The sequence below is a fragment of the Uranotaenia lowii genome, chromosome 1 (assembly GCF_029784155.1).
Source record: "Uranotaenia lowii strain MFRU-FL chromosome 1, ASM2978415v1, whole genome shotgun sequence".
NCBI lineage: Eukaryota > Metazoa > Arthropoda > Insecta > Diptera > Culicidae > Uranotaenia > Uranotaenia lowii.
In genome coordinates, this window is record NC_073691.1 from 105209045 (window position 1) to 105281133 (window position 72089).

At 38.5% G+C, this 72089-nt stretch overlaps 2 protein-coding genes across 2 annotated transcripts; both read left to right on the forward strand.

The window, feature by feature from the left end:
- The first annotated feature begins 11130 nt into the window (after positions 1 to 11130).
- Positions 11131 to 13450, forward strand: LOC129737746 (uncharacterized). Its single transcript, XM_055728906.1, has 2 exons — positions 11131 to 11402; positions 13189 to 13450. Exons 1-2 carry the CDS (start codon positions 11131 to 11133, stop codon positions 13448 to 13450), a joined length of 534 nt encoding a protein of 177 aa, XP_055584881.1.
- A 5470-nt stretch (positions 13451 to 18920) lies between these two features.
- Positions 18921 to 21737, forward strand: LOC129737747 (uncharacterized). The gene has a single exon (XM_055728908.1). The coding sequence runs from the start codon at positions 18921 to 18923 to the stop codon at positions 21735 to 21737; it is 2817 nt and encodes a 938-aa protein (XP_055584883.1).
- The last annotated feature ends 50352 nt before the right edge of the window (positions 21738 to 72089 follow it).

Here is a 72089-nt window from a genome sequence, read left to right on the forward strand (position 1 = left end):
CATTTTTATTTATCAGCTTCAAAACTTTGACGAAATTTGAGCGACTCAATACGCCTGATCATGAAAGAATTTGCCAGAGCAAAACAAAACCTAATTAAATTATTGTTTTATTCAAAACAAGTGCTTTACAGCATCAAGCAAGCTCTTATGGCTTCTTGAATCAGCTAACCTACAATTGCAATGGCGGAGATTTTCGCACTTTTGAACCAATAAATAGCCTAGAGTTCTTTGAAATAGTGAACAATATGAAACCAACGGCGGGTATCGAAAATGTTTCTCTAAGAGTTTTTAAAGATTCTTTATCTGTACTAGCGAGTCCGTTACGAGATGCTATAAACACAAGTCTTCAAACAGGGATAGTACCTGATACGTGGAAGTGTTCAACTGTAGTGCCTATAGAAAAACTGAAAAATGCACGAGAGGAAACGTTATTCCGTCCAATAAATATGTTGGAAATCCAAGAAAAAGTGCTAGAATTAGCAGTAAAAAAACAGTTTTTAAACTTCATTGAGTCCCAAGAAATACTTATTGCAGAGCAGTCTGGATTTAGGAAACAACATTCAACAGAAGCTGCTGTAAATTTGATACTTCGAAACTGGAAGATCAATATTAAAATCGGTAGCTACACAATTGCTGTGTTTTTGGATTTTAAGAGAGCATTTGAAACGATTGATCGGTTATTGCTGATAGATGTACTAGTGAGAGTTGGTATCAATGATACGGTTCTTAACTGGTTTAAGAATTATTTAGATAACAGAATGCAAAGAACAAAATTTGGTTCATCTTACTTGCGATACAGAGAAAATAACTAAGGTGTCCCACAAGGAAGTGTCTTGGGTCCATTGTTATTTATACTGTACATCAACGGCATGAAACAATGCCTACAGTACGGTCGTCTTAAGCTATTTGCGGATGATTCAGTCTCCTACTGGAGTGGAAATGACTTAGAGCTCGTTATTCAAAAAGCAAATGCTGATTTGAAAAATATTGCAGATTTCCTAAAACAGAGAAAGTTGTGTCTGAATCTCAATAAAACCAACTGGATGATCATTGGCAACCGCAAAATTGGAGAGAGTTCAAACTTGTTGATTGATGGTTGTGCAATCGAAAGAGTACATCAAGTTAAATACTTAGGAGTACAGATAGATGAAAAGTTAAATTTTATAGCCCACATTGACTACACTATTAAGAAGATTGCCATGAAATATGGAATACTTTGTCGGATAAGCAGATATATGACTTTCTGGTCAAAAATTATCTACGTGAAATCTGTTATTATGCCACACTTTGATAGCTTCATGCATCGGACACGCAGAAAAAGCGGCTGCAAAGATACAAAACAAGATCATGCGAGTGGTAATACGATGCAACCGATATACTCCTAGTGCTCTTATGCTTGATATGTTGCAATGGATGTCAGTAAAGCAGAGGATTGCTTACAACAGTATGATTTTTATCTACAAAATGAAAAAAGCCCAAGCAACCAAAAGTCGCGTTTTTACTTAACTCCGAACTCCGAAGTTCACATTTGGCTGAAAAAATGTTTTACGGGAACTTCAGGTGACTCTTGTCGCGTAAAAGTTACTCAGGAACTTCTATCGCCCTTTGAAAGGATAAACTATCGATAAAGGAACTTTTAAGCGCATTTAATGGAACTTCTTTCAAGAAGGTCGATAACGTTCGCGTAACATCCTAAAACGCACCATTAAGATACTTGAAGGTGTTTTAAAGAACCTATATGGGAATTCTAAGTGACATGTCAAAAATGTCTGTCAATTTCTTGTCATGGTATTTGTTTTGTTTATATCTGTACTGATATTTACAAATGGAGTTAAAGATTTTTTTGAATTTTCTTTTAAATGTTAAGATATTTGAATAAATTTTTGATGATGCGAATTTTTGTTATCATTTATATTGTGTACTGAAAGTCCTTTGAACGAAATTAAGGTACAATCTATTGACCAACCCACTCAATCATCTCAAATGACATTAAGTTTAAATACTAATCATTACAGTGGCAATTCACTATTGCTGGATTGGTCGAGAGGCTGGTGAGTTTCATTGGAACCGAGAGAGCAGCGGTTCAATTCTCTATATAGGCGTAAGCAGCTTTTGTAATCAAAACAATAAAATTAAAATCAATGAGATAGACCATGATAGACCGGCAACCTAGCAACCTGACATCTGAATGTCAGAGCAATCCGTCAATCGGATTTTTTTTTCGGCGCGTAGAAGTTTCTTGACATTCTCTTAGAAGCTGAAAAGCGTTCTCTACAGCCACCTAAACGAAAATAGCTCTAAGAACTTAAATTTTGGGCTGATTAGCATTCCCTTCAGGCACAAACGAGAGCTGATTAAGCTTCTATGGAACCTTTTTAAGGGAATTCTGGTTGCTTGGGAGGAATGTTACCATCCTATTTATTGGATGGTCTGCAGTACGGAGTTGACATACACGGATACAATACAAGGAGAGCCCGAGATTACAGACTACCAAATACAAAAAAAGAGATGACCAAACGATCTGTGTTCTACAATGGACTGAAACTGTATAACAGCCTACCACGGAGCATCAAAGACAATTCAAACTTAAATATTTTCAAGAAGCTGACAATAAATTACATAAAACATACAATTTGAAACAAGGACTAATCCTAAAAAGGATCATACAATAGTGATGAAGATCTGACGGAACATCAGATAGAAATTTGTACGGTGATGGACATACGCGGGAGTAAGACGAACAAGTCGTACAGAAATTGATAACATGAGTAAACAATACATATTATCCTAAGGATAAACTGTCCCCCCTTCTTCAAAAGATGCGTATGGGGTGGAGGAAGGACCCAAATGGGCCTGTGGGACCATCACAAAAAAAAACAAGTTTTAATAAAAATCACTAAATATGAAAGTACAATTTTGAACCTTCGCACTGGTCGGTAGATTGATGAGAGAAATTTGTCGTTTGAAAGATTTTTTTCTTTTTTTATTCAGTCTTCCTCCCCCAGGTTTGAACCGGGCCAATTACGCATACAATCCTCCTTCTCGCTGTGCTGCACCATTGCAAAAGGTTCCGACTAACTGAAGCGGCGGAAGTCTTAGACCAGCGGCGGAAAACCTCCTGTTTGATCGTGGAACTCCACAGCAGCTGGCATATTTCGCGCAAGATCCGCTGAATTTCAGATGATTTCGGCTGCAACTGCACAGAAGTTCTTGCTGCATCCACAACTTGACCCGGTTGCTGGTCGGTCGAAACTGCGTGGCCCTGTTGCTGCTGTATGGCATCTTCAACCAGCATGTCGACTTTGGCGTCACATAACGGATAGCAGTTAAGTAAACCCGTTGAATAACCTCCAACAATCGCTATGCATTATAATAATTAATTATTGATAAAAATTGTAATAACCGAAATTGAAGCGAAAAAACTATCGACTCGGAAAATTTATTCGATCAGTAAATTTAATTTAATATTTTCTGTTAAAGTTTTCTCAGCGCAATGCACAATTTAAAAATAATATGCTTCCACCCGGTGCGCGAAAGAGTGTGTATACCAAAATCGGTCCGCTGAAATGAGCAAAATCGGGCCGCGTATACTCCCGTATTGGTGCGTTTGCTCTTAGGACTCGGCTCCCAACCAAAATGATGACCACTACTACATTCAAGCGAAACAAGAAAAACATTTTATGGGATGAATAATTCATCCCAGAAACAAGAAAATAAAAATTAAAACCACAGCGCCGTAGTGAGAATTGAACTCAAGGCACCAATTATATCGTCTCGCCAGTCCGACATCTTAACATGTGTACTATTCGAGCTTCATGCAGGATGAGGGATATTTGTTATAGGCTTTCTGTTACCGATCAATCACAAAAAAAAGCACAACGGCGGCTTCCCGGCATTTGGCCTCCTTTCAATGCATTCCTTTGTCTTGCGATGAAAACGGGAAAGGGAACGGGAGAGAAGAAACGGGAAACCCATTGAATGAGAACTGTGCTTTGCTTACTGTCTGCTATTACATACACACGCTACATATACACAGCTGCCAAAGCCGGGCAGCTTGGCCGGTGGAAGAAATATTTTTGTTGTTGCTTTTGCTACACATGCACAGCTTAGCCGGTGGTTGTTTGCCGGCGGATTGAATTGAAGGAATATTTTTGTTGTTGCTTTTGCTACTCACGCGTTTGCCGGCAGATTGAGTTGAAGGAATATTTTTGTTGTTGCTTTTGCTACACTCGCACAGTGCTCGGTTTGCTGGCTGCCTGGTGTGGCCCGGTATTTATTTCCATCCTTCTTCGTCTTGTGATCAAGGTTGCCGAAATCACAGAAAAATCTGTATTATCACAGAATTTTGAGCAAAACTTCGTCACAGAATCTGTGTCACAGAACACAGAATTTTTAAAATTTTCACAGAATTCACAGATTTTCTAAATTTTGTTCAGATTTCCAAAATCCGATATTTTAAAGTCACTTTTGACTTTTTATTTTTGACTATAATTCAAGAAAATATGAAAACAAGGTAATGTAAAATGATATTTTTCTATCAAAACTGTAAGTATTTTTTTAATTTGTTGATGTTTCACATGATTTCTGCAATGAATTTCGAAGAACTAGCGTCACAGAAAACCGTCACAGAATTTTAGGTTCAAATCACAGAATTCGAGAATTTTTTTTGTCGAAAACACAGAATTGTTTTCGGCAACCTTGCTTGTGATGCGATAGGGAGGGACGTGAATTCGTTTTCATTTTGTTCCTTTCAGACATACGCAATTCGGTTAACTTGGGAGGTTAATGTCGGTGGGAGCAAATCGAATCAGCACCGGTCGCGTTATCTTCTTGTACCAATGATGCCTTGTACCAATGATGCCGCCATTGGCACAGAGGCTGAATTGTGGGTGCATTTCAAGGCAGGTTAATGCCTATATCAAAAAATAGATTAGTCTTCTAATTTTTTTTACTTTTTATCATTTAATAGATTAAATCTACACAGTAAACGAAAATTACCGAGTTCGGTAATTTTTTTACCGAAATCCTAACATGTGTAAATCGTTAAACTGTTCGGTAATTTTTTCGGTAAAAAATAAACGAACATCGGTAAATCGATTCTTCATTTACCGATGTTCGTTTATTTTTTACCGAAAAAATTACCGAACAGTTTAACGATTTACACATGTTAGGATTTCGGTAAAAAAATTACCGAACTCGGTAATTTTCGTTTACTGTGTACGCTCAAATCACGATCTTATATTGAAAAAAAGGAGAACTTCATACTGATCCGATAAAATACACAGTAAACGAAAATTACCGAGTTCGGTAATTTTTTCACCGAAATCCTAACATGTGTAAATCGGTAAACTGTTCGGTAATTTTTTCGGTAAAAAATAAACGAACATCGGTAAATCGATTCTTCATTTACCGATGTTCGTTTATTTTTTACCGAAAAAATTACCGAACAGTTTACCGATTTACACATGTTAGGATTTCGGTAAAAAAATTACCGAACTCGGTAATTTTCGTTTACTGTGTACGGTATGAACAAAATATTATCATGAAATACTGCCATATGGCATACCTAACTATGTTTCATGCAAAAGAACTAGTGATATAAAAAATTTCACCTAAATTTCAGCCTTGACGTATGCTTAACATCCGTTTCTACCATTTTCAATTAAATGGTATCAAGATATTGCAAGTGTAAATGAAATACAGCTAAAAACCATAAATATGCGCATTTAGCCCGCCAGTTTCGAAAATCGGCTATTTTGACTTCTTTTATTATAAAATTATTTTCACAAAAACTGTAAGAGATTTTAACAGAAAAATTGCTCTAACATATATAAAACAGATGTCCGCCCATGTGTTTATAGTTTTCAGACTCATATCTATGGGAATATGGGAGAAAACGAGTGCTTTCCTTAATATGCGCATATAGCCCGCCCTATAGTGTTCCCTAGATTCAAGAACTTGCGCCGAGGAAGCTCGTTAAGGCGAGGGTAGGAGGACGTTAAAAGTTCTCTACCGTTAGCAGGAAATATTTTCGATCTTATAAAAATTTAAAATTATCTTTGAATACATATGGAAAACTCTCTTATCAACAAAGCATTAACTCCCATGTGGAAAATTATTTCTGTTCTGACAGTTCAACAATCTTTCGTACTACCTATATGGATCATGCGCTCAACATCGCTACTTTCGGTTGCTTTTTGTTACTTATACAGATACTGATAATAAATTTGGCTCGATTTAATTTAATTAGTAGAAAATGTGTTGTTGTTGTTTGTTACGTGTTTAATGTCGGCTTGTTCTTCATTCATCACAGCCATGGCTTCGATTAAAGTTGTACAGATTAACCTTCAACATAAACGAACAGCAGCAATAAATTTATGTCGGCTCATCCAAAATGGGATTGGATCAATTGCATTGGTTCAAGAACCTTATTTTAGAAAGGAAAATTTTTACATCGGGAACATGGTCAAGCCTAGCTTTACTGTTTTCAGTAAAGAAGGAATGACAAGCGCTCGAGAAATGCCACGTGCATGCATCCTTGTCAATGGATATCTGTGTTATAGAAGTTACACAGTAAACGAAAATTAACGAGTTCGGTAATTTTTTACCCGAAATCCTAACATGTGTAAATCGTTAAACTGTTCGGTAATTTTTTCGGTAAAAAATAAACGAACATCGGTAAATCGATACTTCATTTACCGATGTTCGTTTATTTTTCACCGAAAAAATTACCGAACAGTTTAACGATTTACACATGTTAGGATTTCGGTAAAAAAATTAACGAACTCGGTAATTTCGTTTACTGTGTACTTTGATGAGCGACACTGCCGTTCTAAGCAAGAATGTCCCATGTGACTTTTTTGTCATTTTCACTTTTTTGCTGGAAACGGTCTCTTTTAGTGTTAACTTTCGAATAAAAGCACAAACAAGTATACACAGTAAACGAAAATTACCGAGTTCGGTAATTTTTTTACCGAAATCCTAACATGTGTAAATCGGTAAACTGTTCGGTAATTTTTTCGGTAAAAAATAAACGAACATCGGTAAATGAAGAATCGATTTACCGATGTTCGTTTATTTTTTACCGAAAAAATTACCGAACAGTTTACCGATTTACACATGTTAGCATTTCGGTGAAAAAATTACCGAACTCGGTAATTTTCGTTTACTGTGTACTTTGTTCTGAACTTTGTAACCTCCTACTCGGTTACAACTGGCATTTTGGGTACTTCGGTGGCAGTTTTGCCCTGAATATTAAATGTCCTTAAATGTAAATTTACATGCAGTAAATACTTTATATTATATAAAATAAAATTAATATTTAAATAAATTGGGCATTTGAAGTTAAATTGTCAAATAGGAGGTTAGCAGATTTTTCTCAGTGCAGCAGAGTAGGTTGACTCAACTGCTAGAAACTGCATGTAGCCGAGACACAAACCGCGCCAGAAGTAATCCGCGCCACATGCGGAAACACTAGATTACGTGGCCCAATCACAAGCGTCGACATCACCGATTGGTCCTACCGGAGGAGGTGATAAAAGACCGACGCACCAATGGGCCGGCCTCTTATCCCCTGGGGAACGCGTCCGAGTGTCGTTCGGTAGTTGTGCGCGCCTTTTTACTCGCCAACACAGTTCTGCCAACCAAGTGTCGTTTCTTATTTTGGACCTTGGTTGTAGCAACCAGTGCATGTAGTGTAAGGCACCGAAGCCAAAACAAGTGCCCGCGTCCCAGGAAGACCGAACAGCCGTCCGTCAACATACGGCTTTAAGGACACGCCGTCCGTCACCATACGGCTAAGGACATTTCCTGACCGTACGACATCCCACGGTTCAGGAAAGATTAGAGAACTGCGGTTCTTCATACCAAACCTTCCCAGAGCCGTCGGTAAGAATCCGAGGCTAAACCCGAGTTCACCACATAGCCTGAGGCAGGCAAGGTTCAGCGTGACGCACCAGGGCGTCCGCCATCCCGGTCGAAACCCGGCCGACAACGTGGTACCACGGCAGCGAGATCCAGCACCGAAGTGTCCGGCAGCATCGACGGGTACCCGCAGCAGCAAGCAGAAAAGCAGTGAGTCATAACTGGGGTTTTTTGTAAATAAATTAGAATTTTCTTCCTTATTTAGTTTCTCTTAAATTTCTTAAGTATAACAATTTAAATTGCCCTTTAATTTTGTGTGTTAGACTTTTACTTGCGTGCACCGAAATACCTAAAATACGGGTAGAAACTGGGGTGGGAGGAATCAAAGTCGAACAGGTGAGTGAGTGATTTTCTAGCTACGACGAGCCGACCCTGAGATTGGCTGGAGTCCTGAGTTTCAATTGGCGCCTACTCAAAAAAAAAAAAAAAATGCGAACTAGCTTCATATTTTCTTCGTAGCTAGGGGAGACTCACTGATCTCCTTCCGTTACAGTGATTAACCATTTATTTGAGAAAAATTCGCTAACGTTCACTGCTAATAGTTTGTTCTGCGAATTAGTGATCAAAGAATCGGATGTGATATTTATCTCTATTTGATTTCTTAATTCGAAGTTAAATTCTTTTATTTTGTTTTTATTGTTTGAAGTGATTGATTTTCGAAAAAAAAATTAAATAATTTAAACGCTCATTTATTTTCATGGTGTATACTTTTTCATTCATAATACGTATGGGAGAGTGAGGAATCATGGGCCACTTTTTTTCGTTGTTCCATAACTTCTTTATTATAAATGATAAAATAAAAATGAAAAATGGTATGCTTTTCTACATTTTCAAGGTATCATAAGGCTTTTTTTTTTATTTTTAACAAGTTATTTTCCTCAAATTTTGACTGTTTGAAAAAAAGCAATATTTTTTGCATTTTGAAAAACGGTGGGGAATCGTGGGCCACCAAATCCAAATTGACCAAATAACATGCAAAGTTTATGAGTTGACCCAAAACTGTGATTTCCTAACTCATTTCGTTATTTTAAAGAAATTTCAGATGATGAAATAAAAATGAGAGCTGCGTATGATCGAATAGATTCCAAAACCTGGCTCGCAAACGTTTTGGCAAAATTTCTTATACAGGATGGAAAAAAAAATTTCATAACTCTTCATTTGGCATAAGAAAACTTTACAGATAGGAAAAACGTATTTTAAGTTCTGAATGTGTATATAAACATAAAAATATAGGTGATTCAAGATGTGTGGCCCACGATTCACCACAAGCTATGATTTGCAAATTGGTTGCGTTTGTGTGACTTTTTGATGTTTCATCAAAAATTCCTTTTCCACGTGAAAGATCATGAAAAAGCTAAGATCATATGCGTATGAGCATATTTTTGTTATGCACTTTAGGTTCCCCATCGATGAAATTAGCGGGTGTTTTTTTAATTATGTAAGTAAATTTTTCTAACTTTTTTCAGCTTGATAAATAAAAGGAGCATATGATGCGTATTTAAGTCAACAACATATAGGAATATATGCTCACGCAAAGTGACGACGATGACAGTTGGTTTGAGATTTTTATCTCAACACACATCAGAGATATTGAAAGTGGCCCACGTTTCCCCATGGCCCACGATACCCCACTCTCCCCTATATATATTAAATCAAACCCATTTCATTCATAAAACACTCATATATCGCTCTCACAATGAGCACCACTGATAGCACACAGGCTATAACCAGGATGGACACACTCCACCAACGATTTTTCGATCTTCGTGTTTGTTCAGGGGAAAAACTGGCACCACTTAGTGAGTTACCACCCAACATAAATTCTCCTCTCGCGATCTACTACGTTTCCCAATAGCTCTGTAGAAACAATACGATAGGTTTTCGATTGTTCTTATACTCACCACTAACCCTCAGTATCGTGCTTTATACTGGGGAAGCAATAGTATACAACCATTGTCGATCGCGCGCGCATGTTTCTTACACTCGATACTCCGTCGATCAATAAACGTTTCTCGAGTTAGAAAGTTTTTTAATAAAGTGATTGTTTTGCTTCTAAGTCACGAGTTTGATTAATTAGTGTCCGAAGTGTTCGTCCCCACTTTCCGGTCAAATCCGGGAACATAATTTGGTCCTTCGAGCCGGATGACTGACCGGTGGACATTCCGAAGTGTGGGACCAAGTCGGACAAGATTGAACAAAGTTCAGTGACCTCGTGTTGTGTGAACAAAGGGCATTGACCCTTTTGTGAAAAGCGCGGCTACTAAAGTACATTGGCCTTTTGTGCGATCGAAGACGCCCTATTGTTCACTTTGCGGGCAATCACCAGCATCTGTGCTCCATCACCATCGCCATCGCGAATTCTGATTCGCAAAACGTGATTTCTTTCGGAATATTGATTCCGTATTATTCCGGTACGTGTTGGCCAACATTAGATCCCGACCCGATCAGGTTTCTGGGAGCCAGGAATTGCTTTTTCTGAAGACGGTACCAGTCGCTGATTATCGCTCATTTCAACGGGCGGTTGAACGGCTAACGATAACTTCAACGGTTGGCCCAAAGGTCATCGGTCCTGGTGGTAAACGTTCCGGATATATCGGTGCATGCGGAGAAACAATGAAGTCGTAAGAAACAGATTCAGGTTTGATTTTGCATGTTGGTCTGTGGTGTCGTCATGCATGAGACGTGCACCGAATGAATAAAAGTGGGTTCTGATGAAAATATTAAAATATCGAGCTTCAATAAATTTTAGATTCGATTATTAAATTCTCGCCAATTAATTGGTAAATTTACAATCATCCCTGGGTTTTTTTCGCTGATTGACGATTGGTCTTTGGTTCTGCGGGCTTTGTTGGTTTTTTTGTTGTTTTCCTTGGTCGATTCCCCCTCGCTGCAGTCAATCATTTTTGCACTTGTCGTACGTGGAACAGCGCGTAAATTTGTGGATTTCGGAGTCAAAGTGAAAAAAACGGTGATGAATCAAAGAGTGAACTTGAAAGTTTATAGTGTTTCTATTACAATACTTTGCTACAGTGCCCAATTTCAATGAACGTTTTAAAAAAGTGCTACAAACTTTCGCATTGTAATAAAGTATTGCAAGTGTAAATTGAAATCAAAAAACACTTCTTGAAATATAAACTATCTAAGTGCTGAAATATTATTTGATAAATCTTTTTTGTGATTCTGTGTCGGAGAGTGCAACAATTTAAAATGACCAGCGAGCTGAAGGATCTAAAAAAGCAGGAGAGGCAGATCAAGTCTACTTTCGACGGTGTGAGGAAGTTTTTGGACCAGTTTAAGACAGAAAAACATGCAGCTCAAACTGCCACCCGACTGGAAATGCTTGAAACAGCCATGAAAAAATTCTACACTGTGCAACAAAAATTGGAAATCGTGCAAGAAGAGGAAGATGAGGAAACCAAAGAATCCCCCGAGCAGCACTGCGAACGTCAACAGAAACGTGACGATGCCAGTGCACACTGGTACAGAACATCAATCTAGCGGAACTAAATTAATAGCGCCCAGGGATGAAAAGATAGACTTTTGGTGTCTTCGACAACATTGCATAGTTTTACAAGGCGCATACTTTGAAATAAAATACAAAGTCGAGGGGTCCACCAATAGCAAGATAAAAATGCTAACTTTTTTGTTAAGCATTTTAGAGCTTTGGTTTCTTCTACAAAGTTGTTTATCTTAACAAAATACATAACTTTGCTGAACAAGTTAAAGTTCTACAATTTCATTCTAAGGAGTTACAATGAAATTAAAAAAATACCTTGAAAAAACAGTTTTTTAAATCTGAAACGTTGTAGGTAAGACAAAACAATTTTCAGTCTTCGAAACAAAGTTGTAAAATGTTAAGTTCTACAATCGCTTAGTACATTATGATGTGTTTTGAAATTGCTGAAGCGCTGCAGAAAGCATTTAGTGTAATATATTAACGATTTTCAAAGCAAAGTGGTTCGAATTGCGCAAATTTTCGCACCATCAGCCAATGTGGAATTTATTTTTGGTATTAAGAGGAATCATTTCCATATAAAACTAGCGTGGAACTCGGTGGAACTCGAAGCAATTCTAAGATTGAAAATCTAGTATTTTGTTCACAAATATCACTTTTTCAGACACTTGTTTTTACAACATTTGCTTCGGTCAGGAATAAATGGTGTATATCAACGTGTTGTCAGCTCTGGTTTCAAAATGGTCATAAATCCTTTACTCAAATTGAGTTTGTAATCCAACGAAAACTTATTATCTCAAAAGTATTTTTATCGCTAAATAGAGCCAAAATTGGCCTGCCACCAGCTACTGAAAGCTGAAAGCTAGTTCACTTTTGGAATTAAATCACTATCACGTGTTGGTACAGATATCATTTATATAATGATGTACTAGAACAGATTCTATTGATAAATTTGAAACGGAAAACCGGTTAAATCATCTAATTATTTCTTTTTCTCAAATTATGCAAGTAAATTGCATCAAAGAAACTAAGAAACTAATAAAGTGTCTAAAAAAAGTGATATTTGTGAACAAAATACTAGATTTTCAATCTTAAAATTGCTTCGAGTTTCACCGAGTTCCACGCTAGTTTTATATGGAAATGATTCCTCTTAATACCAAAAATAAAATCCACATTGGCTGATGGTGCGAAAATTTGCGCAATTCGAACCACTTTGCTTTGAAAATCGTTAATATATTACACTAAATGCTTTCTGCAGCGCTTCAGCAATTTCAAAACACATCATAATGTACTAAGCGATTGTAGAACTTAACATTTTACAACTTTGTTTCGAAGACTGAAAATTGTTTTGTCTTACCTACAACGTTTCAGATTTAAAAAACTGTTTTTTCAAGGTATTTTTTTAATTTCATTGTAACTCCTTAGAATGAAATTGTAGAACTTTAACTTGTTCAGCAAAGTTATATATTTTGTTAAGATAAACAACTTTGTAGAAGAAACCAAAGCTCTAAAATGCTTAACAAAAAAGTTAGCATTTTTATCTTGCTATTGGTGGACCCCTCGACTTTGTATTTTATTTCAAAGTATGCGCCTTGTAAAACTATGCAATGTTGTCGAAGACACCAAAAGTCTATCTTTTCATCCCTGGGCGCTATTAATTTAGTTCCGCTAGATTGATGTTCTGTACCAGTGTGCAGTGCAGTGTTGACCAGCTATTTCGAAGACACCTACTGTGAACTCAAGGCAAGTTTAAAAGCACTTCTTCCTCTGGAAACTGATTTACCACCACCTCAACCCACAACCCTTCCCAGCAGCCTTCCGGGAACCAATTCTCGTGTGAAGCTGCCTGAGATCCGACTTCCTAGCTTCGGATGCCTCACTCGTGAGTGGGTTACCTTTCGGGATACTTTTCGGAGCTTGATCCATTTGAACGATCAACTATCTACTATGGACAAGTTCACGTATCTCCGATCTTCGCTAACTGGGGACGCCTTTCAGGAAATTGCTTCGGTGGATGTGACAGCAGCATTATTCCGTAGCATGGGATCTTCTCCAAAAACGCTACGAGAATAAAAAACTAATAGTTGAGGCCCATCTAGATGCCTTGTTCAGTATTGAACCCATAAAACGAGAGAGCTTTGAGGCTTTGAGTCATCTGATCAGCGAATATGATCGCAACCTGCTACAGCTTGCGAAGATTGGTGAGGAACCGAAAGTTGGAGTACCGTTTTGGCCTACATGGTATGTTCACGTCTCGATTCCAGTACTTTGCGACTTTGGGAGGCTCATCATGCGTCGAAAGAGGTTCCAATTTATGACGATTTGATAGATTTTCTGCGACAACAATGCGCCGTCTTGCAATCTATTGCACCTGCCAAACCATTTTTTTTTTTAGTATATTAACTTTGCTACTTTTATGAGCAGGGAAAAGCCCGCGGGAGTTGAGCTCTTTTCGAGTCCATGCTCCCGTAGGCATAAAACCTCCTCATCATTCTTTATTTATTTATTTTTTTTTTTATTTCATTTTTTTCAGAATATTGGTTTTACAAAGGTGTATCACTTTTTTGTGCACTTGTATGACATTATGATAAGCATATAAATGATTTAGCGATTCTTGGTGAAATAGTAGTGATGTTCTTGTTAGCGGTGGTGGCGGCGACGGTGGTGGTGGTGGCATTTGCTAGGTGGTGGCGGCGGTGGGTGGCGGTGGGTGGCGGTGGGTGGCGGTGGGTGGCGGTGGGTGGCGGAAATTAGAGTAATAAGATGTTTTCAGCGTATTAGAGTTATTGCAACAATCATGTATGGGCTTTATGGTTGATTAAGGTGCATTGGTATGGGGGGTTGATTTTGGTGACGGATATAAAGAATGAAGAGGATGAATGGGGCGGGTTGCACTCCCAGTGAGAATCATCTCTTTGAAGGGAGTACAAGGTCAGCTGTCATAAATTGGAATAAAATTGATCATCTCAATGCTGACAGTTGCGGAGTTTTAATTGAAATATGTTTCAATTTTCGCTTTTAAGTGACTTTTCAAGGGATTTTTGAACTTGACTTTTGATTTTTCCGATTTGATGTGCGGTGGAAGTGAATTATAACGAGTAATTCCATAATAGGTGAATGCATTTTTGGCTAACTCGGTCGTTGGACGTTTCGTTCTAAACGTTGTTTCGTTTCTAAGTCCATATCTATGATTTGGTCGGTTATACGATTCATTGTGGTGGGCCTGAGGATTGTTCAGATGGTTGTGGATAATTGTCAATGCCTGCTGTTCTCTCATACCTTTGATCGGTAGGATCGATTTATCAGCCTCTCTGTACAACTGTATCGTGGGATACAACCTTGGTCGTTTGTAGACTATCTTTAGACAGCGATTTTGGGCGATTTATAGTTTTTTGATATTGGCTTCGGATGCCGCTTCCCATATAAACATCAGGTATTGCATCTTTGACTGGATAAAAGCATGATACAATAACAGCAGTTGCTTCGAGGGAACAAAACTTTTAATTTTCCACAGAAGACCACATGCGGCGTTGATATCTTTCAGCAGCGTTTCAATATGGTTGGTCAATTTGAGTGTGGAGTCGATAATTAGTCCCAGATATCGAAAATGGGTGACTTTCTCTATTTTTGAGTTATCTATCACTAGGTCATCATGAGGCAGACTATTTGTCCTAGCAGAATGTAAAATCATATATTTCGATTTTGTGAGGTTCATTAAAATACTGTTTAAGTATTCGCATGTCATCAGTCATCTTTCGAACAATTGTATTTGGGTTAACATCTTCATAGCACAATGATGTATCATCTGCGAACAGTCGAGGTTTCCCGTACAGCGGTAGTTTTGGAAGATCGTTGATATACACGAGAAATAACAAAGGTCCTAGATTACTCCCTTGGGGGACACCTACTCTCAAAGGACAACGAGTACTGTTTACACCGTTTGCCGATACGTACTGATCTCTTTCATCTAAGAAACTTTCGATGAGCTGAAGAATCCGACCACGTATTCCATAAAAAATCAATTTCTGGATCAGAATATCGTGGTTTATCGTGTCGAAAGCTTTCTTCAAGTCTAAGAATAGTAGGCCGACCTGCTTTTTTGAGTCTATCGCCTCGTACACATTTTTGAACAGCTCTCCCGTAGCCGTTGCTGTACTGGATCCTGAACGAAAACCAAACTGACTCTCGTACAATATTTTCTTCGAATGAAAAAAGCTGGCGATTCGACCAACTAACATTTGCTCCAATATCTTGCTGATAACAGACAAAACAGAAATAGGTCTGTAGTTGTTTACCTCCGTTTTTGCTCCTCCTTTGTGGATTGGTATCACTCTTGCAGTTTTCAAACAAGCAGGATATTTTCCATTTTCTAAACTTTCATTAAAGACGTCTCGAATAAGTTCAGAGAAGACTTGATGGTGGTATTTAATGAAGTTTGCTTGAAGACCGTCTGGACCAGCACTTTTGTTTTGGTCGAGGTTTTTGATTTTGAGAACCACTTCTTCCTTAGTTGCAGGCTCCATGTACATAGACTCAGGTATTGACGTTAGTGTTCTAAACCGATTCGCATCACGGTTACTCGGGATGGTGGAAGCAAGCTGAGGCCCGATGTCACTGAAGAAATGGTTGAATTTATTCGAAACTGCTGCTCCTTCGCTTACAACATTTCCATCGATTTCAAGCTTAATAACTGTTTCCAACTGATTATTTCTACCGGCAAGAGTATTTAACGTTCTCCACATATTTTTACTGTCAGATCTTTGGAAAAGTTTACCGTAGTATTCCTGCTTCGTTTGCTGTTTCAATTGGTGAAGTTTTTTGGACACATAAGAAAGCATGTCTCGAGCTTGACTATCAGCAGGATATCTTTTGCATTTGGCAAGTGCATGGTCTTTTATCTTGATCCATTTCCAGATGTCCAAGGTCATCCAAGGGCATTGGCCTTTAATTTTTGCAGTAATTTGGACTGTTTTTGAGCATTCAATTTTTAGTTTCTTATAGATATCAATGGCGCTACACAGGCGAACTTCGGCAGAAGATGAAGGTAGTTCTGTAAACGCGTTGTTAAACCGCTCGTTCAGTAGGGTGTAATTAGTTATAATCTTTTCTAATTTCCTTTCGCATAGAACCTCTTTAAGACTTAAAGCGGATACTATGATACAGTGATCACTGATATCGGAAAATATTGTATGGTTGATAGTTTTCGAATGCAAAGTATCAGAGGCAATAACGTGGTCAAGAATGTTGCCACTTGCCGGTCTCGTTATGTGAGAATTAGTTGCTCGGGAGTTATAGCTATTGAGAAGTTCTAAGTATTCTATCGTTTGAGGATTGCTGGATTTGTTCAAAGGTATGTTGATGTCGCCTACTATGTATGAAGACGAACCAGGAGTCGTACTGGCAAGCATAGCTTCTATATTAGAATAAAAATCCGCAAACGTATAATTGGGAGGTCTATATATTGCGTGGATATTGAAAACATGTCCTCTAGACTTTAAACGTACATGAATGTGATGATAGCCATTCATATGACTGTTCGCCAGCTCATCACAATCTAAAGTAGCTTTTACAAATACCGCAAGACCTCCTCCGTTGCTGTTACTTCTGCACGAAAACATCCCTCTGTAACCAGGAAATTGTACCAAATCGATGTGGGTTTCTTTCAACCATGTTTCACCCAAGACTATGACATCGAGTTTCATAGAAATACGTTCAATGGCAAGTTTAATATCATCCATTTTATCTCCATTATTAAGTCCCCGTGCATTTAATTGTAGAATATTAAGATTAAAACAGTTGCCTTTGATTCTTTTTATATTTTTATTAAAATCTTCTATACTGTTGAAAAGATAATTGTTTTCACTATCCATGATAAATTAATTTAAATGGTTGACCGTTTGGCCTAAGATTAGTTGCTTGAATGGAGACGTTTTGGAGATGACATGACGAAAGACGAGTTGTTCAGGAAACTTAAGGTTCGTTTATTTTTCGATTCGATGTAAGACTGCAGATCCGGTTTAGAGCTCACTTTTTCAATTCTGGCACCATCGCTTCTTTTAATCAAGATTTTCCCATCACGCCCGGGCCAGACATATTTAAAATTCAATGCTTCCTGCACCTTTCTTGCTTCTTTCAGCAAGTCTCTTCCGAAATTGGTCATTTCGTCTCGTATGGATATAGTTTGGGTTGATCCTTTGAACAAATCTCCAACTTCCGAAGCTTTTAGTACCCCGTATGCTCGCTTTTTTTCAAACAGATCTTCCTTGCGTGATTCAGCTTGAAAAACAACTAATATTGGAGCAGACCTGTTAGAAGATTTTGCGCCAATAAGTCGTTTTGCGCTGACAATTTCTTCTTCAGTTAGTTTGCAACCCACTGTGTCTGCTACCCGGTAAAAGATCTGCAACACACTCTCGGTATCATTCATAGGTACACCTAAGAATACAGCGTTTTTAGATAACGATTTCCGTTGTATAGTATCTAATTCCAGCTCAAGACCATCAAGTCGACCTGCAAGTGCAACATTTTGTTGTTTGTAGTTGAACATTTCTTGTTTAAGTTCCTGATTTTCATTTTTTAAGGAAGCCAATTCAGTTTGAAACTCCTTAAGACCGCTATTAAGCATCTCAAACTTCTCGGCTAAAAATTCCTGTGAAGCTTCAATTTGTTTATTGGACTCAATCAGTTGACCTATCTGCATTTGCATTTGTAGCTGTGTTTTCTCGAACGCTATACGCATGGTTGCTGATTCCTGGCGCGACTCACGCACGGCTTGCCCTAAGTCACGCATTTCTTTCAGCAGCTGCTCATTGTCAGTGACTTTCTGGTTTACACGCGAATGTCGATCGAAACAATCGTTAGAACAAAAAAACGGTTGTTTTTTTGCTCTTTGAATTGCGTTTCCACGAAGCTTTTTACACTTAAAGTGAACCGCCCTACTGCAAATGGTGCATTCAATCGTGTTTTTTTGTGGGTTTGGTTCCACTTTATCACACATGAAACATATGGTAGTATTTTCGTCGTCTTCGTTGGCACTCATTTCGAGATCGTTGGCACTCAGCTAGTTCAAAACATAAATGAACACCGTATACTGGAGCACTCACGAGATATGTGTGAAGAAGCTGTCAGTTATACTCCGATCGCCGCGAAACAATGGTCTACGATGTGCGGTGTAATTTTATTTTCCCGATTGTTAAATAAAATAATGTGGTCAAATACCTGGTTCCGTCGGGCGAAATACTTAGCGGTTATAGATCCTGGGCCAGCTGTCAGCTATACTTCCACCGATCCAAGGACTTCCAATAATATCGTAAGTTTTCCATCTCTATTTTGCTCTATTTGTGGGAGCTTATGCAAGATCAACCAATTCCAATTGCTTCTTCTTCTTCCATGACCTAATGCGAACGAGCCCAAAAATCCTAGGTTTTCTGTCAGCCACACAACAGTCAGATCTTCGAATCGTTGTCCATTCTGCGGTGGTGAACCACACTCAGCGTTTAAATGCCAGAAATTCCTGAAGCTGAAACTTCCTGAGCGGCATGAGATGGTGAAACGACATGGACTCTGCTTCAACTGCCTTTCATCGTCGCACATGCTTCGTGCCTGCACCCGTGGGAACTGCCGTCAGTGTCAACACAAGCATCACACCCTGCTGCATCCAGTGAGAGTGAACAGTGCGCCAGTTCCGTACAATCCACAAGTGCCGAATCGACCATCAAATCCCATCAATCAACAACAACAAAAACCACAACCACATGCCCAGAACACGACCACACCTACCCACCAGCGAAGTTCACATTCAAGCTCGTACCCAGTAACACTGCAATGCAACCCACTACACACCACAGACCCTTCCATCGATACACATGCTTTACCTGTTAACACCTACACCTCACTTCATCAAGTTTTTCTTTCCACCGCCTTGGTGCGCGTTACTAATCGCCATGGGAATTTCCTTTTGGCTAGAGCACTTCTAGACTCGTGCTCGGAATATTGTTTTATTACCACGAATCTTTATCAAAAATTGAATCTTGTTGAAGCTTCTAGCTTCCTGACTGTTGCTGGCATTAGTGGTTCGGTGGTTCAGTCCAAAAAACTAGTCAAAGCTACTATTCTTCCGAGAGATCATTGTATTTCGTCCTACGTGGAGATGATTGATCTTCATGTTCTTCCGAAGCTCACTTCTACGCTTCCCACTCAAGCAGTTAGCCTGAATCAGCTGAAAATTCCGGCAGATCTTACTTTGGCAGATCCAGAATTCCACCAGCCAGGACCGATAGACCTCATCATTGGAGCTGAGCACTACTACGATTTGCTTGAGGATGGCCGTAGAAAACTGAACGAGAACGGCCCGACGATGCAGAAAACTGTCTTCGGTTGGGTTATTTCTGGCCGAGTACCCGATATCACCTCAGTTAGTCCACAGTCTGCTGCCTATCCATGCGCAAATGTTGAGCTACGAGATATGGTAACAAGATTTTGGGAGTTGGAATCCTGCTTTTCCAAAAGCTTATTGTCTGTGGAGGAATCTGCTTGCGAGGAGTTGTACGACAAAACGACTTACCGAGATGCAGATCAACGCTACGTAGTTTCATTGCCCAAGAAAGGCTACCTCATCGAAAAACTCGGAGACTCCAGAGCCACTGCACTTCGAAGGCTTGAAGGTCTTGAACGACGTTTAGCGAGGAATTCAGCGTTGAAGCAGCAGTATTTTGAGTTCATCCAAGAATACATCGACATGGGCCACATGATCGAGGTCAAGGAGAAGTCGAATCAGCAGGCATACTATATGCCCCATCATCCTGTTCAGAAACCCGACAGCACCACCACCAAGTTGAGGGTAGTCTTCGATGCTTCTTGTCGAACAACTTCGGGGGTTTCGCTCAACGAGGCACTTATGGTTGGCCCGGTAGTGCAGGACGATCTGCTATCTATCGTTCTTCGGTTCCGGTTTCGCAAAATCGCAATTGTGGCAGATGTTGCGAAAATGTATCGCATGGTGCGCATGAATCCAGCTGATCAACCGCTTCAGCACATCCTGTGGAGATTCTCACCAGAAGAACCTGAGAAGTCGTACCAGATGACAACGGTCACTTACGGAACTGCGTCAGGGCCATACTTGGCGACCAAATCCCTCCAACGTTTGGCCCAGGACGGTGAGAGCAGCTATCCAGCAGCAGCAGTGATCAAGAAGGATGTTTATGTCGATGATCTGATGACAGGAACTGATGACCCAGAAGTAGGTGCCCAGCTGGTATCAGCTGTCAATACTTTGACCAACTCTGCAGGATTCGTTCTTCGGAAATACTGTTCGAATAGTCCTGAAATATTATCGAAAATCTCTCCAGAGCTGCAAGACGAAAGGACAACACTTGAGCTTGATTCGTCGACAGCGACAGTGAAGACGTTAGGATTACTCTGGGAACCATCATCGGACAGCTTCAAATTCGCAGTGCCAGTCTGGAATTCTGATGCTTGCGTCACGAAAAGATCCGTTTTATCCGACATCGCTCGTGTTTTTGACCCTTTGGGATTAATTGGACCAGTAGTTGTTCAGGCAAAAATATTTTTGCAACAAATTTGGAAGCACAAGTCTGATTGGGATGATCCGCTTCCAGACGAAATGAAGATTTTCTGGGAGGAGTACCGCCGCAATTTGATTGCTTTAGAATCGTTTTCTGTGTCCAGGTGGACGGGCTATCTCAACAACTTGACCAGTGTAGAGCTCCACGGTTTCTGCGACGCTTCAGAAGCCGCATATGGAGCATGTATCTACCTTCGCTGTACATCAGATAAAGGGTCAATCACAATCCGGCTTGTCACAGCAAAATCTAAGGTAGCACCCTTAGAAGATTTGGCTCGCAGGAAGAAGAAGCAATCGATTCCCAGATTAGAACTATCATCTGCCCTTCTATTGGCCCACCTGTATGACAAGCTGAGGCCAAGTATTCCATTAACGATCTCTGCGTATTTCTGGACCGACTTCATGATTGTCAAGTACTGGCTCGCTTCACTTCCATCCAGATGGCAATCATTCGTGGGCAACAGAGTGTTGGAAATACAACACATCACCAAAGGCGGAATTTGGAATCACATCTCAGGGACAGAGAACCCAGCAGACATCATCTCCAGAGGCATGAGTCCGGCGCAGCTGCAATACCAGTCACTGTGGCTGGAGGGCCCCAGCTGGTTGAAATTCGATAGATCCGCCTGGCCAACAATCGTTGAACACCCATCAGAAATCGACAACTCCATGCTCGAAGAAAAACCAGCAGCAGCCTTGCCAGTTCAAGCTCATCCACCAAGTTTTATATTCGAATTGCATTCCTTGTTGCGACGAAGCCCTGCAAGCACTAGTTAAATTGTCCCAACGTGAGACGTTTCCCGAGGAGCTGAAAGCTTTGCGTACGAACCACGACATTAGAACATCATCCCCCCTTTCTTCGTTGAATCCTGTACTCGTGGATGGAACAATGCGCGTCGGTGGCCGGCTACGCCACGCTGCTATTTCGAAAGACAGGCGACATCCGTTTATTTTACACCCGAAACATCTGACCAAAACCATCATGCGTCACTATCACCTGAAGAACTTTCATGCGGGACAGCAGCTGTTAGTATCGACAGTTCGCGAGCGATTTTGGCCAATTCACATCGACAGTTTGGCTCGCAAGGTGATATTTGAATACGTGTCATGCTTCCGGAACAAACCCAAGGTGCAGCAACAACTGATAGCAGATCTTCCTCCAGAACGGGTGAATCCGGACTTTGTTTTCAACAAGGTCGGCGTTGATTTGTGTGGTCCCTTCTACATCAAATGTCCAGTTCGGAAAACAGCTCCAATTAAATGCTTCATAGCCATTTACGTTTGCCTGGTGACCAAGGCGGTCCACATGGAAATTGTCGCTGATCTGTCCACCCAATCCTTTCTTGCATCATTCAAGCGGTTCAGCGCTATTCGGAGCACTCCCAAGTTAGTAATGTGCGACAACGCCAAGAACTTCGTCGGCGCTGATCGCGAGCTTCGAGAGTTGAAGCAACTCTTCGTTGACCAACAATTCCAACGCACCATAATCAACGAAGCCGAGGTAGATGGCGTTGACTTCAAATTCATCCCTCCCCGTTCTCCCAACTTCGGAGGCCTATGGGAGGCGGCCGTCAAGTCATTTAAGCGGCATTTTCGTAGAACCATCGGCAACAATCCTCTTACGTACGATGAGCTTCACACCGTAGTCCACCAAATCTCTGCCATCTTGAACTCTCGGCCTCTAACTCCACTTAGCAACGATCCCGACGACTACCAAGCGCTTACTCCGGGACATTTCCTAGTCGGCCGACCCATGACTGCATTTCCGGAGCCTGACCTTCAAGACCTTCCACTAAACAGACTGTCTCTGTGGCAAGAGAAGGAAATGTTCGTGCAGCGGATCTGGCAAAGGTGGTCTACAGAATATCTGTCGAATCTACACAACCGTACTAAGTGGACCAAGAAGCGCAACAACATACACGTCGGAACAATGGTGCTGATTATGGAGGAAAACATGCCGAAACAAAGTTGGTGCCTAGGCCGTGTTATCAACTGCATTCCGGGCCCAGATGGACACGTCCGGGTAGTGCTGGTGAAGACCAAGGAGACCACTCTCAAACGGGGAATTTCGAAGATCTGCGTCCTTCCAATACGGGACAACTTCGACGAACTACCATCGCAGGAGCACTAAGTGCTTTCATCGAGGCGCTGCGGTGTCGCAGAGGTTCCCACATGGGGCCTCCGCTCCCAGTTACGTATTTTTTTATATTATATTTCAAAAAACTTAAGAAATGTTCATCCCCCAGAGTCCCCCCTCCTCGTTCCGGGTCCCGGAACGATCATCGCACGGTCTTCATCGCAGTCACAATCGCCTTTTCGTCAATCGCAGTTGGTTCAGGTCTCAGCATGTAGCTCCCGGTGTTTGGTCCATGTCAACGATACTTTTGTGCCGACTCGGAGCATCCGCTCACCCCAAGAACATACTTCGTCCGTTTATACATCTTTCACAGCAACATGGGAACGACACTATGCTGCATCAACGGCTCGTCCATGCGTCGGATCCACCGCTCGGCATCTGCACCAAGATCGACAGGTCATCGATGGTCTGATCAACCTTTTCGGAGGCCAACGTCGTCGCAGTTGCAGCACGTAGTTGCTAGAGGTAGTCAGGTTCCATTTTTCCGCTCCACCACGATTCCAGTGGTCGTCATCGGTGATGGAGGCACCCAACGGAGGCCAGGAGGCCTCCGTTCCAGGCAAGTTGTGTTTGTGTTCAAAAATTCAAGTGAAAAAGCACCCTCTCATATGTTTCAGCGCGCATCACATCCATTGGGCCACGTGGGCACACGTGGCAGAGGGCGATTCCGAGATGTACCCATCCAGGTCCAGGCAAACAGGTCGAGGTCCGCCAGCAGGTCATCTTTGTCATCCAACATCACACCTTCTTGAAGGCATTTCGAACCAGAACCAGGCATCCAATCATCAACCAACAAGCAAACCCACATCGGTAACTTCAAGTGCACCATAGGGAGGTGGCGGAAGAGCAATCATTCATCAACATCATCACCGAAGAGGTCATCGCAGAAGGCTTCAGCAACAGAATCGAAGAAGAACCATTCTGATCAAGCAAAACGATCAACCATGAAAATTAATCCACCAGTGTATACAGCAGACTCGCGAAATTTATGTATTTTTTAAGCAATTAGAAGTTAGATATGTATAGAGAAAGGTCAGTTTGAACAGAACCGTCAATTAGTTTGCGCAAATTTTAAATTGAAATCCTTATGATTTCAATGGTGGCCGGCATGTTCAGGGGAAAAACTGGCACCACTTAGTGAGTTACCACCCAACATAAATTCTCCTCTCGCGATCTACTACGTTTCCCAGTAGCTCTGTAGAAACATTTTGATTGTTCTTATACTCACCACTAACCCTCAGTATCGTGCTATATACTGGGGAAGCAATAGTATACAACCATTGTCGATCGCGCGCGCATGTTTCTTACACTCGATACTCCGTCGATCAATAAACGTTTCTCGAGTTAGAAAGTTTTTTAATAAAGTGATTGTTTTGCTTCTAAGTCGCGAGTTTGATTAATTAGTGTCCGAAGTTTTCGTCCCCACTTTCCGGTCAAATCCGGGAACAGTGTTGACTTCCTCAACGAAGAAGAGCTCGACTACGAGCTTGACGTCAGGGAAATTCAAATCGAAGAAGGCGCCCAAACCTCTCGGATGAAATCGATCTTACGAGAAACCCTAAAAAGAGAAAAAGGACAAAATGCACTTAGTTCGATCAAATATAATTATGATCCCGCGATTGATTATCAAATATGCTTAGATAAACTTACCTTTTTGAAAAACAGCTTAGAGAAGAACTCGCAACCGGCACAACTAGTTCGAAGCCAGACAACTTTGCTTCATCTTGCCGTCAGATTATCACGATTGCTTGATGTACCCGAAGAACGAATCCAAATAGAATCAAAGAAACTTTTCACTAATGTAATTGATCTACTAAACACTTATTTTTATAGGGATAGCGATGAAAAACTTCAGCCTGGCAAAATAACGTTACATTCACTTTTCGCTACCCCTACAACTTCACTTGATAATATCACATCAAAAATAAACACTGAACAAGAACAAACCAAAGTAGAAGAAGATGATGAGATCGAGAACGATATTACCCAGTGTTTGTCGAGATTAGGTTGCGACACTAGTGCTTATTTCGAAAATCCCAAACAGGAACTTCGCGAAACCATGTTAACTCTTGAACATGAACTTTACGCTCTCAGGCAATTTAAGAGTTCTGTCGAGAATAATCCTCAGAAATTGGTTCCCAGAGTTCCCATACCCCAATCAACACCAGCAAGCATGCCGTGTTTTGGTATCTCAAGCGAAAGTTTTCATCCACCTACCTCGGTTACGAACTCAGTATCAGTTCCCCGAGTGGTGACCACTGTTAGTTCTATTTTGTCTATCCCCACATCTAGTGCGTATTTGCCCACACGACAAACCACTCTCCCAGATAACTATTCAGCAAGTTTTAGTGCGTGTACTCGCAATTCAATTGGAGCATGGCCCTCATCAACGTATTCGAACCCGACATATCTAATACCTCATTTTAGTAATCCAGGTGCATTACCAGCACATAGTCTACCGCATGGTCAAATCTATCCTAGCAGATCTGTTCAGAACATTTTTCCTCCTAATGATCCGGTTGCACCTGCTCACTCAGCTTACCAGCAAATCTCATCTCCCACCGGGTATCCATCGTTTTTTCCATCCACTGCTCTGAACCCGAATAATTTTCAGGAGCAATCGCAGGCACCGAGGCCAGTTTATAGCCACAAATCTCTCCCTGTATCTAAATGGAAGATCAACAAGTACTCAGGAAACGATCAGGGTAGCAACTTGAATGAGTTCTTGGTGCTAGTTCAGCAACTTTCGCTTGCGGAGAGGATCTCCGAGCAGGAATTATTTGACTCTGCTTTTCACCTTTTTACAGGCCCAGCATTAAATTGGTTCATGTCATTAAGCTCAAAAGGGCAGCTCAGAGATTTGTCACATTTAGTGAATGAATTACGAAGAGCATTTGTCCACCCCGAACTGGATTCTCTTGTCCGTTCTAGGGTGTATCTAAGACGTCAACAGCGAAACGAAACGTTTCAAGATTATTTTTTTGATATGGAAAAACTTTTTAGGTCTATGACTTTTCAAATGAGCGAACCAGAAAAATTGAACGTAATTAAACATAATATGCGAGGGGATTATAAAAAGCAAATTTTATGGCAAGTTATCGATACAATTGAAGATTTAGTTGAAGCAGGTAGAAAAATGGATGCTTCAAATTTCTCTCTTTACAATAAAATGTTTGGTTCCGAAAAATTCACCAATGCGATTTCGGAAAGTCCACCCTCATCGAACCCCAAAATTAATATTCCTAGTAACAATAATCAGAATCAACGGCAACAAAAGGACAACAATTTTGTGAATAGATCTGCAAACAACAACCCAAATCGAATTAATCCTTTTAAACCTAAAACAGAAACTTCCGGTAATCTAAAACAATCCAAGACCGTCCCTGGTTCGGAAAACCTGCGCGATGGTTCTTCTAAGAAACCACGATCTTTCGCCGACCTTATTTCCGCACACAAACCCCCAGATTCTGATGAATGTCTTTATTGTCGAAGCAAAAATCATTCTCTAGAAGAATGTCGTTCGAGTCGCGGTTTAATTTGTCGCGTTTGCGGATTTAAAGGATTCGACACACAAAACTGTCCCTTCTGTCGAAAAAACGGGTTGCAGACGATTTAAAACCGCAGATCGTCGACGCGCGCGTAAATTCATCCGAAATATTAACCACCCCATTCGAATTTTGGGAACCCACTCGCGATCAAATGTATAAAAATGAAAACGTTTCAGAAATCTCGTTATCCGAACCCGAAGATAATCTTCCCTACGGTTACGTGAAACTCTATGACCTTCCGGTCAAAGGTTTACTTGATTCAGGGAGTAATTTGTCCCTGATCAATCGGAAAATCTACGAGAAATTGAATCACCCTAAACTTCAACCTTTGAGTACTCCCATTCAATTAAAGACCGCCGGTGGAACCCCTTTAACTATTTTAGGAAAAGTTTATATACCGTATTTGTTCGACGGGAAAATGAAAATTTTGCCCACGCTCGTTGTAGAAGATTTATTTTTAGATTGTATTTTAGGAATGGACTTTTAGAAAAAGTTCAATATTATCCCTACCGTGATCAATGCGCTGCTCTCGAATCCAACTTCGCGTCGTTGAATGAAATACCGTGTACATTATCGGAAACCGAATTAAACGAATTAGAATCGGTAAAAACTTATCTCAAAATTGCAGTCCCGGACGAAATTACGCATACACACGTACTCGAGCATAAAATCGAGATTCAGGAAAATTGGAAAGATAAGCCCGCGATCCGACAATATCCGTACCCCCTATCACCGAAAGTTCAGCAAAAAGTGCACGACGAAGTTAATCGGTTACTTCAAATCGGAATAATTGAGAGATGTCACTCAGATTGGTCTCTAAATATTGTCCCCGTCATCAAGCCGAGCGATAAGGTCCGCCTACACAGTAAACGAAAATTACCGAGTTCGGTAATTTTTTTTACCGAAATCCTAACATGTGTAAATCGTTAAACTGTTCGGTAATTTTTTCGGTAAAAAATAAACGAACATCGGTAAATGAAGAGTCGATTTACCGATGTTCGTTTATTTTTTACCGAAAAAATTACCGAACAGTTTAACGATTTACACATGTTAGGATTTCGGTAAAAAAATTACCGAACTCGGTAATTTTCGTTTACTGTGTACACAGTAAATGAAAATTACCGAATTCGGTAATTTTTTTACCGAAATCCTAACATGTGTAAATCGTTAAACTGTTCGGTAATTTTTTCGGTAAAAAATAAACGAACATCGGTAAATCGACTCTTCATTTACCGATGTTCGTTTATTTTTTACCGAAAAAATTACCGAACAGTTTAACGATTTACACAGTAAACGAAAATTACCGAGTTCGGTAATTTTTTTACCGAAATCCTAACATGTGTAAATCGTTAAACTGTTCGGTAATTTTTTCGGTAAAAAATAAACGAACATCGGTAAATGAAGAATCGATTTACCGATGTTCGTTTATTTTTTACCGAAAAAATTACCGAACAGTTTAACGATTTACACATGTTAGGATTTCGGTAAAAAAATTACCGAACTCGGTAATTTTCGTTTACTGTGTACACACAGTAAATGAAAATTACCGAGTTCGGTAATTTTTTTACCGAAATCCTAACATGTGTAAATCGTTAAACTGTTCGGTAATTTTTTCGGTAAAAAATAAACGAACATCGGTAAATGAAGAGTCGATTTACCGATGTTCGTTTATTTTTTACCGAAAAAATTACCGAACAGTTTAACGATTTACACATGTTAGGATTTCGGTAAAAAAATTACCGAATTCGGTAATTTTCATTTACTGTGCACATGTTAGGATTTCGGTAAAAAAATTACCGAACTCGGTAATTTTCATTTACTGTGTACACAGTAAACGAAAATTACCGAGTTCGGTAATTTTTTTACCGAAATCCTAACATGTGTAAATCGTTAAACTGTTCGGTAATTTTTTCGGTAAAATATAAACGAACATCGGTAAATCGATTCTTCATTTACCGATACTCGTTTATTTTTTACCGAAAAAATTACCGAACAGTTTAACGATTTACACATGTTAGGATTTCGGTAAAAAAATTACCGAACTCGGTAATTTTCGTTTACTGTGTATGTCTTGACGCGCGAAAATTGAACGAGCGCATAGTTCGCGACGCGTATCCGTTACCGCATCCCGGTCGAATATTAGGGCAGTTGCCGCGAGCGCAATTCCTGAGTACCATCGACCTCTCAGAAGCTTTCCTCCAAATACCACTACACCCCGAGTCTCGACGATATACCACTGACCATACTGACTGGACACTCGATTTCGTTTTCTGGATAATTTTTCCAACAGTACGCAATGTCGATTCCAGAGTGCGCATCGATCGATTTGAAGAAATACTATCCCAGTTAGGAAATGTCACCCAACTTTAAACATAAAACACGCAATTTCTACGATAAAATCGGACTTAACAGGACCGTTTTTCCTACAGGGAATTTTTTGTCAAATTTTTCAGGTTCGCCACCTGCCGTCGGTATTGCGAACCTGCAAAATTTGACGACAAAAAATTAGACAGAAAATGGTTGAATTTTTGTTCTAAGTGTCATGTCAGTGTGGTCATTGGATATACCGCGTTTTGCGTTCAGGGTCTTGGAATGTTTAGGTTTACACGACTTATTTACGGTTTAGTAAATTCACCCATGGTTTTATCGAACCTTATGGACACCATTCTAGGACACGGCGAGCTAGAACCTCACGTGTTCGTCTACTTAGATGATATAGTCATCGTAAGTGAGACATTCGACGAGCACGTGAGGCTACTCAAGGAAGTAGCGCGCAGATTATCAGCAGCAAATTTAGCCATCAACATTCAAAAATCCAAGTTCGGAGTGCAAGAATTGCCTTTTCTTGGTTATCTATTGTCGACTCATGGTCTGCGTCCCAACCCCGAAAAGGTTAGAGCGATCGTAGAATATGAACGACCGACCACACTTACCAAATTGCGCCGTTTTCTTGGCATGTGTAATTATTATCGTCGTTTTATAGACGATTTTAGTGGTATTACTTCATCCCTCACAGATTTGCTAAAAACAAAAAGTAAAATACTAGCGTGGAACGAAAGCGCAGAAGAAGCTTTCAGTTCAATTAAAGAGAAACTCATTTCCGCTCCAATTCTTGTCAGCCCTGACTTTTCTCGAGAATTTTGCATACAGACCGACGCCAGCGACGTCGCTGTTGCAGGGATACTCACCCAAGAGCACGACGGTACAGAACGCGTCGTGGCTTACTTTTCCCATAAATTGACTACGCCTCAACGTAACTATCACGCGTGCGAGAAAGAGACGTTAGCGGCTCTTCTTGCAATAGATGCATTTAGATGCTATTTCGAGGGAAGTCATTTCACATTAATAACTGACTCGTCAGCCCTTTCACACATAATGACCACTAAGTGGAAAACTGCGTCGCGTTGTAGTCGTTGGTGTTTGACGCTACAACAATACGACGTTACCATACGCCATCGAAAGGGAAAGGAGATCGTTGTGGCCGACGCTCTGTCGAGAAGCGTCGCAGTAGTGTCTACTCGAAAGACTACTCAGTGGTACACGGACATGTTGCAGAAGGTTGCAGAGTCACCTGATGACTACGTGGACTTTCGCGTAGAAAACGGCCAGCTTCTCAAATTTGTATCCACCCCTAAATTACCCTTCGATCATCGATTCGAGTGGAAACTTGTTCCATCCCCTGATGATCGTGAGCAAATTATTCGTCAGAATCATGACGAAGCGATGCACTTAGGCGTAGATAAAACTACGGAACGCATCAAACAACGGTTTTTCTGGCCACGATTAGCAATCGAAGTCAAAGACTATGTCAGTCGCTGCACCACTTGTAAAGAGGTTAAGGCAGCATGTGTACCGGTAGTTCCGCTGATGGGTGAGCAAAGGATCACTACGCATCCTTGGCAGATTGATTTTATAGGACCCCTCCCCCGTAGTAAAAAGGGTTACCAATATATATTGGTAGTGTTGGATCTTTTCAGCAAAGGGATTATGTTAAGCCCCATGCGTAGAACCGACGGTAGCTCACTTTGTGAGATCATTCGAAATCAATGGTTCTTCCGCAATTCTACTCCCGAGGTTATCATCACAGATAACGGCTCATGCTTTTTATCTAAAGAATTCAAATCGTTATTGTGCAAGTCCAATTTGTAGCCAGTCGGTCGAACAGGGGAAATACTGTGCGCATCTTATTCCGGTGACGATTATACGTCGACTCGGGGAAGCACGTCTCGCTTGAGAACGTGTGTGTGAGAAGTGAGGTGGAATGAGAGAGAGTAAGACGAGATCGATTAGACAATACCGATGTGCCGAGAGAGCCGCGAATGCCGACGTTTATTCTAAAAGACGACATTAGCAATCATCGGCCACACATCTCCCCCCTACACAATAAATTTTTTTTTAAAAAATCACTGTTTTTTTCATCTGAAGTTAAACTCTGATCACATTCCAGTTGATGAACGAGTTGTCAACAAAAATGTATCATTTTTTTGTCCACGTTTTTTACTTATTTCAGCTTTCGGCTTTTCTCTATGCCTTTCACATTGTTCATTTTGATAGTCATTCTATTGGTATTGAAACTCTGTGTTTCTAATTTAAACAACAGATGCATCCACCCCTTGCATAAGGATTGAATAAATTTTTAAATAACAGACCACCGCATTATTCTGACCTTTTTGTTAAACTAACATTATTTTGCTTTTATTTCAAATGCACTTTGGTACACACTAAGATTACTTTTCTTCCGCTCGTGATAACCACTCTTCGAAAGTTGGAAAGTTGATCTATTTTCCTAAAGTTCGAATGGTAACCCTCCTGTAATTTATTGATGCTTAACAGTCCTGAATTGTGGCATGACATATCTACGAGTGCAGAAGAGCTTGTTTCAAACAATCGTTCAAAACCCGGGTCACCAGCGCACTGCATGATTTATGCATGGCTAACTGTTATCGCAAGTGTTTTTTTAGTGCTTCGTATCAATTTTTATTTCTATCTTTATTCCATTTTCAACAGTTTGTTCTGAAAGTAAACAAGGTCTATTGGAAGCTCTATTTATATTCCATTAGTAAATATTACCTCGGATCTACCTTCCCAACGCTTTCAAAGTGGGGAGCCAACTGTCTCAACCCTTTCTGTAAGGCTTCTTGTTCCAACGCTTCCGAAGCTAAAGACCTTCCGTTATAACTTTTTCATTTGGATCTGCTGTTCCAACGGTTTCAAAAATAAAGACCTTCCGTTTCAACTTTTTTAGACCTTTTGTTTGAATCAAAAAATTGTTTAAGTCTTCATTTTATCCTTCTGTGAAAACCGAACATTCCCTTCTTCGCGAGGAAGGGCCAACTCAAGCCCACATGTATGTTGGTCCTCCCGATCCAACGTAACTTCGTTAAGTGAACCTTCAGGACACTCTTCATGTTGGTATTCTCGATCCAACGTTATTTCATAAAGTGAACCTTCAGAACACTCTTCATGTTGGTCCTCCCGATCCAACGTAACTCCATAAAGTGAACCTCCAAAACACTCTTCGTGTTGGTCCTCCCGATCCAACGTAATTTCGTAAAGTGAACTTTCAGAACACTCCTCATGTTGGTCCTCCTGATCCAACGTAATTTCATAAAGTGAACCTTCAAAACACTCTTCGTGTTGGTCCTCCCGATCCAACGTAATTTCGTAAAGTGAACCTCCAGAACACTCTTCATGTTGGTCCTCCTGATCCAACGTAATTTCATAGAGTGAACCTTCAGAACACTCTTCATGTTGGTCCTCCCGATCCAACGTAATTTCATAATGTGAACCTTCGAACACTCTTCATGTTGGTCCTCACGATCCAACGTTGCTCCGTAAAGTGAATCTCAGAACACTTTTCATGTTGGTCCTCCCGATCCAACGTTATTTCATAAAGTGAACCTTCAGAACACTCCTCATGTTGGTTCTTCTGATCCAACGTAATTTCATAATGTCCCGATCCAACGTTATTTTGTAAAGTGAACCTTCAGAACACTCTTCATGTTGGTCCTCCCGATCCAACGTAACTCCGTAAAGTGAACCTTCAGAACACTCGTCATGTTGGTCCTCCCGATCCAACGTAACTTCGTAAAGTGAACCTTCAAAACACTCTTCATGTTGGTCCTCCCGATCCAACGTGATTTCATAAAGTGAACCTTCAGAACACTCTTCATGTTGGTCCTCCCGATCCAACGTTGCTCCGTAAAGTGAATCTTCAGAACACTTTTCATGTTGGTCCCCCCGATCCAACGTTATTTCATAAAGTGAACCTTCAGAACACTCCTCATGTTGGTCCTCCCGATCCAAAGTAACTTCGAAAAGTGAACCATCTATTCTGTACTTGACATTCTGCTGCAGTATTTCGAATTGATCAAATGTTTGAAAAAAGTAAGGCGCTTTAATAAATTTCAGTTTATTTTTTTAATTGACATTCCATTTCATTTAAATTACCTAAATCTTTAAACGCCAATGATTATTTCCTAAGATAGATTTTACTGAACTCGTCAAATTGATCACCCAAATGTTCAATTAATTCAAAGCTGTCAAACCAAAGAAAACTTTAACTAGTGAATTCAACGTATTCGATCTTGTCTGAATTTCTTAGAAACTCTAAGCATATACATCCTTTTTTTAAATCTTTTTATCAGGCAATAGTAATCGGAAAGTCATGGTCTCCAATTTTTCTAGAACAATTGTATGCCTTGTCAATCCGAGCAGAATTTCCTCAACTCCTTTTATTTGTGTATGTTACTCACAAGCTTGTTCAAATTTAAAAAAGAAAGTCAAATTCCAATATCTTCGGCATAATGCCGGATTTTTATTTTTGTTCTAAAAAATAACAAGTTTTCAAACAATATCACCATATTTTCTAAATCCGAAGAAAATGTTGTTGATAAATAATTCAATTAACCCCAACAAAATTATTTTTCGTGCTCTCCTTTGTGTAAAGTTATCCGCTTTGCACAAGAACTTGTATTTCTATTGACGTTACGGTTTCCTAACATCCTACTATTGCGACCCATCTATTTGAGAATGTGAGTGAGTTTGCTGTCTTTCATATTATACCGTTGCATTGGCCCGGTGTTGCGTAGAATGTTTGTTCAGTCAAAAATGAACAACGCGAATTATTACTTGTGTGTGTGACTGAAAGAGAAAGAGTTAAATACGTACAGTGAGGGGCAAAATAAAGTGTCCAAATTATTTTTTTTCAATTTCTTTTATTTTTATGGTTAAAATTCAACGAAAACGCATCGTAATCATTTTTAAAATATTGTTTATTATGTTCTTTTCAATTTTTGTTAATGTTGCGCTGTTAAAAAAAAAAGTTTTTCTGATAGAAAAAAAAAACAGTTAATATTCCAAAAAAAACAGGGGCAAAATAAAGTGTCCAGATCGGTAAAGCTTCAAATTGATTCAAACTGAAGGCAAACAAGAACTATTTAATAATGGGTATGGCCTCCTTCGGCCTTCAACACCTCCTACAAGTGCTTCGGTATACTTTCAACAAGGTTGTGCAAGTGTTGTGGGTCGATTTCCTCCCACGCATGCTCCATGGCATCAAAATAAGTATTTTTAATTTGTCACACCAGTCTTATCAATCAGAGCATCTAGGATGGCCCACAGATTTTCGATGGGGTTCAGATCAGGACTTTGTGGGGACCATTCAAGGGCTTTTATGCGGCAGGAACGGGAAAATGACTTCATCAGATTGGCCGTATGCTTCGGATCGTTATTCTGCTGTAAAAAGAAGCGCTCTTCGAGGCCCGTTTTGATGAGGGATACCTCGAGGTTTTCCCGCAGGATATTGAAATATGACTCAGCTGTCATGATTCCGTCAATTTTTACCAAATTGCCCACCCCACCCCAAGAAAAGCACCCCCACACCATCACGTTACCTCCTCCGTGCTTGACTGTTCTTTGGATATGGCGATCTTGGAGCTCCTCACCCGACTTGCGCCACATATGATTCCGCTTCTTCCGGTTGAATAGCTCGAATTTGAATTCGTTGGCCCACAACAATGTTTTCCAGTACTCGAGCCGTTTATCGGCGTGTTCCTAGACGAACTTGAGCCGCTTAGCCTTGTTCACCTGGCTGATGAAAGGCCTTCTCACTGCGATCTTTCTATGGTACTCCTTTGCATGGATGCGGCGACGGATAGTACAACGCAATACCGAAAATTGGAGCTCTTCCTGTATCTGCCGGATCGTTATTATTGCTTTTTTCTTCACTTCAAGAATGATTTTCTTGTCCGTTCTGGCATCTGTCTTGGGCTTCAGTTCACTTCCTGAGCGATCCATCTCCGATCCGAACGTTTTCATCTTCTTCATGATTTTTGATACCGCTGTCTTGCTGATTTCGTAGTGCTTGGCCAATTCCCGGTGCGTTTGACCGTTATTCACATCACGAACAACCAGTTTCCGGATGGACAACGGAATGGAACCAGAAATTTATGCGTTCTCCATATTTTACAACTTATTCAAATGTAGACACCTGTTTGAATACTCCAGAGCCAAGCCAGTTGTTTATGAAACGTCAAAATACACAAAACAAACAAATTCGAGGGGCCTCGCGATGGAAACTTATCGAAATTATATACATTTTTGAGTTGGACACTTTATTTTGCCCATTTTTTTTTTGGAATATTATTTGTTTTTTTTTCTATCAGAAAAACTTTCTTTTTTTACCAGCGCAACATTAACAAAAATTGAAAAGAACATAATAAACAATATTTTAAAAATCATTACGATGTGTTTTCGGTGAATTTCAACCAGAAAAATAAAAGAAATGATAAAAAAATAATTTGGACACTTTATTTTGCCCCTCACTGTATATGCGCGATGCGGTTAAACTTTCCATCGCAATGAAAAAAACGATTTCATCACAGCATCATATTGATATTCAACAAATAATACGGAATCATTGAAAATTTATCACTTTTCACACAACCCTCCCCCATCTCGGTCAGTGCCTCCCGTGCGACCATTTGAAAGGAAAACATACAAATTCCAAACTGAACAGAATCAACACAATTTGCATAACTTTTGTATTATTCTTCTTTCAGACTCTTCATAATATTTTTCACTTACTTACCAACAAAACAAATCGAAGGACGAAGATTCCTGAACGCACTCACATCTACTACACTTGAAACACAAAACAAACATCACAAAACAAAACAAGTCCCCGCGTTCGGCTCGAATAAAAATCTGGCAGGATACGCCATTGTGCAAGTCCAATTCGTAGCCAGTCGGTCGAACAGGGGAAATACTGTGCGCATCTTATTCCGGTGACGATTATACGTCGACTCGGGGAAGTACGTCTCGCTTGAGAACGTGTGTGCACTCAGAGGAAATCTTATTATAAATTTCATAAGATACATCTTATGAACCACTTTTTTGCTTCCAAACTAATTTTTCATAAGAGTCTTATGAAATTCTTTCAATTTTCATACGATGTTCTTATGAAAAATAGAAGAAACGGCATTGTGAAAAAATGATGAACACATTCATTCATAGCATTAGTTTTTTTTTTCATCATCTAACAGTACGAGGCAATCGCCAGTTCATAGTTATTATAGTTTTCCTTCAATGTTCAATGTTATTGTTATCTCCGGAATGGTAAGTTCGATTTGATGTTTTTGGTGTGAACGTTGAATATATTAGTAAACCAAAATACATTATTTGTTTACTTTTCAGCAAGCTGATCGGCAAATAACGAAAGGTCGAAGATTAAGATGCGGCAAAAAAAAACTTTGATGGAGCCGTCTGTTGATGCGCTGCTGATGGTGACCATGAACGATTTAATTTTAAACAAATTTGGCAAACAATAAAGTAAATGTTTTCAGCATGAAATATCGAGAATTTTTCTTATTAGAAAGTGATTTACTGTTTCCATACGAATCTCTTATGAAAAGCAACAACCTCTCATTGAAGTAGGCGTTCATCTTCAGAATTCATTCGCGTCATAAGACAATCTTATGAATTTCATTAATTTTTCTTATGGCGCCACTTCATGAGAGAATCTTATGGCATACATAATAGTATTTTTCTGAGTGTGTGAGAAGTGAGGTAGAATGAGAGAGAGTAAGACGAGATCGATTAGACAATACCGATGTGCCGAGCAGCCTTGCCAGATCTACGGATTTTCAGCATTTCTACGGAGCTACGGATCGATGCTCGAAATCTACGGATTTTCAGCATTTCCTACGGATTTTCACGGATATTCGCATAAATTCATAAATTCGCCGAGAGAGCCGCGAATGCCGACGTTTATTCTAAGAGACGACATTAGCAATCATCGGCCACACAGTTATTAGGTCGCTTCAAAATACGACACTGGTTAAATGCCAAGTACCACTCGCAGGCAAATCCTGTCGAGCGAGTGAACCGCACGGTGAATGCGGCTATTAGGACTTATGTCAAAGACGACCAGAAACTCTGGGACACCAGATTAGTAGAGATAGAAACTATCATTAATACTTCCGTTCACACAGTTACCAAATTCACTCCCTTTTTCGTCACGCACGGTCACGAAATGTTCGTTACGGGGTCAGATCACAAGGTAGGGTTAGAAGAATCCGAAAAAGTACAGGAGGTTCGTTCAAACAAGCAAAAAGAAATGTTCGATCGTATCTTCGAACTCGTTCAGAAAAACCTTAAGGCAGCACATGAAGTTCGGAAAAATCAATACAACCTTCGTCATCGCGTACACGCAAATGCGTTTCAAGTAGGACAAGCGATCTATTATCGAAATATGAGACAGTCGAATGCAGCTCAGAACTACAACGCGAAATACGGAGCCATGTATCTTCCCGCTAAAATCCTTTCCAAAGTCGGATCATCGTCTTACGGCATTGAAGACCCTCAGGGAAAGTCTTTAGGGGTGTGGCCAGCAGCTCACCTCAAGCCAGGTTGAGCTTAGAGAATTAAATTGAGTTAAAATATTTTTGTACATATCTTTGTAAATAAATCCATTTTCTTTTTTTATTTCGTTTAAAGCTGGATTGAATTTGAAGCTTTAATTCATTTTGTTTATTTTTTTTTTTTGATTATTTTTTTATATTTTTTCACTTACTTATTTTAAGCTGTAAATAGTTCCTTTCTTTTTCATATTTTTTTTAAATTAAAATCTAAGAATTTTGTTGCTGAATTTATTGGATTCTGCAACCCCTTTTGTAAATACTGATAGGATAAGGAAAACAAATAGTCGTAGGATAGGATAAGGATAACTTTGTAGATTTAAGGGTTACTCGAGTAATTATTAGGGAGTAAACTATCCGCCTTCCACATCACACATATCCTGGTTATAACTGTTTTTCCTCTTTTAAAATTGCCGCTAGTTCATTTTGACTCATATATTTATTCCAGTTCTAGACAAATGAAGTTGACTTGACTGATGTGTTCGCTGGAGACCGGAGGCCAAGTGCTGCTGATGGTCAGTAAAGGTATCAAACATAGTTTTGACCCTCTAAATAGATATGGAGTCAGAAATGACGATGAACATATATGACCCCGAATTACTGAAGTCTTGCCTAACTCTTGTTTGTTCTAGAGCAACAAAAAAAAACAACGAAAAAAATTATAATTACACCAATGAAATGTAATGAGCGTATTTGAAAAGTTAATAAAAGAGGGCAAAGATGAAGCCACATCATGAGCTTCAAATTTTAAAATCAGGATGAGTGAAAAACTACGTTTCGCAATTCCAGACATCTATGGCTTTGGAAACAAACGAATTATTTTTGAGTTCTGGCGTAATCACTGATGAACAGAAAAAGGGTTGATAATAATTTATGCCCCTTTTTCTTCCGGAGAGGTGGATATTGTAACCTCCTACTCGGTTACAACTGGCATTTTGGGTACTTCGGTGGCAGTTTTGCCCTGAATATTAAATGTCCTTAAATGTACATTTACACGCAGCAAATACTTTATATTATATAAAATAAAATTAATATTTAAATAAATTGGGCATTTGAAGTTAAATTGTCAAATAGGAGGTTAGCAGATTTTTCTCAGTGCAGCAGAGTAGGTTGACTCAACTGCTAGAAACTGCATGTAGCCGAGACACAAACCGCGCCAGAAGTAATCCACGCCACATGCAGAAACACTAGATTACGTGGCCCAATCACAAGCGCCGACATCACCGATTGGTCCTACCGGAGGAGATGATAAAAGACCGACGCACCAATGGGCCGGCCTCTTACCCCCTGGGGAACGCGTCCGAGTGTCGTTCGGTAGTTGTGCGCGCCTTTTTACTCGCCAACACAGTTCTGCCAACCAAGTGTCGGTTCTTATTTTGGACCTTGGTTGTAGCAACCACACAGTAAACGAAAATTACCGAGTTCGGTAATTTTTTTTTACCGAAATCCTAATATGTGTAAATCGTTAAATTGTTCGGTAATTTTTTCGGTAAAAAATACCGAACAGTTTAACGATTTACACATGTAAGGATTTCGGTAAAAAAAATTACCGAACTCGGTAATTTTCGTTTACTGTGCAGTGCATGTAGTGTAAGGCACCGAAGCCAAAACAAGTGCCCGCGTCCCAGGAAGACCGAACAGCCGTCCGTCAACATACGGCTTTAAGGACACGCCGTCCGTCACCATACGGCTAAGGACATTTCCTGGCCGTACGACATCCCACGGTTCAGGAAAGATTAGAGAACTGCGGTTCTTCATACCAAACCTTCCCAGAGCCGTCGGTAAGAATCCGAGGCTAAACCCGAGTTCACCACATAGCCTGAGGCAGGCAAGGTTCAGCGTGACGCACCAGGGCGTCCGCCATCCCGGTCGAAACCCGGCCGACCACGTGGTACCACGGCAGCGAGATCCAGCACCGAAGTGTCCGGCAGCATCGACGGGTACCCGCAGCAGCAAGCAGAAAAGCAGTGAGTCATAACTGGAGTTTTTTGTAAATAAATTAGAATTTTCTTCCTTATTTAGTTTCTCTTAAATTTCCTAAATATAACAATTTAAATTGCCCTTTAATTTTGTGTGTTAGACTTTTACTTGCGTGCACCGAAATACCTTAAATACGGGTAGTAACTGGGGTGGGAGGAATCAAAGTCGAACAGGTGAGTGAGTGATTTTCTAGCTACGACGAGCCGACCCTGAGATTGGCTGGAGTCCTGAGCTAGTCGAAGGTCTAGTTTCAACTTATACGAAATTTTCATTAAGGTGGTTGTCTCTATGTTGATAGTTCTACGCAAGAATGTCACACTAGAGAAAATTCTATGAAAAATGCAAATTTTATCTAAATTCTCTTAAGCTGAGTTCAAACTGTTGAATTTAATGTTATTCACTGAAAAGAACACAAAAATAGAGGGCAGAGGAGGAGCGAGAAGCCTTGAGTGTTTTATTCAGAGAAATTTTCACTAAACACTTTTCGGTAGGCACTACTTACAAGATCCACACAGTAAACGAAAATTACCGAGTTCGGTAATTTTTTTACCGAAATCCTAACATGTGTAAATCGTTAAACTGTTCGGTAATTTTTTCGGTAAAAAATAAATGAACAACGGTAAATCGATTCTTCATTTACCGATGTTCGTTTATTTTTTTACCGAAAAAATTACCGAACAGTTTAACGATTTACACACAGTAAACGAAAATTACCGAGTTCGGTAATTTTTTTTACCGAAATCCTAACATGTGTAAATCGTTAAACTGTTCGGTAATTTTTTCGGTAAAAAACAAACGAACATCGGTAAATGAAGAATCGATTTACCGATGTTCGTTTATTTTTTACCGAAAAAATTACCGAACAGTTTAACGATTTACACATGTTAGGATTTCGGTAAAACAATTACCGAACTCGGTAATTTTCGTTTACTGTGCACATGTTAGGATTTCGGTAAAAAAAATTACCGAACTCGGTAATTTTTGTTTACTGTGCATACTCAACTTTACATTTTTATAAACAAAGAGGAACATATTTCTCAAATTACGGTTTAGCATGAGTTTTTTGGGAAAAAAAATAAACTACAAAGTAAACGAAAATTACCGAGTTCGGTAATTTTTTTACCGTAATCCTTACATGTGTACACAGTAAATGAAAATTACCGAGTTCGGTAATTTTTTTACCGAAATCCTAACATGTGTAAATCGTTAAACTGTTCGGTAATTTTTTCGGTAAAAAATAAACGAACATCGGTAAATGAAGAGTCGATTTACCGATGTTCGTTTATTTTTTACCGAAAAAATTACCGAACAGTTTAACGATTTACACATGTTAGGATTTCGGTAAAAAAATTACCGAATTCGGTAATTTTCATTTACTGTGTAAATCGTTAAACTGTTCGGTAATTTTTTCGGTAAAAAATAAACTAACATCGGTAAATCGATTCTTCATTTACCGATGTTCGTTTATTTTTTACCGAAAAAATTACCGAACAGTTTAACGATTTACACATGTTAGGATTTCGGTAAAAAAAATTACCGAACTCGGTAATTTTCGGTTACTGTGTACACAGTAAACGAAAATTACCGAGTTCGGTAATTTTTTTACCGAAATCCTAACATGTGTAAATCGTTAAACTGTTCGGTAAAAAATAAACGAACATCGGTAAATGAAGAGTCGATTTACCGATGTTCGTTTATTTTTTACCGAAAAAATTACCGAACAGTTTAACGATTTTCACATGTTAGGATTTCGGTAAAACAATAACCGAACTCGGTAATTTTCGTTTACTGTGTATGTGTGTAAGCACACTTTTTGACATAATGCAACAAGCTTTGCGTTCAGTGGAAAATTGGTGCTCGCGGGTTAACACTAGAAGGACCGGCAAATTGAATATACACAGTAAATGAAAATTACCGAGTTCGGTAATTTTTTTACCGAAATCCTAACATGTGTAAATCGTTAAACTGTTCGGTAATTTTTTCGGTAAAAAATAAACGAACATCGGTAAATGAAGAGTCGATTTACCGATGTTCGTTTATTTTTTACCGAAAAAATTACCGAACAGTTTAACGATTTACACATGTTAGGATTTCGGTAAAAAAATTACCGAATTCGGTAATTTTCATTTACTGTGTACCTATTCGGACCGTGACCAGTTAAAATGACTGGTAAAGGGGAAGTTTTTCCTATCAAAATATTTTTAAGTTTTTTCTTTTGAAATTATTTTGTTATTTATTCGACAACATTTTTGTTATAAAATGGAAATATTTTTTCACCATGGGTGCCCAGAATCACCTCATTTTGGCATAGTTGACGAATGCGTGTATGTCATAAAATGAATATGTCAAATAATTTTCAAAAAATTAAAACACATTATCAATCTAATTATAAAAACATGTTAGATGGCTATGGGTATTGACCATGGGTGCACGATTTCACTTCAGTTTTGTTTTAGTAGATATTTTCTAGCATCCATCGTTCTGAAATTTTTCAACCCGATGCTTATAAATTATACCTGATATTGTAGGTTTTGAAGCATATTTTTTATATAAGTAGAGCAATTTTACCATGGGTGCACGAATTCACCGCCATTCGTCTAAAATAATTTTTTTGGCATGTTAAAGGTAAAGAATAAAGACTTTTAAAGATTCAAATGAAAGTTTGTGTTATATACATGGTTTTTCACTAAGGGCGCACGGATTCACCGCGTTTTAATCAAATATTGGACTTTTTGCTATTTTTTAAAAAGCATTATTACAAATCTTAACTAAACCAAAGTCGAAACCATGTCTTTCATGTTGAGACATAATGATTTAAATAACGATTTTTATTTTAAGTTCCGTTTTTTCATTCCTGGAAAATAAATATTTCAATTATATCTTGAAATCATATATTTATTTATTTATTATTAACAAACAGGTTTTTGCAATCGTATATTTATCTGATAAGATCTGATCAACATCCAAGAAATTGGAAAACGGTTACCATGTATCGAGCGAATTTGAGGAATTATATGCATCAAGTTATGTCGTGCGACGGAAACAGTGGAAATAAAAATAATGAATCAACATTGTCAAATGTACACATTGATTTGATTTTTCTAAAAAGTTTTTCGATTGACTAATATTGCATTTCAAATGCCTATCATATCTAACTCAAAAATATTTTGTGTTCTGAAGCAAGTTGAAAACTATTATTTCTTAATAATTAACAACGGTGAATTTACAGCCATTCCGTGCACCCATGTTGAAATATCTTAGCGCCGATCTGGTCTATCAGATAGACTGGCGTGAGTCTAGTCTAGGTATGCCAGGTGTACTGGGTTCGATTCCCCGTATCGGCAAGAAAACTCTAGGGTTCAAACCCCTTAAGTTGCCTACAAGTAAGATGTGTTTCCTCTTATAATAAGAATGTTCAATAAGAATGTTCAATTAGTTGCCAGCTGGCCAGGTTTATACACGGGTGCCGGAATACCTGTAAGTGAACTTGCGTTGGAAATTTGTCGAACCTAATAATCTAAGAATGCATGTGGATTCATACTTGGGCAGAAACTGCGGTGAATCCGTGCACCCATGGTGGATAACCAACATATGAAAAATAATCATATATAAAAAAAATCATTTAAATTGTTCAGTTTCATAGCTTATGTCTTCAAATTTGAATAAATAAGTACACAATTCATAATTATTTTACTTATACTAGTTTAGTATAAAACATATTTATCACCTAAAATTACTCGATTACTCGAATGGACATGTATTAAAACTAAAATAACTTTTACAAATCTTGATGAAATTTCGCCAAATTTTGACAGAAAGTTTGATTATAGTTGAGCAACAAACCAGACCAAAAAAATTGGGAGTCAAGTGCTGGAGCGCCACACAGCGGCCAATCCGAGCACTTTTTCTACAAATCTTCATGACTGACACACTCAGAAAAATACTATTATGTATGCCATAAGATTCTCTTATAAAGTGGCGCTATAAGAGAAATCATTGAAATTCATAAGATTGTCTTATGACGCGAATGAATTCTGAAGATGAACACCTAATGTAATGGGGGTTTGATGGTTTTCATAAGAGGCTCTTATGGAAACAGGAAGTCACTTCTAATAAGAATAATTTAAGAAATTTTATGTTGAAAACACTTTATTGTTTTCCGGATTTGTTTGAAATTTAGTTGTTCATGGCTACCATCAGCAAAACCTCAACACCCGGTTCCAACAATTTTTTTTTGTCGCATCCGATTCTTTGACCTTGTGTTTTTCCGGTCCGCGTACTGAAAAGCAAACAAAAAATATTTTGGTTTACAAATACATTAATCGTTCACATCAAAACCATCAACTCAAACTTACCACTCAGAAGATCACAATTATTTTCCACTGTTTGGGAAAACTAATAACTAACAACTAGCGAATGCTTCGTACCGTTAGACGATGGAAAACTGATGGAATGAATGAATGTATTCATTATATTTTCACAATGCCGTTTCTTCTATATTTCATAAGATGTTCTTATGAAAACTGAAAGTATTTCATAAGACTCTTATGAAACACAATTTTGCGCTCTAGAAAGCGATTCATTAGACGCAACTTATGAAAATTTTAATAAGAATTTGCCTGAGTGCACACTTCTGCCCACTATACATCAACTACACTCAGAAAAATACTATTATGTATGCCATAAGATTCTCTTATGAAGTGGCGCCATAAGAAAAATTAATGAAATTCATAAGATTGTCTTATGACGCGAATGAATTCTGAAGATGAACGCCTACTTCAATGAAAGGTTGTTGCTTTTCATAAGAGATTCTTATGGAAATAGTAAATCACTTTCTAATAAGAAAAATTCTAGATATTTCATGCTAAAACAATCACTTTATTGTTTGCCAAATTTGTTCAAAATTAAATCCTTAATGGTCACCATCAGCAGCGCATCAAGAGACGGCTCCATCAAAGTTTTTTTTTTGCCGCATCTAAATCTTTGACCTTTCGTTTTTTGCCGATCAGCTTGCTGAAAAGTAAACAAATAATGTATTTTAGTTTACTAATATATTAGACGTTTACACAAAAAACATCAAATCGAACTTACCATTCCGGAGATAGCAATAACATTTAACATTGAAGGGAAATTATAATAACATGAACTGGCGATTGCTTCGTACAGTTACATGATGAAAAAAACTGATGCAATGAATGAATGTGTTCATTATTTTTTCACAATGCCGTTTCTTCTATTTTTCATAAGAGCATCGTATAAAAATTGAAAGAATTTTATAAGACTCTTATGAAACATTATTTTACACTCTAAAAAGCGGTTCATAAGATGCATCTTATGAAAATTATAATAAGAATTTGCCTGAGTGTAGGGATCATTGTCTTGAATGTATATTGCAAATGAAACCAAAAGCAAGCGAAAAAAAATTATCTTGTTTGAGTTATAGGGTTGTGAATTTTACCAGTCATTTTGACTGGTCACGGTCCGAGTGTCCATGGCGAAATTTTTCTCGCTTATTAAAAGAGCTAGTGAAATAAAAAATACACAGTTTTGTAGAGATTCAAAATTCATGAAAAGTCGTATTTTGCGAATTTTTAAAGCGAAGTATTTAAAAGATATTCAACAAACAAAGTGTCCAACCAGTCATTTTGACTGGTGCGGTCTTTCTAGTGTTAATCTTTCAGTTAAGCCTTTGAAAACTAATTTAGTTCTTTTTACAAACAAACGAAATATTCGTGGTGTTCGCCCCTTACACATTTATGATTCTGAAATAAATGTACACACTAAGACTGCAGTTATTCTGCTCGGAACCGTGATTCTCTGAATCACAGGAAAACAGCTGAAAATGACATTTGAACTGTCAAAAACAAGAGATTTTCCTGTGGCACTGAGAGATTGCTAACCGATTCTCGTATCACTCAACTTCTCCTGAAATTTGAAGGAACTCTCCTTCGAGTGCTCAGGAGCTCGAAAAATTTCAGGACAACAATATCCTGTATCACTGTTTTAAGTGACAGGTGTTTTCGTATTTGCTTGGAACCGCGAGGACAAATTCAATAAAAGCCATCTTGAGAACTGCCCATTTCTGCACGGGAAAGAGGTATGTCATGAGTAAGTTGTTTAATACACTTTTATTAATGTTTATTTGCCTTTTTTCGCTTCCCTAGATACGGCCGAAATCCGTGATGCTAATGGGAAACGATTTCTCCGAGAGGAACAGTTTTCCTTCCGGAGCATTCATCGGCGGAATGTGGCGTCCATTGTTCAGAGGGTGGCTCCAATTTTAAGGAACAGAACCGTTCCTGGCTGCTGAACTCGAAAACCAAATAGGCGCCTGATGAAGAAGCTGGAGATTGAACTGCTGGTTTTAGTGGCATACATTAAGGTAAATCTCCTATAATTTATAATAAACTGAAAAATTAACTTTTCGTTGTTTTTTTTGTTTTCAGGCTGGATCTAACACCACAAAATGGAGCAACGCAGTAATAACAGCAATATGATTTTAAAGCATTAATCTGTTTGTTTTTCAAAGGGTAATAAAACTTTGATTCGAAGAACAATGTGCTTTTCATATTATGCATAATAAACCCTTTCATTTTTATGTAAATCTGGGGAGGGAAACATTCTCGAGCCTACAGGAGAATTTTGAAACTTCCTGCAAGTCACAGGACAAATCCGTTTCGAACCTACAGTTAAATTTGACAGTTGTTTTCCTGAGCTGTTTTTCTGTCCTGAAATCGTCCTGTAATTTCAGCTGTTGAAAATACAGGACGAAATCGTCCCGACCACAGGAGAAAAGATTAAGTGTGTATATATTTAGTGAAATATTTGGGCGTTATACTTGACTCCAAGTTAAGTTGGTCTGCTCACATTCAACTTAGAATAAAAAAAGCCTGCATGGCCTTTGGACGATGTCGACGCGCAATTGGAATTAATTGGGGACTCAAACCTAAACATATTTATTGGATATACTCGACAATAGTACGGCCTATTTTGGCTTATGGGTGTTTAGTATGGTGGCAAAAAGGTGAAGTTGCAACAGTTCGGACTAAAATGAACCATATTCAAAGAATGTGTCTATTAGGGATGTCCGGAGCGTTCACAACAACCCCTATTGCTGCTCTAGAAGCCCTGTTCTCAATAAAATCACAGAGAACAGAGTTCGGGCTGGAGCTCAACACGTGTGTGGGAATACCAACCTAAGTTTCAAACCAAATTCGTAAGTGGACTAACATCCATAAGATGTCGCTACCGGTACACCTATTTTTATTTTCATTTTTTCGACACGCTTAGAAATTAATACTCATAGCTTATCTCAAATGAGGCCATTGCAATGTATGACAGTAACACAAATTTTGGTGTAATAAATTTTAAAACATCATGATTTTAAAAAAAAATTCCAAGTGTTAAAATATGTGTTGGGATTTTACTATCAGTTAACTGTTTTCTAGAACAGAAAATGTGAACATTAATATTATAATTGTAAATTATGGCTCGATATTCTGGTTGATGTTACCTCAGATCGATACATGAGGACTTGTAACTCAGGGTTAGTAATCAGCAGAAATGAATAAACATGAGTTACAAGATAACATCAACCGGAATACCGACCCATAATTAACAATTATAACGTTTATGTTCACATTCTCTGTTCTAGAAAACTATTTACTGACAGACATACTTTAAAACTTGGAATTCAACTTTCAATTCAGCGTCAATACTGATTGAACAATATGGGGCATATGCTGGGACATATGACAGCGATTAAAGTGTGATTGAAATATGATTTGCATTTTTTTTAAATCAAGATGTTCTTATAATTTATTACACAATAAGTTGTGTTACTCTCATATTTTGCAATGGCCTCATTTGAGATAAGCCACAGAGAACCAGAGAACGGGCACCGAACAAATATGTGTCGAATCCGTGTGTAAGAATTTGAATCGTCGGCCATTTTAAAACCGTTAAAATTGGCCTAAAAACAGCACCATCTAGTGGCTCTTAGCTAAGTGACTCAGCTGTCGTTGTCGATTTTTTTTGTCAACAGTCTAGAACACTCAGAACATAAATAACCCAAAATTTACTTCCAGGTCGCACCAAAACAGAGTTCAGCTAGTTTTCTTTTTTTTTGGGGTGTAGAAAAAGCAACATAATGAAATTTGCAGCAGGAACTATATGCTCTTGAAACGAAATCTTTTTCTTTTGTCGATGTTGCCTCATTTGGTACTAATTTTGTATTGAGCCACTGATTTTGTTTGAGAAAAAAAGCAAACATTATTTATTTGTTTGAAGAGAAATTTCATATAAGATTTTAATTATGTGTCTGTTTTAATATGAATTATAATTTCAAAAATAGTTCAGTCAACATTTGCCGCAGGATTTCTGTATGATGTGTTAATTTATGATACCCCTCTAATGGATAAACTCCACTTTTTGTTTAGCATCAGATTTTTTTTTAATCAAATTTCACTGATAAAGAAGCATTTCAAATCTAGTTAATCGAACGTATCACCACCCATCTTCGTTCGAACATTGCGAAATTCTATCATGTAAAAATCGCGACTTTTCTGCCAGGATAGGACTTCAGTACCTATTTCCGAAAATATTCGAAAATTGGAATAGCTTCTTAATATCGAATTTGGCCTCTTAGACAGGGCAAAGTAATTGCATGGAGGTTACCCGGACACCTAAGAATCCTAAGAATTTAAAAAGCATTTAAAAAGCACCTCGATATCAAAATTTTATAAATTCTTCAAATATTCCCCCTTCTTTTATACTTTAATATTACATATCACATATTACATATCAATATCCGATAACACCATGCGCCAATTTTCCACCAATCCTACCGAGATAACAATTCTGTGAAAGAAAACAGAATTCTAAACGAATTTTTAAATTTGTGTTCATCATCGAAATTTATTCTAAATTATAAAAAAAAATCAATTTAGTCTTGATGTAGTGAATTTCATGTCGACAATCACTAACACAGGCAAAAAACTGAAAAACCGTACAATTATCCTAATACCCGATTAAGTGACTGAAAATAAATTTGGCTTTGAGCGCATTTTTCATTCGTTGAAGGTACTATCGTCTGAGCGTGTAGAAAAAATGGAAAAAATAAAAGTACCGGTAACGACATCTGGTGGCTCTTAGCTAAGTTGCGAAAATGGCGCCGTTTATTTTGAAATCACGGTTGGTATTCTTACACACGGTTGAGGTTCCAGCCCGAACTCTGGTTCTCTGTGGATAAGCTATGAGTATTAATTTCTAAGCGTGTCGAAAAAATGGAAAAATATGTGTACTGGTAGCGACATCTTATGGATGTTAGTCCACTTACGAATTTGGTTTGAAACTTAGGTTGGTATTCTCACACACGTTTTCAACACATTTTTGTTCGGGGCCCGATATCTGTTCTCTGTGGCAATTGGTTTTTGGCAACCAGAGAATACTGTGCGACTTCTGGGACATACAAGTGTGTGGCCGGAACTTGTCCAAACACATACACGCTCATTTTTATTTAACCAATTTTGTTTAAAAAATAACCATATTTTGATTTGTGCCTTAAAACTGCCAATATGGTTACTTTTTAACGATTTTTTACAGTGGAATTTTAACCATCAATGAAGTTCTCATGCAAAAAAACAAATGTGGTTAAAAACATAACATCAAAATAAATTATTATTCAGACGCCATCTTAACTGCAAGCGTCTTTACGAGTGAAGAAAAAAAGCTGATTCATATTCATCGGTAAATGGAAAACAAACGACGACCTTACCCGGATAACCTGGCCTTGATGATTAGGTAAGTTGATTCTCTATTCTGAAATCATGAAAACACCATAGCGGAAGGTACATAAGCTCCGGGAGGAATTTCCTGGCTTGCCGTTGAAATCCCAGTTTTCTTTGTCGGGAATTATAATGTCCATCAAACCCTTCAAAGATTACAAGGCTTCCGATAGTAAACCGGAATATTTTCCTGCTTTGATAACTGAATTTTAAATGGGATATTTTTTCAAGGTTTTCATCCAGCTTAACGGGCGGTCGAAGTTTTAGTGCCGCGGAAAGTATAGAACCAGTGCAAATGGACAGTAATCGTGACGATGGGCATTGCTGGGTGAGTGCAATCAATTTGATTACAAATGAAATTAATTCAAATTAAAAATTACATTCTTTTCCAGCTGTACGCTCCCAGGGAGGCTCTGATTGCTTACCAAAAAAGAACGAAGTGCTAATTGAAAATGAATCTTTCTTCTTACTGTCCGGCTCCTGATTTCAAACCGAGCTTGAGATTGAAGCGGCCGATGTCCTTTGAAAGCTTGTCAGATTATTATTACAGCATCCTTTTTTCGGATCTGCTTATCCGGTTCCTATTGAAACTCCAAAAATATCAACAAGCTCGGAACAAATTTCGATTAATCTAACGCAACAGAACAAAAAAGAGCGACTAAAGTTAACCCATGATTCCCTTAATCAGTAAGAAGGTTCTGCCGCAAGTGCAACAGCACCGTTGCAACAACACTTTCAGCCAGCGCAGGTGAGTCTTTTGACGAGGGGAATCTACTAATATTACTGCTACCGGATTATTTTATTTTAGCTTCTCGAAATTCGTAAAAGCATCCTGTCAGCGGGCAGCAGACTGGTGCAACTAAAGTAGGGTAAATGTACCTAAGACAACGGCTTAAGGAAGCTTTTTTCATCAATTCAATAGAATTGCCTTCCATGTAGATTTAAAACTGATATTTATTCATTGAACTATATTTCGAATACTGTTTTATGAAACTATGAAGGAAATAGATCAATCCATTACGTACTTTTGAGTCAATTTATGATTTATTTTTCTCATTCAAGTTCCTCCATTGTCGTACCAGGTCCCTAATTCCGTCGTACAAGGAGACCGGAATTGTCTCAATTTATTCCACCCTCTTCAGAAATACATTTAAAACTTTGCGGTTGCGGTTCACGCAATTGGCATCAGCTTACATCGAACGGATCAACCGCGCAGGATAACAGCAGAAGTTCTCTCGAGTAACCAGTCGCAATAAGCTATGAAACTAGGATAGCTTTATTGTAAAAAGGTCTACCATTGCTTGGCTAATGCATCTGCAGGCAGCAAAATATTATACCTTCTATTCAATTATACCGAAATTGTCTCAAACTATTCCTCCCTTATGAGGTATAGATTTGAAATTTTGCGGTTGCGGTTCATATAAATGCGATTATTTACTTCGCACGGATCGACCGCGCAGGATAACTGCAAAGTTCGAATGAGATCTAAGTCGCAATAAAATTGACTTGCCAAGAAATCCCAAGGTAGCGTTTTTGTAGGTAGGTACCATTGCTTGCCTAAGGCAATTGCAGGCAGCACAATATTACACCTTACAAATTGAATCCACCCTGTAAATGTATTTTGTACCAACACACTCTCCAACGGACAGAGCTGCCATGATCCAAGATTTGTCTGTAAAATAAGATTTAATAACATTCAAACAGACATTTTTCACAAATTAAATGGCACAAATTTACACAGTAACTGCATATATTTAAAGAACATCAACATTTGTAATAGAACTATATGTTTTTCTACGCAATGAGACTGAATAGTAAGACATTTGAAGAGAGGCAGAATCACACTTGCGTTTTGTCAACATGTGTATTCTTATGCATGTGGGAACCCTGGCGAAGGATATCGACACAAAGCAAAGCCACGTTGATGCGAGTAATGCGCATTAGACTGGTTCAGCTCATCTATTCAAGTATTTTTGCGAGCGATAAAAATTTTTGCAAAAATGTTTTTGGAAATTGACGCTTCGTTATTCCAACATTTTGTTGTTTGTGTTCAAATTTTTGGGAAATGACGTAGAGTCATCCAACTGAAATTAAACTTTTCGACTTTTTTCATTCAAATTGTAATATGTCAAAAACGACAAAACATCTTTTGTTGAAAATTCACCGAGAATTTATAAAAATACAGCAAATATGAGTCAAGTATTAAAAGTTATACGGTAGAAATCAGAATATAAACGGGTTTGATTTTGTTGAATTTTGAACGATTATATGTACAAAAAATCATATCTACCGATTTTTTATCAAAACTTGTATTTAGATCCAAACCAGAGACTTATGAACTCTTATTTCAAAGTTTAAATGATCCATTCATCCAAATTCTCTTGTCATTTTGACCTACAACGGGAATTTTTTGCATCGTTTTTCTATGCATCGTAAAGATTCAATAAAAATCGAGGTTTTCGGTCCAGGAATTGAAATTTTGTCCTCGAGTTGATCCCAATTTAGAGAATTTCTGTAAACTGCAGACCATTCTGTAGAGCAAAGCGTTTGGTCGTATGTGAGATATTGCAGTTTGAATGCAAAAAGTTTAAAAAGTCTTATTTTTAAACAATTGATGTATCTCATGTTTCAAACACTTGAGAAAGGTTTAGTGCCATCAGATAATAGAACAAAAAATAATCAAATCTTAAAATATGAAATAATTTTGAAGAAACAATGTCATTGGAGTTGAATGTTAGAAATGTGAAAGTTGGAGATATTCTTGCGTGCACCCAAACGTCTATTTAATAAGGCACGATACTGTTAGTAAATATTTTGTAAAACACCAACCACTAAGCTAAAAAATCCATCAATTCTTTGTTAATTTGAAACCATGCATCATAAGCAATGCTGAATACATTCAAGTAATTTATTAATATAAATAGACTTTTTGCACTTATCTCCCAGCGCATCAAGTTCCTAGCTTCAAAATAAACAAAATTACTGTATTGTGTTGTGATTACTTGGAAACCCATTATGTTCATTCTCTATGAGTCCGACTATGTTCAGCAAAAAATAGTAAAAATGAACCGGTCTAATTCCAATTCTTGCAAAACGGTTTCCTATTCCTGTCGCAAAATTACGACGAATGATGGGGCCCGAGCGGTTCGATTTCAATCGAATATTGGCAAATTTATATAGTTCAGATTAGTTTGAAATCATTTTTCTAATTTTATTTCAACACTTTTCTGTCGAATTTTATGATTTTGATCGTTATATGCATTGACAGGAAGCGATAAAACAAAGAAACACGTTGGGGGGATCACTAAGTTCGTTTTACAATATGGCGGAGTGCATCAATAATTTAATTCACTTCGCGATTTCAATATCAAATAAATTAAGAAATAGTTTTAAAAGTGACAAATTTGTGATAGAAAATAAATTCACAAGCTTAAGTTTATCATGTGAAGTAGCCAATTAAAGTGGAAAGTGATTTTTCGGCTCTAAAACATGCATTCTTGAATTGCGACGAATCAGAGGGATACGACGGAGGAGGGTACACCTACCCTACTAGCAATAAAATTAGGGCTAAGGGTCTCCGAAAGCTTTCTTCATGGTATCACTTACCCAGGATGTGCAGGCTGCACAATATGCGGTGGTGGCCATCTTCCATGGCAGTTGCTTCATACTGCCCCCGATAAGCCAGGTTAGTTTTCTAAAAAATTCCATTCACGATCTATCAGCACAGCATTTATATGCACAGAACTTATATGCACATTTTTTTCTCAATATAAACATTTCAGATAAGAAGGAAGACGAGGATAACATGGACGACGAAGAGCTACCAAAACCGATGGCCAAATGTTAACCGATCGACGGTCGGGTAACGGAGCAATGCGTGGACCAGTCTTGCCCGGGGAAATTATTCGAACGAACTGTTTCCAAACTTCCCATTCGCTGTTCCCGTCAAGAACGAAAAATTCTACCCAGAGGCTGGTCAGTAAACTGCTGGCGATACTCTTTTAATTATCGTTCGGACAAATCAGACTGCAAACTGATTATTGAATAGTTGGTTAACCTCAAGGAATGTCATCTTATTTTAGCAAAACACAACCTAACGATGTGCAGCAGTGCATTGCGTCGATTTGTGGAAATATGAGATTTCTGGGTTCCGACAGTAAATGAAAGTCGTTTCGAATGATTATTGGAAGATTTTAAAATTGTGAAAGGCTTTAATCGCTGCTCAATAAACTATTAAACCAAATTTGTTATCTTAATGTATTCGAAATCATGTGAAAATAATATGCATCCTTTTTAATTTTACTATTCAAAACTCATCTTCTTTGAAAAAATAACCACTTTCTTACTTATACGCTGAAACCGACTGCGGTTAAAAAATAACCATATTTCCACTTCTCAAGAGAAGTCAAAAAATGACTTCTATGGAAAAAGTCAAAAAATGACTTAACGCGGAAAGGTGTGAAAATGGTTACTTTTTAACGATAATTGGTTAAATATTTTCGAGCGTGTATGTTCCATCTAGCACCCAGTGATTTAACACTTGCGAATAGTTTTCGCTACAAGAACTTCAATGTGAATTTCCCGTTGACTCAAGAATGGACAACAGGTTCCGTGGAGGAACAAATGGCTCATCATATAGTATTTTACACAGACGGCTCGTTATCAAACGGCCGTGCTGGTGCAGGTATTTACTGTCATCAGTTGAACATTGAACATGCTCAACCTTTAGTAAGATATTGTACAGTCTTCCAAGCTGAGCTATATGCTATCATGTATGGTGTGCAAATTGCACTCCAGAGGAAAATAATGTTCAAAACTATCTATTTCTGTTCCGACAGCGCTAAACGCCTCAAGTTCCAGATCAAAACTGGTTATCGAATGTCGAAAAGCAGTCGTTGAACTTGCTGAAAGCAACGGTATAAACCTTCTATGGGTACCCGGATACAAGGGAATTTTTGGAAACGAGTGCGCCGACGAACTAGCCAGAGCTGGATCGGAAAAGGAATTTTGCGGACCAGAACCGGCTGTCCCAATATCGCCATGCTGGGTCAGGAACCAAATTAGTTCTTGGGCTTCTGCTCAGCATGAACAATATTGGGAAGAGTTGGACATTTGTCGCCAAACTAAACTATTTTTAGCAAAACCATCAAAATATTTGTTAACTTTGTGTAAATCTCACTGTAGTATCTTGATCAGAGCACTTTCTGGTCATTGTAAACTTAATTATCACATGTACAATATTCAACGTGCTGAATTTCCTTTATGTGGAAGTTGTGAATCAGACGTGAAAGATTCATTTCACTTGATATTTAACTGTCCCTCATTTGCCCAACAACGTTTTCGTGCTCTAGGGCAACACGTTATAAGTGAATCCGCTTATAAGAAATTAAAACTTTCAAACATACTATCTTTCCTTACCCTTTGTGGAAAAGAACTTTAAAGACTCAAATTTGAAACCTTCTGATTGGTTCTAGGTTTTCTCAGGTAAATGATGAAATCTATAAAATAAATGGCCAGCACAATTTTCCCGCACGCTCTTTTTTTTAAACTCAAAATTAAGTAGTTTTGGTTCAAAACAGCACTTCAGTGGCTTCGCTCAACTTTGAGTTCGACTGGGCAATCGCAAAACTAAGTTCTGATAGGCATACTCAATACTAAGTTCGGCAGCCGAACTCGAATTTATCCTTTTTTTCGAGGGTAGCTTATTTTCAGGGAATTAAAGGATGATAAATATTTGTTTTTCCCGGATGTTGCTGTTCCGGTACATTGCATTGTAATTACAGAGCGGTGGAAAGTTTTGACACTCCCGGTCAAAGAAGTAAACAAACCCTACGGGAAGTAAACAACATCCGGAAGTTTCCGGACATTTCAAGCCGCTCACCGTATGATGACAATGACGGACAGAATTTTACGCTGACACGGTGAACATGCATTCCTTCATAGTCTTCCGGTAATTGTTCCGGAACGACAAAATTTTGCGACGTGTTCGTTGGTTGATGTTTCGGTTCGAACAGAACTCGCTAAGTGTTTTCAGTCCAACAAAGAGAGTTCAATTTTTAGTTCATATGGTTGAATTCAGCTTTGATCCCTCGCCGAAGGAAAAAAAGGGATCAATTTTAAGTTCGCAGTTCGAACTCCGTTTTGAACCATCGCAAGGAGAAAAAAGGGTACTTAACTTTAAGTTCATAGAATCGAACTATGTTTTGAACCTCGGTCGTACTTAATTTTGAGTTAAAATAAAAGAGCGTGCGTTTGTTTGGATAACGTGCCGTTATTGGACCAACCCTTCTCTGATACCTGATACCTGATACATTATAAAATGATCGTATTTAACTCGAAAAAAACAGCATTTACCTACCAAAGTGGAGGCAATGTACATACATAGGAAGAATGCAAGAGAGTACAAGTTTTTTCCTCTCAGCGCATGCAAATCGTTGCCAGCGACAATATTTGCTGCTTCTGTCATTGGGCAATTCTTGCAAATACACCATCTGGTTTTTATCAATCTGGTTGCACGGCTGGTTGCACTTGTCCCACACGGGAGAAAAAAAAAGTAACGAAATCGTCTTGAAAATCTGCAAACATGCCGGACTTTTTATCATATCCGATTTAAACCATTTAATCCGAGTTCGAATAACGATTTTTACGACCTTTTACTTGAGTTAGTTGGAATTGCGATTCGCAGTAACATTTTAAATGACTTGAGTTATCATTTTAATGCAATTTCATGTTTTCTGGGCGAGATTTGCAGAGAGGCACTAGATGTGAAGCCAGAAGGACATCGAAGAAGAGACAGACCCAGAAACTCGTGGCGGCGAAGCATAGCCGCTGAAATCCGAACTGTCGACGAGAATCTTGACTGAGACGCTGGCTCCGGATCGTCAACAGTGGAGGTCTTTTACCACGACCCTATGCACCGGAGGATCGGCGCGGGATCATTAAGTAAGTAAGTAAATAAAAAATTCACTCGGAATTCAAAATTTTACAGTGATTTTGATGCACTTGTTTTAATATGATAGTTAGTTTTTCAATGATTGTGATGACATGCGAAGTTTGAACAAATTTTAAGTGGCTTTTTAAATTATTTACTTATTCTTCGAGACAGTTTTAAGATCTGGGTTCCGGAAAAATGAGTTTTTTTATTTAAAGGTGATTCGAGAGAGATCAGAGTATTTTTTTTAATTTCTCAACTGATAATTTTCTCATCACACAGTTTTGGACTGTGGAATTCTGACATTGAAATTAAAACTAATATTTTAAATTTTAGGTTAAGTTCCTGATCTTGAAACCAAAACTAAATTTTGGTGTCTTTATGAAAATTTTCCAGGTTTTGGATTTGAATTCCCGGTTTTTCCCGGTTTTCCCGGTTCGATTTTCTATTCTCGGTTTTCCCAGTTTTCCCGATTCTGTGGCTACCCTGAATATGTCAATAAATTACACCTTTGAATAATGAACACACACAATTTCGATTTATGCATAGCTTGAGGACCATTGAAATTAGAAATAAAACTAGATTTCAAATATTTTCGGTTCTTTTTGAAAGCAATTGCTGATTTCCGGCACTTTAAGATTGCTGATTTTCCAGCAACTGAGCAACCAGTTTGCTGATCGTTTCCAGCAATTTTTATTAAGGGGGGGTAGGGTCTAACGGGTATAAAAAAACACCATTTTCACGATTTTTTTCCAGAGCTATCGTTCAAACAAATGTATTCAATTTTTTTGCATTATACAAAGCATTGTTAAAAGAACATTTAGTAATTTTTCCGTAGAAAAATATTGAAAAATGAGCTGGTGACGGAGAATTTTCGAGGATGCCTTTTAGAAAACAGGATTTGCGGTGGACACTGTATCTCAGCACAGAATCATCTGAAGTCAAAAAATCTGAGCAAAATATTTTTAATAGATGTTTTTCTGGACCCCAACGTTTTTATTTAACTTAAAAATATTTTTATGAAATTTTTGTGGCTGATTGAAGTAAAAACTACGATTTTTCATTTAAAAATCCGCCATTTTTCACCTCTAAAATCTTCCCAAAGTAAAAAATTCAAAAAAGAAAAACGTTGGGGTCTGGTATTTTATATGTAGAAAAAATGTTCCAAATTTGAAAAGAATCGGATAAGTAGTTTTCAAATGACGATGTCCACGGACTTTAAAAATGTGCTTTCGAGAAAAACGCGTTTGAAGTTTCTGCTCTTGCTTTCTTGCAGTATTAGATAGGAGGAGATAAAGGCCTATAACTTCTACAGTTTTGCTTCAATTGACTCGAAAATTTGACACAACATTCTTGAAATGTTTTACAATAAGAAAATAAAAAAATAAAAAAATCGATTTTTTGAAAGTGATAGACCCTACCCCCCCCCTTAATAAACTAACTTGATTTGTAAGTCATCTAAAGCTGATCACCCTAAGCAGGTTTGGCGATTGCACTTCTCCGTTCAGCATTTTTGCGACGAACGAAGCCTGTTGAGTTTTTCGAAGACGTTCAAAAGTATCTGGGCTCAAGACCTGGCACCTACGAGAATAAGGGGGCAGATCATCGGGATGGCTCCAAGGCAAATGGCGTAAAGCGAATCTAATTAACCGTTTTTGCACACGTTCGATTCGTAAAATCCAGCTCAGCTGATTCGGGGCCCAAACGATTGCAGCGTGCTCAATAATTGATCGGACAAGTGCACGCCCAGTAAAGTGACTTCAAGCAATACGGGTCTGTAAATTCTCGCAATATTTTCGAGATGAAGCCGAGTTGTCGATTGGCCTTATTAATGACCGAAGAACGTTGACTATTGAAGGTAAGCTGATCATCAAGGATAACACCAAGATCATTAACTTCGAAGACTCTTTTTATGTGCGCATTGGCGATGTAGTAATCAATTAGAACAGGCGATTTTTTCCGATGAAAGGTTATCTCAGAACACTTTGAGACACTAACAGATAATTTGTTACGTCTACACCATCCATCAAAGTGATCTAACAACGATTGGAGGTATTCACAGTTCGCAGCGCATTCTATTGAAAAGAATATTTTCAGATCATCAGCATATCCTATTTTTGTTCCATCGTCTAAACTGGAATCGTTGAAAAATAAAGCAAATAACAAAGGCCCCAAGTTACTACCTTGAGGGACGCCAGATCGGTTTATAAAAGGAAAGGAGATGCGGTCGTCAATTTTGATTCTAATGCACCTTTCAGTTAAAAATGACTTGAGCCGATCAATCATATTATTATGAATACCAAGCTTAGCAAAAAAAATTCGATGATCAATGGCATCGAATGCAGCCTTGATATCGGTGTATATGGCATCAACTTGATTTTTATTCTAAAGCTGATTCAAACAGAACGAAGTATATTCTACCAGATTCGTACATACCGATCTTCCAGGCATAAACCCATGTTGTTCCAAAGCATTATTTATTTTTTATTTTTTTACATAGTAGTTGTTCCAAAGCAATATATTGCAATGAGGCCTGTTGTAAAGGGTGATACGGTCAAAATTTGGTCATGGGAAAACGCGTGTAAATCGATAAAATCGTTTATTGAAAAAATCAAATTGAATTTCCTTTTCAAGTTTAATTAGTATAAAATTCAGGAAAAATATTCAGTTAGGCTTCCACTCTTCCAAATCCGAATTGCCGGGCCTTACGATTAACCCCTGTCATCAGAAAGCCAGTTTGCCTTGCTGCTCGTCCTAAGCAGTTTTTTTTTTGGTCTTCTTTAGGTTCCGCTTGACAATAGCCCAGTATCTCTCAATTGGGCGGAGCTCTGGCGTGTTGGGAGGGTTCTTGTCCTTGGGAACCTGCACGTTGTTGGCGGCGTACAACTCCATGGCCTTTTTACCGTAATGGCACGATGCCAAATCCGACCAAAACGGTACGGAACAACCGTGTTTCTTCAGAAAAGGCAGCAGACGTTTATTCAAACACTCTTTCACGTAAATTTCTTGGTTGACAGTCCCAGAAGCTATGAAAATGCTTCTTTTCAAGCCACAGGTACAGTTGCCTTGCCAAACCAGATATTTCTTCGCGAACTTTGACAGTTTCACGTGCTTGAAAATATCTGCTACCTTTCCCCTTCCTTTTGCCGTATAAAACTTCTGTCCCGGAAGCTGCTTGTAGTCGGCTTTGACGTAGGTTTTGTCGTCTATTACCAGCCAAACTTCGTCAGCATCGTCGTGTACAGCCTCCGGGATCGCGCTATGGCCGTCGTATTTTGTTTATCATCGCGATTTGGAGTCACTACCTTCTTGTAAGTCGATAGTCCGGCTCGTTTTTTTGGCTCGATGCACGGTTGTAGACGATACACCCAGCTTATTTGCAGCATCTCGGAGAGAGGTTAGGGTTTCGATTGAAACTACCGGCAACTTTCTTTGTCGTTTCAGCGGCTTCCGGTTTTCAATTTCCCCCCGATCCAGACTTCCTGGCTGTCGACAAACGTTCCCCAAACACTTAAATTACATTTGTAACGGTTGACTTGGCACTTTTAGCGATTTTGCCAGCTTTGCGTGCGAGTAGCTCGGATTTTCGCGATGCGCGAGCAAAATTTTGATACGCTGCTCTTCTTCCTTGGACGGCATTTTGACAACTGAAGAGTGAATTGCAAAATCAAAATCAGTGGTTGTATTTGGTTTAGAATAAATTGATCAACCTTCTCTCGCTCAACGCTTTACTTGAAAGCATAGAATTCTTTGAGGCAGTGAAAACGACAGAACCAATGATGCATGCGCTCTCAACATGGCCCGGCTTCACGAAGCATTCGAGACAGTGAATCCAAATACCTCTCTGTTTGCCGCTGAATCGATGGCCCGAAGATTTTGATATTGCTATTATTACACAGCAACAGCGCTTTTCTTCCCCCCTCTTTGCACCCTACGTTGCGCGAGCCTGTGCAACGCGATAAGTTCGGTTGTTGATATTGTTCTCTCAACCTTTAAGGCCAGCTTGAAGATGTTATCCTCGACACCAGCTGCTGGCCTGAGTCATTCAAATTCAATAACGTAAATGAGTATGTGTGCCTCGTCCTCTTCATGCATCATGTAGCAACCGAATGTTGAGAGAGTTCGGGACAGCAAACAAATAGTGTCTCTCAGAGCAGATCCTCCTCATGGGGGGAGGTTTTTTTTTATTAGATGATCACCCAGGTGGTAAATCCTTTTTACGGATTGCATTCCAAGGCACGGCGAGCGACCGAGTCTCCCCAGTATGCTACTCTGGATCCATGGGTGCAATCGGACGACTCTTGATAAGTACCCCTACGACATAAAGTCCACCTGGGGCCTCTGGCCATAATTCCCATCCGGACCTGCAACGAAAGCTATACCCGAGATGGGAGACCAAGTCCGCGCTTAAGCGCTCATCGGCAAACTCCAGTTCGAGGCAAACTCCAGCATATATACCCTGCCTCTTGTTACGATTCAAGACTAAGGACCTCTCCTCTAACGACTCGAGGTCCGGCCTTTACTCGCAACTCGAGACTAGCTTGGTTCCCACGACTATCGTGCGCTCCGCCTCTGTTCGAGACCACTGCAAGAGACTAATGACCTCTCCTCTAACGACTCGACAGCTTATCCTGGACACGCGCCTGTCACAGCACACGTCCGGGGCTTTACGAAAGACTACTCGGATGATTTCCGGCGCCGACGACGTGAAGTCACCCTACCCGAGAGTATTTCGCGGCGTAAATACTCTTCCCCCTTCGAGTTCGACTACGAAGAAGGTCATGTCTTATTCCCGCAGCTTCCCTCGTAGGTAGCGCGTTAAACTTCTTAATTTTGCTACCTGTTACAAAGTAAAAGATATATTCAAGTGATTGATTCTATGTGACTAAACGGTTATTCGATAACTCAACCAGGATATTATAAAACAGAATCTAGAAAAGGTGTCTCTTAAACTCTTCAAATAACGAACTGTGTCGTCAACTTATAAACAGAACATGAAAAACCAATGCTGTTCTTTAAAACCTCATTACTAATTGTGGTAAACTTCTCTAACAAACTATAATACTTATACCGTATTTGTTTATGTCGAGTGTTACACTTGTAACGAACTGTTTGTTGAAATAAAATAAAAACACGATGAACCACCTTATTCAGTATAAGACGCTAGAATCGCACTAGTCTAATCTGAACCGTTTGTAAACATACAGTGCCATCTGGTGGCCGATAGGGCTTTAACCAAGACCCAACAAACGACGCTATCGAATCCGGGCAAACCCAGATAAAACCGGACAATCTGGCAACCTTAATTTAATATTATCTTTCGATAATCAATTGGGCCAAAACAATCAAACACCCCATGGCAACAGCAGGCGAACCGAATTCACCAATCTTGCATATAAAAATGGAGGCGTAAATATGTACGTACACGAAATACTCTTGCAAGGTTCATCCGATTAGCATGCATTTTTTTTTGTTGTGTTCGTTTTCCCGCTAGGCAGAACACAACGGAGAGATAATTTCGGAAATTGATAATTAATTTTTAGTTTTTATTCGCATCAAATAAAAGTCATGGCACCCAATTTTCCAATTTTTTTCCATTTAAAACACCCAGAGTAGGAAGGCGCCAAAAGCATTCAAGGCTTACTGATGCTCATCAATCTCCAAGTATGAAGTGGCGCCCATTTTCATAGCCAATGTACTCTTCACGTGGCACCAGTGAAATGGATACTTGGATGTGATTGTTCAGCTCCCGTATTATGGGGTAAAAAACGCAATAAGCCGGTAAGACACATATTTCCGAAAATAGTTATTTTTGCTTCAGAATCAAGACAACTTGCCCTGATATATAATTAACAAAAATTAAAGGACCCGGTCCGGCCCGGTTGTCCGGATTTCGATAAAAATAATACCAGATTTTTTCCCCGATTTATTCACTTTATTAGCTAAATCCAACAAAAATTGAGTCAATATAATTATTTTTTAAAAATTTGCGTATTGAAACGTATTTTTTCAGAAAGTTTTATTATAATAAACATGAACGGTATTTGGATGCTTAAAATACGAGTCAAAATCTCTTGGTTTGTTTCAATGAAAAAATGATTCAAGTGCTTTTCTTTATGATTTTTGTTAAGTAGTTCCTGAACATAGTCCAAATTTGCTTGGTTGTAACGGTTTTCGGTTTGTGTCAGCAATACCAACAGCTTGTTTAGGCGCCACTTCCCTAAGGGAAGGCTGAAGGTACAAGCAGGCTTGACAAATATCATCGTCATGAGGCGTGAAGCTGTGACTGTGAAGCCTCTTGGTCCGTCAAACTCAATTGACTGTTCCTTAACGACCAGTCACTTCGTTTGCCAGTCATTCATTCTCCATTCATTTGAAGCTAAAATAATAACCTAGTCAAGGAATCGCATTCAAACGACCGATGACGAAAAAGAAACGCATTTATTATTATTGTTGCTCCTGCCAGCAAGCTCGTTTTCAGTTTTTTATTGCTATTGTTGCTCTCTGCCAGCAAGTCGTTCAATCAGTTGTACCTGCCGTCAGCAGCCGATCGAAGTGTGAAGAGATTTGCCAGTCACTCTCAGGAGAAATTTTGACCATGTGTAGGAGCTTCGCCAATCGATGATGGAGAAATGTTGATTGTTGTCGTGCTTTGTCCGTCATGCGAGTAGTGATTCTCCGTCAATTGAGAACAGTGCCAGTCGTTTGATGAAACAAAACTAATCGGGTCAAGCGTGACGGGCGAAATTTACCATCACTGGGTGCAAGTTTCGACCGGCTTAAGACTCCCAAGGCGGGTTTAAATAGTGACTCAAACGTCAACCTTTAATTTGCTCAATCCCACTCAGTGAAGACCCGAAAAGTAGAGGACAGGATTGGTGGGAACATGCCAATCACTCGAGAAAAATTCAATTGCCATAAAAAAGAAGATTAAAACTTACTAAGAACGTTTTCAGGAAAACGAAGAGACGAGCTTATTTGAGATTTTAGCTAACAGTACATTTTTGTATTCTCATTAATGAGGTACACAGTAAACGAAAATTACCGAGTTCGGTAATTTTTTTACCGAAATCCTAACATGTGGAGTTCGTTAAACTGTTCGGTAATTTTTTCATGGCTAAGAAGTGACAGCTGTCAAATATTACGGACCCTTTTCGGTGAAAAATACCGAAACTCGGCTGATCATGTCTAAGTTCATCTGTCAAAATATCGACAGTTGTCAACGTGACAGCTCGTTTAATTACGGAATAACCGGTATTGTTGAACCGAATGTCTGTAATTAATACCGAAAAGCCGGTAATGTTCAACCGAAAAACAATAAAAGGTCGTTAATATATTCCGAACAACCGGTAGGGTTGACCGAGATACCTTTAATTATTACCGAGATACATTTAATTATTACCGAAATAACTAAAATTATTACCGAAATACCTAAAATTATTACCGAAATACCTAAAATTATTACCGAAACATCTGTAAAATGTACCTAAAAACCGGATTTTTTTTACCGAAAAGACGTAATATTTCGGTAATATTTACCGAAAAAACGGTAATTATTACCGAAAAAAACGGTAATTTTTTACCGAAAAAACAGTAATTATTACCGAAAACCGTAAAAAGTTCAGAACTTTCCGCTAATGCTACACAACGCAGTTCGCGAGATAATTTGAATCTCCAGAAAATGTTTCACAGATGGCCATTAGTCCATCAGTGAAACGTCTTCTGGAGACTCAAATTATCTCGCGCACTGCGCTGAGTAACATTAGCGGAACTTCCAGAACTTGCCGTTTTTGGAAACACTTATCGGTATTTCGAGGCTCAGCCAAATCGACTTTTTTACATGAAGCGCCTTCTGAAATCAAACAACTTTTTCGACTCGCATCTTACATCGAATGCCGTGCCTTAAGCGCCTTCATCATCATATCCTCGTTGAAAGTCAGTCTTTAATTGGTTTAATACAATAATCGTTTTTAAAAATTGGAGTCATTTTTATTAATTTTATAAGTACTTTTGACATCCGGATCCATCAAAAACACACAAAACAAATGATGCGTTGCGTTTCACTTCCGGACCATCTGATTCCTTCAGCTAGCGGTGAATCGGTGAGATTGTGGAGCTGTTAGGTCCTGAAAAAGATATTTTAAACAATTCATGCGCAATGAAGAAAAACAGAGAGTTTCCGCACACTTCAACTTCTTATTTTGGGGATTTTTCGTTTGCTTTGTGGAAGAAAACAAAACTACCTACCACAACTACCGGAGTTGAAGTCGATTACCAACCAAATCCAGCTAAAAGAGCCAGACATTCGAAATTCGACCGATGTTTTTAGCGCAAAAACAAAAAAAAATACCCGTAAAAACAAACGAAACGCACCGGTGGACCACCAGGGAGAAAACAAATACGGCGTTAAATAACAAAACCTACTCGAAAACTTTCAAAATTGAAAATTTTACACAAGTAATTTCTCGCAACTGTAAATCATGGCTACTTGATCTCGCCCGCGCAAATGAATAACTCAAGACTAGAGACAAGAGAGGCAATGATTGGAGCAAGCGGGATGCGTTTAACTTATCACGGCTGGGAGAGTGAGACAGTGAAAAAAAATTGCTGTTTGTTTCTGACAGCGACGCATGCTGTTTTCAGTTTTTTTACAGTTTTCGGCGTTTTTTTACCGAAAATAGTTTGCAAAACGATTTGTTTACATATCGATAAACGAGCTTCGTTAATTCTAGATATGGATTAACAAATATTTGTAAAAATAGACGTCAGTTTATTCAATTACCGAAAAATTCCGATTTACAGAACTGTTTCTGTAAAATAAATTACCGAACTCGGTAATTTTCGTTTACTGTGTACACAGTAAACGAAAACTACCGAGTTCGGTAATTTATTTTACAGAACTAGTTCTGTAATTCGAAAATATTCGGTAATTGGTCGATCTGACGTCTTGTTTTTACCAAGTTCGGTAGATCGATTCTTTATTTAGCGAAGTTCGTTTATTTTTATGTAAACAAATCGTTTTGCGGTAAAATTTCGGTAAAAAAACACCGAAAACTGTAAATCAGTATCGCTGTCACAAACAAACGTTAAATTTTGAGCGCTCATTTCTGGCATCTGTGAGCGCAACCATCTCTGTCTGACAACCGCGATTAGTGGCGTCCCGCTTGCGCTGTAAAAAAGCAAAGAAATGTTTCCAATTCATCCGGCGCGGATTAAACAAATGTTTCGGTCATCGATTTGTGATATTCTCCTGGGATACTCCACACCGCTGGTGTGCCACCAAATTGCTTCTGCTGGAAGGGTACGGAACCTCTAGCGCGCTTGGTATTTGATTGTCTGGCTGGTTGAAAGATTTCCTGTGGTTGTTGGGATTTTTAGAGCTGATGTTGAACTTGCAGGTAAGTATCAAATGATTTGATATCAACATTACCAAAATCAGAACCAGCCCGGAGCACTTACAGCAACAGCAATCTTCAGCTGTTGCAAAATTACACAACTGAATGCCCCTAGCACCACTCAAAGCAATTTTTTCTTGACCCAATAGCATTTCTCCTTCTTCCAGGCTTCCAGGCAGGGCAGATCGGCAACACACCGGTAAGGGTCCAAGCGACGGTCCCAACAAACTCCATCATTCGAAGGATCACCGCAACAAGCCTCAACCTTTGGTATTTTTTTCTGTCCATATTTCCAAAATGATTTGGATATGATTGAGCTGCAAGATGTCTGTATTATCCGTCCCCCGAAACGATTGTGTTACAAGTAGGTAAGTAAAACAGAGTGAAAAACAAACTATTAATTTGTTGCAGATGTATCCACCGCTATACTAGAATGCTACCTAGGCAATTTCCGGTTCTGCATGCTGCCAATATGAAATATACACGATACCTGACGATGCCCATCAACAATCACCTGCATTGTCCGTTCCTGGGAAAATTATGTGGTGTGGCGGGAGAACCACCCGCCCGGTATGGTTTAAAAATGGAACACCAAGGTAAGTGGAGACGACCTTTTTATAATTCAACTTTGAAATACCTATCTGAACAGCTTTATCGAAAGTAAACTTATATATCATTTTCCGTTATTTCTCTAGTATGTACTTCGAGATGTGGTCTGCAGATGACCTTCGGTGGAGGAAAGGATAGCAGCGCCTATGAATCTGGCAACAAAAATCGTTGAGTGCTTAATGCAAACTACTATCACCCCCAGCAGCCGATGCAATTCTGTTCAAATGAATGCCAGGAATCTTTCGTATTCAGATTCAGAATTAGATCCGGATTTCAGGTTTCAGATGCAGTTTCAAATATAAGATTTAGGTTTAGGGTTCAGATTTAAGTTTCAGATCTAGATTCCGATTCAGATTTCAGTTTCCAATTTAGATTCATATTAATTAAGATTCACATTTTCTTTCGGATTTCAGATTCAAATAAAGGTTGAGATTCAGATTCAGTTCTTTGATTCAATTTCAAATTTGAAATCCACATTTAAATTAGGATTTCTGATCTGGTGAGTTTTAAGTTTCAGATTCATGCTTAGATTTCGAATCAGATTTCAGAATCAGTTTAAGATTTAGGTTTCAGACTTCCGTTTCCAATTCAGATTTAAGATTCAGAGTAGCTAAAATATACCTACACATAGATATCATCATAATGATAAAAAGAATAGCAGAAACGTGTATAAAGAAGAACTCTGATCTCTCTTCAATTGTGTATGAAGAAGATAATTATTCATAATAATAATCATGAAACTAGTTATTTAACATTAACTCACAGTATTATAGTGGTATTATTCTTTTTAGGCCGTTATTTCCAACATTTGATTCCATATCCATTTCAACTAATCATGATGGGGCATCACTCGACTAAATGCTGAACATAAAAAAAACCGAAAAAATTGTTTGCGCTCGGCGTTTGCCAAGCGATTAATCAAGACAAGGCGCTTCAGGCCAAATACTTGAATTTGGCTGGGCTCATATGTGCTCATCAGAATTGAACTTATTCACTTGAAGCGCTTTCGGCTGCTTTCTGCAAAAGCCGGCTACATTTATTGTAAACTGTAGAATTGTCGGTACTTTTTAACCATAATGTATGTAATTATTTCTAAAAACCGGCAATATTCACCGAAAACTGTAATATTTTCGATTATGTTAAAATTTAAGCCTTATCGTTGGAAGTTACGTTTTTTTTATAAAATTTAATAATTCCCAAATAATAGACGGATACAAAATTATAAGAAATCATAAGATCTTGAAGATGAACGAGTAGAATTTTATTCAGATGCATTTTCATCACATGTCATCAACAAACATTCGTTTTCACGCAAGCTAGACTTGGTCTGAAAATCTCACTTTGTCAGCTGGTTGTGGAGTCAACTTTGTTTGACAGGCTTCTCTTCAAAATAGTTGATCGGTGCTAAATAAAGTTCTTCTCTCTCATTTTCATTCTCATTTCATTTCTTGTAACTTTCTATCCGTCTATAAATACCACAATCTTGAAATGCTAACTTTCACCGATAAAGCCACAAAATTTATTAACATTACCAAAATTTTTACAGTTTCATAGCATTTTGGTTTAATAACTTCGGAAATTTCTGTAAAAACTACCGTGTTTTCGGTAAAAACTATTAATTGAATTGGTCGTCTTAAAAAAAGGTAAGTGTTAATTCATAATCATTACCATGAGTTTAGTTGTTCCACCTTTATTCACAATAAACTTCTTTTTTAGGCCTTTACCGAAAACTGTAAAATTTTAGGTAATTATTGCCGAAAATAGTAAAACGTTCAGTAATTTCAGCTTATTATGCACAGTGCGTAACGCGACATGATCAGAGTCTCCAGATGACACTAGAAGCGAATGTTTTTGATTCTGATGGGCACAGATGACTGAATTATTTTTTCTTATAATTAATTTTTATAAACCTTTAAAACTTTTATAATAATTATTATTAAGTCCATCTGTGCTCATCAAAACTGTTTTGCTTTTAGTGTTTTCTGGAAACTCCGATCATCTCGCGTAATGCACTGTGCATCATAAGATGGAATTACCGAACGGTTTTCGGCAATAATTACCGAAAAAAAATCAGTTTTCGGTATAAATAGACGACATTTCGTGGAGAACTACCGGTTTTGTTTTGAAAATATAACGGATTTTTCGGTAAAAATTACAGATTTTTCAGTAGAAATTACCGATTTCTCGGTAATTATTACAGGTATTTCGGTAAACTTAACCAAATTTTCGGTAAATATTACTGAAAATTTTAACCTAATTACAGATATTTCGGTAAAATCTACCGGTTGTTCGGTAAATATTACCAACCTTTTACAAATTTTCGGTAAAAAAATCACCGTATTTCGGTAACACTTACAGATATCCCTATAGCAATTACAGGTATTTCGGTAATAATTACAGACATTTCGGTTCAACAATACCGGTGATTCGGTAATCTAACGAGCTATCACGTTGACAACTGTCAATAATTTGACAGATGATCAGCCGAGTTTCGATAATTTTTTACCGAAAAAGTTCTGTAATATTTGACAGCTGTCACTTCTCTGCCATGGAAAAAATTACCGAACGGTTTAACGATCTCCACATGTTAGGATTTCGGTAAAAAAATTACCGAACTCGGTAATTTTCGTTTACTATGTATCTTAGACCATCTGTCAAATTATTGACAGTTGTCAACGTAACAGCTCGTTATATTACTGAACAACCGGTTAAGTAGAACCGAAATGCCTGTAATTATTACTGAAAGGCCGGTAATGGTTAACCGAAAAACTATAAAAGCTTGGTAATATATACCGAATTATCTGTTATTATTACCGAAATACATGTTGTTATTACCGAAATACCTATAATTATTACCGAATATCTGTAATTATTTTCTAATAGTCTGTAAAAATTACCGAAATACCGTAATTTTTTCACCGAAAAACTTTAAAAGTTCGGTAATATTTACCAAACAGCCGGTAATTTTTACCAAACAATCGGTAATTTTTACCAAAAAATCGGTGAATTTAACCGAAATGTCTGTTCAATTTCACCAACATTTCGGTAGTTTTTACCGAAAATCTGTAGTTTCTATCAAAATGCCGGTTATGATTACCGAAAACTGTAAATTTTTCCGTAATTTATACCGAAAATCGTAAAAATTCGGAGGTATCAGCTTATAAGCTGATTCCGATTTCCGAAGTTCCGATTTGGTCTAGCTGCTGCGCGACGAGGAAGAAAGCCATCCAGAGGATTCAGAACAAGGTTCTGAAAATGATTTTGCGGCTTCCACCTTGGCATAGCACCGAAGATCTTCATCGGATTGCAGGCATTGAATCTATCGAAGAGATGGCCAACAAAATCATCTCCAACTTCAGAGGCAAATCGATGCAGTCTTCCATCGCAGAGATTCGCTCTCTCTACAATTAGTTTAATTTTAGGATAGCTTTAGTTTTTAGTTTAAAATATTTTTTTTTTCACTACAGGATGTTCTCCTTTATAAAAATGCTTGATTGTGCTCAGCAAATTTAAGTCGAATAAATAAATTTTAGTGATTATTAAACTATAGGGCTCTGAAAGTTCATTATTGAACTGAACACCTAATTTAATGTATTAATGTAATATAAATGTAATGATGAATTGGTACTAATAAAGATATATTTAAAAAAAAATAAAAATAAAAAATAAAATAAAATAAAATAAAAACTGCCTGCTATTACATACACACGCTACATATACACAGCAGCTAAAACCGGGCAGCTTGGCCGATGGTTGTTTGCCGGTGAATTGAATGAATGTTTTTGTTGTTGCTTTTGCTACGTACACACGCACAGCTTAGCCGTGGTTGTTTGCCGGTGGATTGAATTGAAGCAATGTTTTTTTTTTGTTGCTTTTACTGCATACACACGCACAGCTTGGCCGTGGTTTGCCGGTGCTGGTGGATTGAATTAGAAGGATATTTTTTTGTTGCTTTTGCTACATTCACACGCACAGTGCTCGGTTCGCTGGCTGCCTGGTGTTGGCCAGTTTTTATTTCCATCCTTCTTCGTCTTGTGATGCGATAGGGAGGGACATGCAAACCTTTTGATTTTGTTTCTTTCAGACAAACGCAATTCGGTAAACTTGGGAGATTAATGCCAGTGGGAGCAAATCGAATCAGCACCGGTCGCGTTATCTTCTTGTACCAATGATGCTATGAAATTGACTTCACGCCATTGGCACAGAGGCTGAATTTTGGGTGCGGGGATACTTCCGGAGATTTTACTTTCTTTTGCGACTCAACTGACGATTTAGGGAACTGTTGCAATTCTGGTTTGTCTGAGATTAAATCTTCAATTTATCGTCCACCCTTTGGTAGATTCTGTCCCACAGTATGTGGAGTTCCCTTCCAAGACCCTGGTGTCACCCCTAATCGATCCCATTTTTCTTTGGGAAGCGTATGAATTGAAGGTTTGAATTTAAGTTGCTTAGGTCTTGCTCCCAGATTCACCTCAGAACGTCTACCTTCTTTAGCTGGACTTGGTCCCCGCTTTGACTTGTTTACTCTATCGGCAAGCCCTTCCCGATCTTAATCAAACCCTAGAAATTCTCCCGACGAATTATCAATTTCTGTGGAGTTACGCACGTTTTCTAAACCCTGACTTGTTAAGACAATAAATTTCGTTACATTGATAGAAGCCATCCCTGGAAACAGGGTACGACGAGATTCAATTTTCTGGGATGCAAAATATTCCCGAAACAAACGGGAAATCAAATCTAACAAAAGTTTTTTGTTTTCTTCTTGGGTTATGTTTTGAGGAGCATACCGAACTACCCTCATGTGATAATGAACCAAACGCGTTACCAATGAACGTGTCGGACCGTTTGCCAGATGCTCACCTAGAGCTTGTAATCGATACGGTACGACTTCGGAATCAGCTTCCATGTTCCGGTCTGTTACCATCCCGATCAGGAGAGAATATCAAAATAATAACTCAAACGTATCTCACCAAGATATTTTCATCTGATTCAGTTATAATTAAGTACTCCAAATTTTCGATTTTAAGTTTCTCCAATCTGAATTATATCTTATTCTGATTGACAAACTTGAATGGGGTTGAGCTCATATTCAATGATCAAGATTTTTTTCGGATTGTCCTAAAATAAAATGATTATATCTTATTTTGATATACGTACCACTTTTTCTGAAACACAGACATCGAAGTCAACGGCTCAAACCTTACATTAACGAGTTTCGCTCAACAGATTCATAAAATTGAATCAAATGTTTTTATCTAATAATGTGGTTTATTGACCTTCCACTAGAAAATTTTCTCGAAGCACTCATATCTTGATAAATTATAATTTTGATATAATTTGTTCTGTCCAATATCAAACTATGCTATCTGAACGAGATATAATCTTGATAGGAGCATATCAAAAACTGATATAATTTAGCTATGATCGTATAGATTTTTTGATATAATTTGAGATATTTTAACATCCTACGAGTACTGAATTATAACTCATTTAGATATAAAAAAAATAAGTATCAAAATATCTCATTTTGATATAATTTTGTTTTTCCCTCCTGATCGGGGTACGGGGACCTTCGATCGCCACTCTGTCGAGTAATTCCTGTAATTACTGTCTTCGATCCTCCACTGATCCGGAAGGGGTCAGGTGTCGAATTAATAACTCATAATCGAGTTCATCTCCCTCGAGGTCTTGGTGATTTAAACGATACTGATCCATGATGATAAGAAGTAATAATTAAACGCATTAATAAGTGTTACTCTAAAATTCTAATCGGTAAAAGTTAATAAAAACGTACCCAAAGATTTTGCTCAAAATGCTCTACCACT

Coding starts and splice junctions, on each gene's coding strand:
- LOC129737746 (XM_055728906.1), top strand. CDS start 11,131: ATGACCAGCGAGCTGAAGGATCTAAAAAAGCAGGAGAGGCAGATCAAG. Junction 11,403..13,188: donor GACGATGCCAGTGCACACTG/GTACAGAACATC, acceptor AACCCTTCCCAG/CAGCCTTCCGGGAACCAATT.
- LOC129737747 (XM_055728908.1), top strand. CDS start 18,921: ATGGTGAAACGACATGGACTCTGCTTCAACTGCCTTTCATCGTCGCAC.